Here is a 72,089-nt window from a genome sequence, read left to right on the forward strand (position 1 = left end):
GCACCGTCTGTGATATTGTCTGACATCACACACGCTTTGCAAATGGCAACTGTGTGCGTTGTTACACACGTTTCATCTCTGTGAGCCATGTCGGATTATGATGTATATCGCACAAGCTGTGCTTTATAGACCGTGTGCACCGTAATGACCTGCACGCCCTAATTTCACCCTAATATAGTTGCTGCTATTTAAAATTGTAGCCAATTTTAAATTGAAAGTAGGCTATAGCTTTAGTCATATCCATCAGGTTCAAACAACCAATGCATTATTCGATTCAGAAGTACATATGTTCAAGAATTACATAAGCACCAAATAAAGAATGATTAACCAACGTTGTATACTTGTACTAATACAGATGGTAAAGAAAGAGGCGACGGACATTCTAGTTGCTGAACAAGGTGAAGCGAAATGGCCCTATTGTGCGCTCCTGGATGCAAAAGGCACGCACGAATCTAGTCCAACCACTTGTGATGGTCGGCCACCAATCATGTAGTTTGAGAGGTAATCTTTAGTAAACCGCTTCTGGATCCACTGCAAAGGAAAAAAAGATTCAGACATTGTCATCTAACACAACTCATTACGGGTAGTAAAAATAGGCTATAGAGTTCTTACTTACCATCCTGCAGTTCACTATTGTCTTGCATAAAGTGTAAACAAATAGTTCGATTGACATCTTTTGACCCATTTTAATAACAATATTTATCAGTTTCCTCACTTGATGCTGGTTCATGAATATCTCATTGCGGGTCGAAGTGTGGATCTTTGGCAATGACATATGTACCTAAAAGCACCAAGTTAAAGTTAGAAGCTAAACAACAATTGCAAAATGATGTAGTAAAGCACTCCCTCCATCCCATTATATAAGATTTTATTACATGTATATATAGACATCATCAGAACATTAAGGTAACACTTTTCCTTGTTGCTATGTATCCTGGGATTGCATATTTAGTCATTCAGTACAATGTATGTTGCTATGTAGCCTCGGATATATTAAATATGGCCCTAGTTAAGCTACTAATAAATTGGTTACAGATATATTCAGTGAAATTTCTGATTCGACGATTTATCCCTTATCATCCCCTAGTTTATATGGTATGAGCTACTGATATCCTGAACAGTGAGTACATATAAGCAATGCGATGAAACTAACCTCGATGGAGAACATCACTGTTCTCAATATTGCCCTGCATGAGTATAGATAAAGGCATGTTAATTACAACAAGCTAAACGTCAACCAAATATATCCATGGTAGACAACATAATCTACAAATGATAGCTTCAGTGTGCAGGTTTAAGCATGCTAGTTAAGCAAAACAAGAAATGGAAAGGTGTTTTAACTGTATCAGGCATAACATTTAAAAACAAGCAGATAGTCATTCAAACTGGTATTGTGCAGGTCTAAAGTACACTAGTTATTGTTAAAAACGAAAAGGCATGTTAACTGCAACATCCTTAATAGCAAACAAATATCGTAATTCATAGTGGTATTGTTGAACCTATTATTGATGAAATTGAACTGCACGGCAAATAGTTGCACATATAGAGCATCACATTGTGAAGAACTGAAATAAACAAGGCATAATGCCATCTCTAGCTGATCCTTTAAAAGTGAACAGACTAAACCCCTTAGTGGATATATATATATATACTCTAGCAATTTTTGGCCGTTTCTAGTCGATCACCTAAAATTAAAGTTGTAAACTTCAATTTGATCAAGTTCAAAGCAGGTTCAACCGAAAGTAGCATGCATTCAAACATATACATAGATAGTATTGCATAACCGAACATAAAACATAAATTTAAACTAAGCGAAACTACTTTTTGTCGAAGTGGAGGCCAAGCCAATCCTTCCTCATCAGGTACGGTGAGCCGGGACTGGGCCGGTGCCGTCGTCAGGGTCGTTGGGCAAGACACTCCTCCACTCGTCGATGTCGATCTCCTCGTCCTCGCCGTCCACCTCAACGCCCTCCGCGCCGCCGTCCTCGCCGCCTAGCTTCAACCTCGCATGATAACCTCGCCACCCTCCACATCGGCAATGATCGCCCGCTCCGCCTCCACGAGCTCCGGGTGCTGCCATCGGAGCTGTTGCATGTACGCCTCGTCGACGGCCTCGGCCTCGAGGCGCTCCCATGCCTCGCGGTCCTCCCGCTCCATAGCCGAGCTCACCACCCCTGGCTCCAGCGGGACGAGGTCGACCAGACGTGTGTCGAAGGGGAAACTGAGCCTAGTCGCCGCGCCGTGGTAGCGGACCTGCTAGCAGTCGTAGTCCATGGCCGCGAGCTCGGCCGTGTAGAAGCTACCGAGCCACCGGCGGGTGTGGGTATCCCGATCCGTAATATCGGCAACCCACGTCCCCCACCACCACTGCCGGACCCCGAAGTAGGACCTCGTCGATGGCCAGGCCCGAGGGAGGATGGGGAAGTCCTCGAACCGGCGGGGCACGGCGGCGGGTGGATCAGGCGACCGACGATGGTGGAACGATAAAGAGCCCGCCGAGGATGACGGGGACACCTCGGCGGCCACCTCGCCGGCGTCGGGAGAAGTCGCCGCGATAAACCTCTTTTTGGCCATTGGCTCCTCGAGTTCCCCGGTACACAGGAAGAGGTTGAGGATGGAGGCGGCAGCGGCAGCGGCAGCGATGGAGGTGACCTACCAATGGTTTCGAGTGAGGGAGGGGTGGTGTGTGTCTGTGTGAGCGGAGGTTTTGGGGAGTGTGTGGTGTGTCTGGAGGGGGGCGCAAGGTGGTGTTTGAGGAAATACCGCGGCAATTGAAAATTTTACTACGCGGGAGTAACAAGGTGGGGCTACTGAAAATTTGGATGAAGGGTGAGCAGATATTTTTGAGATTGCAAGGGATGGAGAGGCGAGAGTAAAATGTCGGGGCAACTGAAAATTTGAATCAAGGGTGAGCAGATATTTTTAAGATTGCGAGGGATGCAGAGGCGGGAGTAACAAGGCGGGGCTACTGAAAATTTGAATCAAGGGCGAGCAGATATTTTTGAGATTGCGAGGGATGCAGAGGCGGGGGTAAAATGCCGAGGCTACTGAAAATTTAATCAAGGGATTGAAGCAAAGCGGGAGTAATAGACATCGCACACGGTCCGCACATACTAATCGTGTTCTATCAAACATTAAAACCTTCCAGGCGGTAGATATTTTCGAGATTACGAGGCAGTAGATATTTTCGAGACCGGGAGGCAAGCCTCGTGGAGCCCAATCTACTGTGCTGATGTGAGTGACTGCAGGGCACGGGCGTGGCATATGGGTTGTCTGACAGAACCGTGTCTATTGTGTACCCAATCACAAACGGTTTCTACATCCTTCTCATGTGCTCTTTTTAAATTTGGCAAAAGGAATAACGCGGGAGAGGGTCAGAACACAAACACACATGCATGTGGACCAAATATATATATGAAAAGGGTGGTTTGATGTTCGAATACCCAATGCACAACTTTGATGTGGCACCTGTCGCACAAAAGCACAATATTGCTATTGACCCACCCCCTACGAACCCCACTTCGTGTCGGCCGTAAGGGAATCCTAGCTACAAATGCATGCGCCCAAATAGCTAGGTCTGAAATCTCACCCTACCATAACACAAAACCTATAGGAGTCCATCATATATATATGGTCAAACTTCCCCTTTCGCTTCCCGATAAAGGTGGACCATGTGCCGACCCACAAATGTGTGTTTGTGGCAAGAGATGGGTGAGACCACATACGAACCACATGCGGGTGGCCCTTCTATATGTATGAAAAGGGTGTGATGTGATATTTAACTACCATTCACAACATTCATGTGGCACTTGTGCCTCACAAATTAAACGGACTTTCCCGACCCCACGGAGGTTGCAGGTAGTGCGAAGTACCCCCCCCCCATAAACACACACGTCGGGGGAGGGCATCTCACCAAGACGTACTGTAACACGGACCAAGCAGAATCCAACTTGGTCATACAACCTCTCCCGCTCGTTGTTGGCCAAAGTGATGGACGTCCACACGGCCCCGCAACATGGGCTAGCTTGTCGCCAATAACCTCGCGAGGTAGTACTGTATGAAGACAAACCCACTCTGTGCATGTGGCCCAAGTATGTATATGGAAGTGGTGTGTGTGTTGTTTGAATACCCAATGCGCAAATTTGATATGGCACCATGCTTTGGAACTGTAAAATCTCCACACTAAGCGAGGGTTCACTACGCGTAGCATGCGCTCAAACTTAATTAGGCTTGGAATGGTCGACCTACTATACAATAACTCGAAGCAAAGAAGAAGAATCCACCCTGGTAACCTTTCTCGTCGCTAGTTTAAATGATGGACGTCCGTGCGGGCCCATGAATATATATAGGCTTGCCGCCCATAACCAAGCGAGTGAGAGTGTGTCCAAAGACAACCATTGCATGCGTGTGTCCCGAACATATTTATGGAGGTGTGTGATGCATTTATATGTGTTGAATATACCCGACCGAATGCATAACATTGATGTGGTGCATGCATTGAAATCACAGAGGTCCCCACACAGAGCAAGAGGTCGTTCATGATGTGTCGTGTGCTCGCCCCCCCCCTTCGATCCAGCGGGATGGATTCATGTGTACACATGCGCTATTATAGATATGTAATCTCACATCATGATCTATATCATGAGACAAATAAAAAATTAATCCCCTCCTAAGTCAAATTAGTTGACCTCTCTCGCGCTGTCACTGAAAATGATGGACCAAGCGGCCGACAGATGGAAGCATCGCCAATAACTGCATGAGTGAGTGCCATACATAGGACAACAACCATCGCGATTGCAAGTGTGCCAGAACATATATATGGAGAGGTCACCCCCCCTTCGACACGTACTATACACCTAGTAACACAGCCCTAAAAGAATTAATCCTCCTTGTTCGTCAAACATACCTCTCTCTCGTTGGGTCAAAGTGATGGACGATGAACTCGCGGGCCAAGCACAGAAGCGAAGCGTACGTCACACTCGAGTGATCATCCTATATAGGACTATGTACCACCTTCTGCATGTGGCCCAAAGAGGTGTTTGTGTGATGTTTGATTACACAATGCACAACTTAGATGTGGCACCACATATATAGGAAACCAAAAAGTCCCCATAGAGAGCGCGAGGTTCATGATGCGTGCTATGTGCTATAACGCCCCCATTCGACATATGGTATATATGTACTTCTACTATATAGAACAAACCAAAAAAGAATCATTCCTTGATGGTGAAATTAACATCTCTCTCGTTGGGTCAAAGTGATGGAGGACAACCTCGCATGCCCACGGATGGAAGTGCCACACGCGAGTGTGTTCCTATAGGGCAACCACCGCCTGCATGGTATTGCGTGATGTTTGAATACCAATATAATGTACAACTCTGATGTGGCACCTACCTCAGGAACCGAAATGTCCCCACATGGAGCGAGGTTATGACACGCATATATATAGAGTATTCATGTTGCCCCCTCTTTGACATGTACATACTCCTACCGTGCATATACGTAGCACAAACCAAAAAAGAACCATCCTTGTTGGTCAAATTAACCTCTCTCTCGTTGTATATGTTCAACTCACTACTAGGAAAAGGGCTATAGATGGAATGGCCACTAATGGCGCACTAGACATGTGGTGCGCCATTGCTATGTAGCAGTGGCGCACCATGTGCTGGTGCGCCATTAGTGTGAAATACACTAATGGCGCACCAGACACACGGTGCGCCATTAGTAACAATTTTTTTTATTTTGCCAGACATACTAATGGCGCACCAGGACATAGTGCGCCATTACTAGTTGTAACTAGTAATGGCGCACCAGCAACATAGTGCGGCACTACAATATTTTTTTTTATTTTTTACTTTTTTGCAAAACTACTAATGGCGCACCTGGGGCAGTGCGCCATTACTAGTTTAAGCTAGTAATGGCGCACTGCTCCCTCGTGCGCCATTAGTGTTTTTTTTTGCAAAACTACTAATGGCGCACCACCAGCAGGTGCGCCATTAGTAACCAGGGTTACTAATGGCGCATTATGTGGTGGTGCGCCATTAGTAACCTGGGACGAGCTAGATATTTTGGACAGCCACACCTACCCACTCACTTTCCCCACTTCATTCTCTCCTCCCTCCTCCAAGCTTGTCTCGGCTGCCTCCTCCTCCTCACCTCATTTGCACCATAAATTCATCCAAATTACGTGGTTAAAGCCCCTTTTTTTGATAGGTAAGTAAGGGGGAAGCTATCTTTATGTTGTTCTCCCTCCAACAACGTGCACATGCACTTTTTATGTCCTAGCTAGATCTATGTATGTTTGTGGTGTTGCATATGTTTGTGGTGTTGCATATATGTTTGTGTTTGTAGGTACCGGTATTTGAAATGCGATAGTTGCCAATATTTTGCCGGAATGTTGATTCATTTCCGTTTCGGCGAGAATTTTGGCACTATGCATTCTTTTTTGTCCTATTTTTAGGGAAAGTCATGCCAAATTTTTTCTTCATTCTAAAATATCGTTTTGCTCTACCCCGCAGGCGACCATGGTCCGCACGATGACCGAAGGCATCGTGAATAGGTTTTTGAGCTCCGCGAAGGCCGAGATGCTTGAAAAGAACGAGACGGAGATAAGATGTCCGTGTCGAAGATGCAAGCTAAAGAGCCTTATTGCGGACCCGGATTCCGGGCAGGTGCGGGACCACCTGCTCTTGCGTGGTTTCATGGATGGCTATCGGTGGCAAGGTGATGAAGATGACTATGAAGTCGTCCATGGGGGCCGGGCAAGAAATGAGGATGGGCAGCAAGACAACCACCGCGGCTCGGGCGGGCGAGAAGACGAAGAATCTCCAGGACATGATCACGACGGTGATGCTGTACACAGTCATCATGTAGAAGATGCCGGACATGATGATGAGGAAGATGCGGGAGCAGACGAAGGGCTTGATCATGAAGATGAAGATGCCGGCGGAGCAGACGACGATGGACCATCGATGGGCTGGGTGCAGGACCCTCATATTCAAGAGCTGCTTCTCAAGCAGACGGATAACGCAAGAGCTGCCGCCCGAGAGAAAGCCAAGCTGGATCAACTGGAGATAGATGCGGTTACTCCATTGTATGAAGGATGCAGGCCCGAGGATACCAGCCTGAAAGTAACGCTCATGGCTTTGGAGATGAAGGTAAAGCACAAAATGACCGACGCATGCTTCGACGAGAACATGTCATTCTGGCACGAACGTCTTCCCAAGGGGAACAAGTGCCCGACCAGTTTCGAGGAGGCGAAGAAAATCGTGTGTCCTCTGGATTTACCGCACGTGAAATACCATGTGTGCATGAACAATTGCATCATTTATCGGGACGAGCACACGGAGTCTACCATATGTCCGATGTGCGGCGTCACTCGATACAAGAAGAGGAAGAAAGCTCCTCAAAAAGTGGTGTGGTACTTTCCGATCACTCCTCGTCTGCAGCGGTATTTTGCGGACCCTAAGGTAGCAAAGCTCCTGCGTTGGCACGCGGATAGGGAGGAGAAGAAGCGAGAAGATGACGCAAATGATCCGGAGATAAATAAAAAAGACAAGATGCTGAGTCACCCTAAGGATGGGAGCCAGTGGCAAGCGTTGAACTTCGAACACCCAGAATTTGGGAACAATCCAAGGAACATCGTGCTGGGCGCGAGCACCGATGGAGTCAATCCATTTGGCAGCCACAGAAGCACACATAGCACCTGGCCTGTGTTTGTGTGGATGTACAACCTTCCCCCCTGGTTGTGCATGAAGAGGAAGTACATTCACATGAGTATGCTAATTGAAGGGCCGAAACAACCAGGGAACGACATCAATCTGTATCTAGGACTGCTGGAAGAGGAGCTAGACACACTGTGGAAAACGCCAGCCAATACGTGGGACGCCGCAGAGAAAGAATATTTCCCTATGAGAGCCGCACTGCTCACGACGGTGCACGACTATCTCGGTTTCGGATATCTCGCGGGGCAGGTGGTCCACGGATTTTCTGGATGTGTCAGGTGCATGGATGACACAACGTATCGCCAGCTAGATAGAGATCCCGGGTCTTCGAAAACCGTGTTCATGGGACATCGAAGGTGGCTTCGCGACGATGACCCGTGGAGGAAACACAAGGATCTGTTCGATGGTGAAACCGAACCCCGAAGACGCCCGCGTACGAGGAGCGGCGAGGAAATAGACGAGCTGTTGAAAAATTGGAAAGATTGCCCACTGCCGGGAAAGAAGCAAAAGGCGCCAGAGTCGGGAAAGAAGCGAAAGGCGCCAGAGCCACTACTGAAGGTATGGAAAACGAGGTCTGTTTTCTGGGACTTGCCGTACTGGAAGATCCACCGTGTGCCTCACAGCCTTGATGTCATGCATATCACGAAGAACGTGTGCGAGAGTCTGCTTGGTACCCTGCTCAACATGCCAGAGAGGACCAATGATGGGCCGAAAGCAAGGGCAGACTTGAAATCAATGGGCATCAGGGAGGAGCTTCACGCTAATGATGATGATGATGATGATGAGGCGAAGCATGACATGGAAAGTCGTCGCAAAGGCAAAAAGGCCAAGAAGACTGGAAATGGCTTCCCTCCCGCGTGCTTCACTCTAAGTCAGGAGGAGATCGATCAGTTTTTCACCTGCCTCGTAGGAGTAAAACTTCCTTACGGTTACGCGGGGAAGATAAGCAGATACCTAGACTCAGTGAAGCAGAAGTTCAGCGGGATGAAGTCTCACGACTGTCACGTGCTGATGACGCAGATACTTCCAGTTGCAATCCGTGGGATCATGGACGCGCACGTCCGTGAAACGCTATTTGGCCTATGCAACTTTTTCGACGTCATCTCTCGGAAGTCGGTTGGCGTGAGGCAACTCAGAAGGCTGCAGGAAGAGATCGTGGTGATACTATGCGAGCTTGAGATGTACTTCCCTCCCGCATTCTTCGACGTTATGGTGCATCTGCTGGTCCATATCGTGGAGGATATCATCCAACTCGGACCGACGTTCCTGCACAGCATGATGCCGTTCGAAAGGATGAATGGTGTCATCAAAGGATACGTTCGCAACATGTCACGTCCAGAGGGAAGCATAAGTTAAGTATCATCTTGGAGTACACTTTTGGTACTAATATTATGTTATATGCTCAATGAAGAGCTTGTCCATCCTATCAGTGGTGGTGGATTATGTCAAGACCTAACATATTTGTATGTGGTGTTTTGATCTAAACACGATTATTTGCTTGCTGCAATGCTTTCCATGTCTGGAGAACTTATATATAAAGGTGATGATTTCACGCACATTGAAAGCCCATATCTAATGTATATAATTAATCATTCAGCTATCACTCTTTCAACATAATCTTTTTTAGACATTAAGTGTTTTCAATCTTTAGATCTATTTAGGCACTAATACATGGAGAAAAAAGTATAACCAATCGATGGTTCATGAAGCACCATGATTTTCACAGATCTCATGACATTCATTTGAAGACAGTAATGCTGGAAGGATATGCATCCAATAATGCAAACACTAGCTTTGTCACATTCTTCATGTTGAATGTGAGGGCACTATTGTCCATGCGGATTAAGGTTTTCAACAAGAATTTTCTTACGGCTGCAAGTGTTGAACAACATAAACAAAAGTTTTAGGTGGACCTAAGGGCTTCTGATCGTGCTCGGCTACTATTTACAACAGATTTTCATCAGTCAAGAGATGGAGATCTTGGTTTAGCAGCGGCTGCCTGTCCTTTTCTTTCGTGAAGGACCAGTAGAATTTCTGGCCCGGGATCTTGATTTTATGGATCAGACCGATCCATTTGATTGTGACTGCTGGAAACTTTGGTCGAGTTAGATGTCATTTTCCTGTTCAATCTGGATTTTGTCTAAACCTGATGAGCAATTAATCCTTGTGCTTTTGTACTATTTGTAAGCTGGAGTTAGATATTGTTGCCTTTTCAACTTGGCTTTGACCCATATTTTCTTTCATACTGGGCCAATGGCTTGCCATTTCTTTAATTAAGACATAAATATTATAAGCATTCACAACATAGGGAAAGAACATCACTCTCGCGGGATCATTGAGATCTTCGCTTATTACAGTACCACAAGTTCTTAGCGCCCACCAGCACCCACAAACTTATTTTTACCTAGCACACCAAATGGGTTGTAATTCTTAATAAGAAAAGTTGCATGGTAGTGACAGATTTGGATTTTTCATTTGGAACCCACGAGGAAAAAGCCTATCCAGGGTGGTGCCGACTCGACAGTAAACATTGAGAAACCTGGTTTTAAAATTGCTGTAAATCCAATACTCGGCTCAAAATCATGAAACTTGGCATGGTGTTATGACATAGCACCAACATGATGTAGTAAAAAAATAGTCCAATTTGGGACAAGTGATGGTACAAACTTCTTACAAACTGAAGCTTCTGTAAAAAAGGCTCATGGTTCTGAGAGGGAACTTGTCACCTATGTGTGCGAAACGACATACGCTGTCTCTTCCCGCATTGATTTATTTTTACAGAGGCAACATGCAACTATAGGAGCATCGTCCTAAAAATATGCAATTATTCAGGGTTCGTTTTGCCTTTTTATACATTATTTGAGTTTTCTAGGAATTTTGGAACATACTTTGGTGTGTGCAAAGGTCATGTGTGTACTAGCCACATATGTAATTGGATGTTCAATCTGTTCATGGAATCAAGTCCTTATAAGTTATAAGTACATATGTTGGTGTTCTGTGTGCAATGACATCGCACATGGACCATACTAGGGAACCCGTCGGTGATGATTTCATCAATCGGTGAAAATTGTATACCACCAAGCATTTGCCCACAACACACATGGCTTATTAGCAACTATCGTCTGTATTATTATCAGTCTTCGCACACATTTCTGATTACAGACCTGTCTGTCGTGTATCACACACATCTTGTTAAATTGAACCGTTTATGTTCTCTTGGCTAAAAGGAAACAGTTCATCCAAGTGAACGGTATGCCGTATATCGCACACACAATGATATGGCTGACCATTCCTTTTGTGTTGCCTAATCACAAACAGTTCATCCGAGTAAACTATATGTCGTATATGGCACATGCCTTCATCTGGCTGCCTTTTCCTATTATTCTGCCTCATCGCAAACAGTTCATTGAACACAACCGTATGCCTAGCATCGCACATGCAACTAAAATCTGAACCTTGTTCGATGTATCCGCCATCGCAAATGTTTTGCACCTTTTTGACGGGTTTTTACATCACCGTTAGCGATTAATGCATCGCACACAGTTTCATCGAAGGGTCTCTGATCGTAGTGTCGTGTTAGCCGCATCCTGCAGTAGTGCCTCATGGGGGTCTTGAATACCTAAGGATCTTCTCCAGTGGAGGTCATGATCTCCACAGGAGAGGGTAGATAGGACCAAAGCTCTCAAGATCATATCATGTACTTTGCTAACCCTAATTTTGAGCTAGGAGATTACTATTTATAGACTAGGCAAATTTTGGGGGCAAAATGGGGGTACATGGGTCATTGGACCCAAAGTGCACGCAGGCATAGCCGGAGGGGTCCGGGCACACAGGGTAAAGGGACCGGGCACCCGGGGCGGCTCCTTGGAAAGGGACCGGGCACCCAAGGGTAAGCGTGTGGGAACCCAGGGGTGCGGGCACTAGGGGGGTCGGGGTGCGGGCACCCGGTGGTGAAAGCCTGGGCACCCGGGGTGGACAGAGGGGCCGCACCCTTGGGGGACGCCGGACCGAGCACCCTGGGTGGTCAGAGGCCTCCAGTGCTTCGCATCTTGGGGTCCCTCTTCCTCCTCCTTCTCCTTTCTTGGAGGGTGTAGATATTCTCTCGTGCTGGAACTCCTCCTCCTCGTCGCTGAAGCTCCGGTAATACCTATGCATGTACATGAGAGGGATGTCAAGTAGAATACCATCCTCGAGGGGGTCAAGTGACACCTGTAAAGGAGATGATTAACCTTTATGTATGTGAAGTAGATGTCGCACGTGTCACTTGTCGAATGGACTCTTGACATGCTGATGTTCGTAGGATGCTCCGCATCATCCCCTCCCCCTTGGGAAAGATCCGACCTCGGATCAAAAACCAAATCACCGTGGGAAAGTGATGGCGTCGCCTTGTAGAAGTGAACTTTGACCAAGTACACATAGTCTTGAAGCTCAAAGTTGGCACTCTCCAATGTTGCACCGGCTCATGATTCCTTCAAAAGGAGCAAGAACAACAGACACTTGGAAAAACAAATGTGGTTAGCGTTAGTGTGAAACCAGGCATTCAAGTGGTGATTCACCGAACAAGTGTTGTCATCATGCATATCATATGGTGTGACAAAAGATTGTGTCATGTCATGTAAGCATATGGATTGAGCACAATCAAGGGTAACATTGAAACAAGCATGTAATTGGGAGGTAGAGATGCTAATATGTGTGACAAGAGAATGAGCATCTACCTCATGGTCATAGCAAGCATGCATTAAGCGCTGAACAAATGCTCTATGGTATGCATATGAATCATTCACAATACCAAATAAAATGAAGTGTCTAAACACATGGATCAAGTGCAAGACAATCCAAGCATGACGTGCATAGGGTGTAGTGAAGATAGTGTGCCACTCAACATAACAGAAAGTACAATGTTCATCATGTGTGAGGCAATCAAGTCAATCATGTGACAAGCATGGAAATAGATGCTAGCAACCGCATGAAACGAGCAAGTATGAATCACGGGTGATGCAACACATACAAACATAGAAATCAAGTCATGCAAGCTAGCAGTGCAAAGACACAACATACTAGAAGAAATCATGGTAATTATGTCATGTGAGCAAATAATAGGTATAGACAATGAGCATGACATATCGCTAGCACGAACACAAAGCAAGATCAATGTATCATCATAGGAATGGTTCATAAATGGAACATGGCGATAACAAGCAATATCTCCACCAAGCTTCCAATACACATACAAGTCATAGAATCAAATGTCATGTGAGATGCCAGGCATGGGTCACAAATGCATGGCAAAGGTATAGAAATGAGCATATCATGCAAAGTGAACATCGCAATATGGCATAAAGTGAGAAGTGGTAAATAACCCATAACCATGTGAGGGTCATGTAGAAGAAATGCACGAACTCCTTGCGTGAAGGGAGTGGTGGTAAGGACAATCCACGGGATCCCAAATCATCATTGCCCTCTAGAGCTCATGGCATCAACTCATGGGATTGCGAGGTTGACGAGGAAGCATGTGTACCTACACAACAAGTAGACAAACGAAACAAAGTGTGTGTCTGCCAAATGTACACATAATCCATCATGATGTGCATGTGCGCGTGAGAGTTAGCATAAGATATGCATCGCTCAAAGAAATTTGATGCATGGTATAAGAACATGTCATCCATCATGAAAGAATAATTGTTTTGTATAACATGATGGGGACACAAATTGAGCATGCAATTATATGGAACATCATTTATAGGAAGCATATTGTGCACAAAATTATTGGGATCATGCAGTTCATAGGATGGATCAAGATCTCCTAACATGGATGAGGAAACTATAGGGGTCTCCTCATGTCCAATAGCGGAAGCATAATACGGAGAAAATCGAAAACATGGCGAACACTGCATGTCTGAAGCTAGGTGGTCATGGCATGGCATATGATGCAAATGATGCAAAGGGAGCATATCAATATCAACACAAGAGAAACAAATTCCAATAACCATGGGCTTGTCATCTATGTCATATGTGCAAATTGGGTTTATTCTAATGGCATATGCATAGTTACTACGATGAGATTGCAAATATGCCATATGGTTGATCTCATGCATAGCATATGAGAAGTCAAGCGGATTGTCAAACATGATGTGACCTAGAGAATTATAACAAGAAATCTTATGCAACATGTCATCACAAGTCATAGCCTCCACATGGCAATCATCAAACTCATGATAAATGGGTAAATCATCATATGGGGAAATCATACTAGCATGAAGCATGGCAATAGGTGGATCAACATCACGCAAGTAATCAATAGGTGGATCAGGATCAAGAATTGCCACTAGTGGGACAAGGGCATCACCTTCACCTATGTTACCTTTCTCATTCCACTCATGTGGTGTAGGTGAGGTGGCAAAGACCAAATTGTGGTCATCTTCATCATGATGGAACTCGTTGTCTCCATTGGAAGTATGGACTCGTCGATGATTGGTGCTTCATCATGTAGGAGATCTAGCACCAAATAAAACACCCTAGGGGTAGAGGTTAAGTTGTTAGAAATCATAGTGGCCTCACGTGCCCTCTCAACTACCTCACTCACTCCTGCTAGGATGCTCTCACTCATATGGTTCGTGGATTCATTCAAATAGCTCTCAACCTCACATAGGATGTGTGGCATGCTCTTGTGTTTGGGGCTAGTGGTGAACACACTCATCCTCTCGTAGGAAAAGCACTCAATGTCAAATATTGTGGAGTCACTCAACTCACTCATGGGGCGGTGGCTCTCCTCACATGGCAATTCGGGCACCTCGTCATATGTGGGTGTCGAAGAGATGTAGGTGCAAATGTCTCCATGCTCAACTCATATCGCCTCCTTGGTTGAAGGGATAGTCCCATGCTAAACCTCCTTATCCATAAGGCCTCCAAATATGAATGTCGTAGGATGTGGTAAATCATCGCTCTCCTCCGAGACAAAAGATAAGGTCTCATGTGCGGTGTCGTAGCTTGACTCGGATTAAGAGTCCCTTTGGGGCATCATCTTCATGTTGTTGGACAGGTTTGTGCTCGTCGCGGTGGTCGAAGGGGGTGGCCCTTGCTTGACCGTCTTGTATGAGGCCCATAAGATGTGGCACCTCGTTGTAACATCCCAATTTTCCTAAATTAGGATGTTAATAGACCATTCATATGCATCTCTTATTTTATTTGCATTATTTTATTTTTGGAATATTCTTCTCATTATGCATCTAAAGGCAATTTATTGGAGTGGAGATAACATGACTTCTCCCCTGTTTTAAAATTGTTCATAATGTCGAGAATATTATGTTCAGTTTATCTGTTGTGTTTTGGTATTTTCTATAATCTCCAAAATATTTTCTTTGAGTGTTTTATTGTTGTTTATGTGGCCTATTGCATAAGAATGAATTTTCAAAAATTCCATTAGAGTAGGAACTAGTGTTGCTGTAGTTTATAGTAGTAGTACTATTTTACTTTGTGTTCATATATTTTTCTTTTAGATCTTATTCTGGTGTTTTTATTTTAGTTATTTGTTCTGTAGTTTTTGTTTAAAAAAAGCCAGCCAACAAGCCAGCCCGCAGCCGCGGCCTAGCAGCTCCCTTCGCCCAGCCCACCTAACCGCCCGAAGCGGTACGCCGCCAGGGAGTCGCTCCCCTTGCTCGCAGCTGCTGACCAGCGGGCCCCACGCCACTTTCTCCTAGCTCCGGTCGGACGAACCAGCAGCGCACCCGACTCGCGCTCGTGCCCTAGTCGACCCTGTGCACGCCCGATGATGTAGGGTGGAACCCTAGATGGCCGATCTTTCACGAAAGGAGCGGATCCCAAAGAGGAACTCGAAGAACACGAGGGGAAACACGAGGGAAAACACGAGAGAAATCACTCAACCAACAAGAATAGATCACACATGCGCTAGATCGATGAACACAAAGGTGAGATACAAGATCCAAAGTCAACAACGGACGATACAAATGGTAACCAGTTCTTCTCCGTGAGGAGGTTTTGATGGGGGCCACCCAAGAGGGGATCTTGAATCCAAGGTGATCTTCTCCGAAGAGGGGCCGCAGTCTCTCTCGAGGAGGAGATCCGTAATGGATGAGCAAAGCTCTATCTCAACTATGAGCTAAACCAATGCTAACCCTAACTAGGAGGAGGTGGGGGAGTATATATAGTCTAAGGGACGAAGGGGTACATGGGCCTCGGCCCAAATGCGCTGCACGCAGGCAGGGAGGGGCCGGATGTCCGGGCCTTCGCGAGGTGCCGGATGTCCGGGCTAGCGGGCCGGATGTCCGGGCTGGAGTGGCCGGTCTCGGAGCTCTCTGAATAGGCGGGGTCCGGATGTCCGGGCTGGGGGCCGGATGTCCGGCGGCTCGGGAAGAGCCGGATGTCCAGGCTGACGGGGTTTAGCTTCGGGTGCGTTCTGTGATGGGCGCCGGATTTCCGGGGGTTGGCCCGAATGTCCGGGCTGGGGCCGGATGTCCGGGGCCTGTAGCAGCTGTCTCTTCTTCCTTCTCCTTCCTTTGCTTCCGCGCACGCTTGGCCTTGGTCCTTGGGTTCTCCATGGTCTCCTCGGGTGTACCTGAGTATGAACAAGGTCCGCGCTTGAAGTAGCATCCTTGTCTTGCATGAGGAAAGGGAAGATTCGGAAAGGAGCAAGTTCACCTTAGGTCCAATGGCGTAGGCTCGAGTGTACATGGGGATGATCGTCGGATGCTCTGCATCATCTCCCCTCCCTTGGGAAAGATCCGACCTCGGATCGAAAACCTGATCACCATGGAAACGGTTGTTGTGGACGGACTTGTAGTTGGACGAAGTGGAAAACATGGCGCAATCCAAGTACTCCAAGGTGTGTCCGGAGTGGCACACATGCAAAAAGAGCAAACACAAACAACACTTGGAAATACAATGGTTAGCGCACACAAAGTGTCCATCATGTAAGAATGAGTCCGTGAGGCAAGATTGTTCATGACAAAGCACATGAAGCTTAGCAAGATGATATGGAATGAGATGTAAAGCATTCATTGTGCACACAAATGTGTTTTGAATGTGAGCAATGCAACCACGGTGCAAAATGATGTCATAGTGAGACGGTTTATCAATAGCATGAATATGGTAATGGATGCTCAATATGAATAAGTTATCATGCAATTGATGGTAGGCAATATGATCATGATGTATGAATATGCCATCAAGAAAGATCACAACAAATTTGCTAAGGAAGTGCACAAGCTCATATATCATGGATGACATGGGAATAGGTGCAACAAGACAAGCATAATGTGTGGCAATCCATGCATAGGGTGCAAACTTGTTATGGGTGGTGTTGTACCATAGCTCGATGTCGTGGTAGAAGTGTTGGTCCGGTGGTGCATCCACTAAGTCCGGGCACTCCTCAACGTGAAGGTCCATAGAGTTGATCTCCAATGTCGGTCCTCCATCCAATAGATGTATCATGTAGACAATAAGAAGGAAACATCTTGTGTGCCTTCACATAACCAATATTTCTCGTGATGGTACCTCCTTTTGAATCCTTCAAAATGAAAGAACATGACAAACACTCAGAAAAACAAATGAGGTTAGCGTAAATGCAAAACCTATCATTCGAGTGGTAAGATACCCAACAAGTGTTCTCATCATTCTTATCATAAGAAAGGACAAGGTGTGACATGGTATGTAAGCATATTATGCAACTACAACCAAAGACATTAGGCTCAATCAACCAAGCATGCTTCACAAGTAACATGTCCAAGTCTCCACGATCAATAAGCATAGCAAGTTCCCACTCAATACAAGGTGATATGAGAGATGCAACTAATGGAGACAAGAGACAATGATCGAGACAAATCAAGTGAGAGGCATGAGAATATATGTCATCAACCCAAGAAAGCGAGTAATAATGGAACATGGGTGATGCGATCAAGCAATCAATCATAGTGATCAAGTCAAGCAAGCTAGTAGTGCGAAGATGCAACGTACTAGGAGGAATCATGGCAAGCATGACATGTGTGCAAATAGTGGGCATATATAATGCACATGACATTTCACAAGCATAAAGGCAAGATATGAGCAAAATAGCATCAATAGCATGGGGCACATGATAAACATGACAATAGAAACAAGGATCTCCACCAAGCATGCAAATACACATAGTAGTATCATAATGGTGAATCATGGGTAAGAGCAAGCAAGGGTCACAATTGCATGCTAAAATCATAGAAAGAGGCATAGCATGCAAAGTGAACACGTGAAAATGGGCATAAAGTAACAAGTGATATATAGCCCAAAGCCGTGTGAGAGCCAAGTAAAAGGAATGCGTGAAGTCGTTGCGCGAAGGGAATGGTAGGAAGGACAATCCATGGGATCCCAAATCGTCGTTGCTCTCAAGAGCTCGTTTCGTCAACTCTTGGGATTGAGAGGTTGACGAGTATACGTGAGTACCTACACAAAACAAAGACAAAGGGAAAATTGTGTGTGCGTGGTATATGTACACATCATCCATCACGATGCGCACGTGCAAGTGTTGGTTAGCACAAAATAGCCAATGCTCAAATAAATCAGATGTGTGATATAGAAACATGTCATCCATCATGAGAGGTTTGTTATTATGTATAGCATAATGGAGACTCAAATTATGTAATGCATCATGAGAAATATGTAGAGCATTGTTATTCATGGGATGCATATGGTGCAAGCAATTATGGGAATCATGCAACGTATGGAATGCATCAAAATCTCCTAATATGTATGAGGAAACTATGGGGGTCTCCTCATGAGCATTAATGGAAACATCACATGGAGAATATTGACAACATAAAAAACAAAGCATATTTGGAACAATGTGATTATGGCATGGTATAGTAGATGAATTACGCAAATCATGTAAAGGAAGCATGGCAATATCATCACATGAAAAACATAAGCCAATGACCATCATCTCGTCATCTATGCCATAAGTGCAAATGGGATTTATGTTAATGGGGCATGCATAGTTACTATGTTGAGATTGAAATGATGTAATATGGGATATCTCACTCATAGCATATGACAAGTTCAATGGGTTGTCAAACATGAAGTGACCAATAGAATTTTCACATGATATCCTATATAGCATAGCATCACAACTAGGCAACTCAACATGCTCATCATCATATTCATCATAAATTGGTAAGTCATGACATGAAGAAGTCGCACTAGCATGAAGCATGGCAATAGGTGTGTCAACATCATGCAAGCAATCATTGGTGAGATAGTCCACTAGTGGGACAACACCATCACCTATGTTACCTTTGGAGCATCGCTCATGTGTTGTAGGTGAGGTGTCGAAGACCAAGTCATGGTCGTCTTCATCTTGATGGAACCATGTGGGGGGGGTGCATCATCGTCCACCATGGCCATCGTCTTCTCCATTGGAGGTATGTACTCGTCGAGGATAGGCATGTCGTCATGTAGGAGACCTAGCACCAAATAAGAAAACACACTCGAAGTAGAGGTTAAGTCATTAGAAATCATAGTGGCCACACGTGCCGTGTCAACTACCTCACTCACTAAGTGTTGTGGCTCACTCACTCCCTCAAGGATGCGTTCACTCGTATGGTTGGTGGAGTCACTCAAATGGCTCTCAACCTCACATAGGATGTGTGGCATGCTCTCAAGTGTGGGGCTAGTGGTGGTCACACTCATCCTCTCATAGGAAATGCGCTCAATGTCACATATGGTGGAGTCACTCATATCACTCATGGTGGGGTGGCTCTCCTCTGTAACATCCCAAAAATTTGAATTTTGGAATTTTAATTAATTAAATAGGAGTAATTCAAAACTTTCTTGTGTTGATTGATCTTAGATAAATTCTGCTATGATTTAAATTTTTGGAGTTTTTGAAACTCAAAATTATTTTATAGTTGTATTATAATGCTCTTTATGTGCTTTTGTTGCATAAAATTATTTTCCAAAAATGCATTTCTGTTGTTAAAAATGTTCACTATTTTTTAAAGTAGCAGTAATGTTTTCTGTGTTCTGGTACTTTGTTTTTAGATTTTATTTAGATATATTTTACTTCCTGTAGTAATAGTTCTTTTAGAAAAAAAATAGAAATCGGGCACTGTGGGGCCCAACTTCTTTTGCTCGCCCGCGCGCGCTAAGCAGCAGGCCGGCGGCCCATTTCTGTAGGCCTCAACCCACCCGCAGTCTTTCCTTTTGTTTTTGTTTTTTTGTTTGTTTTTCCTTTCTCCTCCTAGTGCCACTGACGGGCGGGTCCTAGGCACCGTCTCCTTCCTCTGGACGGACTCCCGCACGCGCACGAGAGCTCCTCTATTCCCCATCCAAATCCTAGCCGATTCGGCCAAGTCTTTACCTCTAGGCCACGGAATCCACTCTATAAATATTCCCCATCTTCTTCTCTACCGATTTTTGGCAAAATCTTGTCTTCTCGTGCCTGTTTCACCCGGATCCGATCTCGCCGGAGTTCTCCGCTGCAGGAGCATCTCGTCGGTCGATTCTGTGGCCTCTGAAGGTTCCCAGCACCTTCCTTATCCTCTGTCCTCTTCGACATGATTTGCTCTAGCTCCTTAACCCTCTATCTCGCGCACATACGCGCCCATACGAGTGCAGGGACCTCGACCAGAAGTTTCTCGCCGCCATCGCCGCTACAGCCGCACGGTGTCGTCACGGGAGCAAGCCACGGTCATCCCCGAGGAGGTTTTCTAGTTCACCATCGCTTGGAGCACCTCGTTCCTTTGTCCTCGAGCTCAAGAGGTTTTCCCAGAGACCGCACGCTCCAAGTCAGAGCCGCCGGAGCCCTTCTTCCTCAACTTCGGCGGCCATCGAGCCCTGTCTCTCCGATTGCCCGGAGTATGAAGGGGATCAGAATTAATCTTTAGAGTACTTCAACACCGTTCAAGGCAAGTTTGCACTTTTGATTTTGCTCATCCTATATTCTGCTATGCATGTGTGATTTTTTTATGCGATGACATGTGCTTGGTTTGATCTGTATGTTCTTTCTTGTCATATTCTGATACTGATTGTGTTATGTGATGGTGTGATGAACTTGCTATGGTAGACGTCGACATGCGTCGAGTGATGTTTGTAAGTGCTGAGTGTTTATAGCTGTAGGCTCGGGACTTTTTCTCAGGTGAATGCGTTAATGGTTGAGCGCTCTATTGTCCCTAGAGAATGCGCCATGACTGAGCGCACTTGAGTTGTCGGGGCTTTTTCTCATGTGAATGCGTCACTAGCTGAGCGCTCTATTGTCCCTAGAGAATGCGGAAGGACTGAGCGCACTTGAGACATCTTGAAGATCTTTATCATCTGTGTTGTTTGCACCTTGCCTATGTCGTGGAGGTAGGTGAAGGTAGTTTTACGCAAACTTGAGTGTTTTATTTGTCATACCTTGCTTGTGGATGTAGGTTTGCTATACCATTATGTGTGATTTGCCAATACATTCAATGTATTGACCCCTGTGGCTGCAACTTATCATGTTGCAGGATATTCAGGTGATCTGTGAGATACAGTAGGATCGCGAGTCTTCACTCAACATGTTCTCCAGTGGGCATTGACGGGACTCATCGTTTATTATGCTACCATTCCGCTGTTATTATTGAATAAGTTAGCCATATGCTATTCAGTTTGTAATACTTTATAAATTCTGGATCATACGTTATAGTAAATGATGCACTTGTTATTTGATATTCATATGTACTGTGTGTGCTAGCGAGTCGATCGAGGGACTAGCACAGTGAGCACAGAGACATCGAATCTTATCAGATTCGGGTCGTTACAGATGGTATCAGAGCAGTGTCTTGACTGTAGGTCGTGACCCTAGAAAATGGATTATAGAAGCCATAGGAGTGAAAAACTTGCTTTCCAACTTTCTATCTACTTGTTAGTCCTCACTCTCATACTCGTACATTCTCTTTTCAAATATAGATGACCCCTGAAATTATATTAGTGTCATTTAAGCAGTTTTAGTTGATAGACCACCATTACTAAGTTGTGTTCGATAAACGATTTGCGGTAGAATGATGAGATCATATCTCTTGTGGATATGACCTTACCAGTAGGTTTTGCTTGTGTGGTGTGACTTGTGTGAATTTAGTGTTTGTTTTTTTGTTGTTGGAGTTTTTGTTGCTAGCATGAACATATGGGTAGTGTTTTCCCCCTAGGTCTTTATTCTGTCTATATCCTAATATATGCTGCAGCCTAGTGATGAGTTCAAGTTTAACCACATGCACCATGATCTGACAAGAATCAAGCACAATCTTGCTGAAGGAAGAAACCTGGAGGAAGCTACAATTCATCGTCATATGTTTTACAGTAGTTGACAAAAACCTGAGAGTTGATAGGAACGATAGTTGTTTTTTTGGCATGCATAATGAATGGATTAATCCGAACCTAGTTCGTAAACAAGAGAAGTTTCTGCAATGCTTGTGAGGATGCCCGAGTGTTAGAATGTGAGATTTTCTAAACCATATACAAGGTAATGATTTGGGTGCGGAATGGATTGATCACCATGCCGACTTACTCTTATTATTCGCTTTTGCTATGTGGAATGGTAAATATAGAGTGACATACCTATAGTAGAGAGACGTCGTTATTAAGCCTTCAACCTTAGAATGGTGTGACGTTTGATCGCTGTAGAAGGCACCCGTTGCCAATAGTAGGTTATACTGTGAGAATAAACCAATACTCTTTTTTACAGGAACCATTCTTGATGACCACCATGAGAGTATCGATATTTGTTTAGTATTGGCGCAAGACCTGTGAGCCATGAAGTTTTAGTTTATGGAAGACTGCTTTTTGATATGGGACTCAGAATTTCAAAGGAGTGTAAGACATATGTCTAAACGATTTCTTTGAAGGAGTAAGATTTTTGAAGACCGGTGACTCTTATTCTAAGGGTGGTAGTACTCCACACTCTCGGATGAACAATGGATATTCAAGGAGATCCTAAACCCAGCCTTTTCTTTCTAGCCTCTTCGAATCTCGAGGACGAGATTCATTTTAAGGGTGGTAGATTTGTAACATCCCAAAAATTTGAATTTTGGAATGTTAATTAATTAAATAGGAGTAATTCAAAACTTTCTTGTGTTGATTGATCTTAGATAAATTCTTCTATCATTTTAATTTTTGGAGTTTTGAAACTCAAAATTATTTTATAGTTGTATTATAATGCTCTTTATGTGCTTTTGTTGCATAAAATTATTTTCCAAAAATGCATTTGTGTTGTTAAAAATGTTCACTATTTTTTAAAGTAGCAGTAATGTTTTCTGTGTTCTGGTACTTTGTTTTTAGATTTTATTTAGATATATTTTACTTCCTGTAGTAATAGTTGTTTTAGAAAAAATAGAAATCGGGCACTGTGGGGCCCAACTTCTTTTGCACGCCCGCGCACGCTAAGCAGCAGCCTCTAGCAGGTCGGCGGCCCATTTCTGCAGGCCTCAACCCACCTGCAGTCTTTCCTTTTGTTTTTGGTTTTTTTGTTAGTTTTTCCTTTCTCCTCCAAGTGCCGCTGACGGGCGGGTCCCAGGCACCGTCTCCTTCCTCTGGACGGATTCCCGCACGCGCACGAGAGCTCCTCCGTTCCCGATCCAAATCCTCGCCGATTCGGCCAAGTCTTTGCCTCTAGGCCATGGAATCCAGTCTATAAATATTCCCCATCTTCTTCTCTGCCGATTTTTGGCAAAATCTTGTCTTCCCGTGCCTGTTTCGCCCGGATCTAATCTCGCCAGAGTTCGCCGCTGCAGGAGCATCTCGCCGGTCGATTCTGTTGCCTCTGAAGGTTCCCAGCACCTTCCTTATCCTCTGTCCTCTTCGACATGATTTGCTCTAGCTCCTTAACCCTCTATCTCGTGCACATACACGTCCATACGAGTGCAGGGACCTCGACCAGAAGTTTCTCGCCGCCATCGCCGCTATAGCCGCACGGTGCCGTCACGGGAGCAAGCCACGGTCATCCCCGAGGAGGTTTTCTAGTTCACCATCGCTTGGAGCACCTCGTTCCTTCATCCTCGAGCTCAGGAGGTTTCCCTAGTGACCGCATGCTCCAAGTTTGAGCCGCCCGAGCCCTTCTTCCTCAACGTCGGCGGCCATCGAGCCCTGTCTCTCCGATTGCCCGGAGTGTGAAGGGGATCAGAATTAATCTTTAAAGTACTTCAACACCGTTCAAGGCAAGTTTGCACTTCTGATTATGCTCATCCTATATTCTGCTATGCATGTGTGATTTTTTTATGCTATGACATGTGCTTGGTTTGATCTGTATGTTCTCTGTTGTCATATTCAGATATTGATTGTGTTATGTGATGGTGTGATCAACTTGCTATGGTAGACGTGGACATGCGTCGAGTGATGTTTGTAAGTGGTGAGTGTTCTATAGGCTCGGGACTTTTTCTCAGGTGAATGCGTCAATGGCTGAGTGCTCTATTGTCCCTAGAGAATGCGCCATGACTGAGCGCACTTGAGTTGTTGGGGCTTTTTCTCATGTGAATGCGTCACTGGCTGAGCGATCTATTGTCCCTAAAGAATGCGCCAGGACTGAGCGCACTTGAGACATCTTGAAGATCTTTATCATCTGTGTTGTTTGCACCTTGCCTATGTCGTGGAGGTAGGTGAAGGTAGTTTTACGCGAAACCAAACTTGAGTGTTTTATTTGTCATACCTTGCTTGTGGATGTAGGTTTGCTATATCATTATGTGTGATTTGCCAATACATTCAATGTATTGACCCTTGTGGCTGCAACTTATCATGTTGCAGGATATTCAGGTGATCACTGAGATATAGTAGGGTCGCGAGTCTTTAGTCAACATGTTCTCCATTGGGCATTGACGGGACTCATCGTTTATTATGCTACCATTCCGCTGTTATTATTGAATAAGTTAGCCATGTGCTATTCTGTTTGTAATACTTTATAAATTCTGGATCATACGTTATAGTAAATGATGAACTTGTTATTTGATATTCATATATACTGTGTGTGCTAGCGAGTCGATCCAGGGACTAGCACAGTGAGCACAGAGACATCGAGTCTTATCAGATTTGGGTCGTTACATCCTCACATGGCAATTGGGTCATCTCATGATATGTGGGTGTCGGAGACATGTTGGTGCAAATGTCTCCATGCTCAACTCCTATCGCCGCCTTGGTTGAAGGGATAGTCCCATGCTCAACCTTCTTGTCGCCGTCTTGTTGTTGGAGGCCCATATGATGTGGCACCTCGTAGCTCGTCTCCATGACCGAAGGGAATTTCCCATGCTCGGCCATCTTCCTTGAGGGGCTTCCGAAGATGGAAGTGTCACCCTCGCTCGTAGGTGGTCGCCTTGGACTTGATGATGTCGTTGTAGGCGTACTCGTGGGAAGTAGGCGAAGATGCCGTACGTCCAAAGGCGAAGATGCCTTGATAGCACTTGGCGAAGATGCCGAAGTGGTTGTAGTAGCCGTAGCTCCATCTTGGTGGTGCTTGTCTCGCGATCTTCTCTTGTGCTCTTGAAGTTTGGCTGTAGCAAAATGGATAAAGTTTCTATCCCAAGTATGCTATGTATGTATGGCTCCCGGTGTTTCTCTCAAGATGACACAAGATGATCGGATATGAAAATCTTATATGCAATATGGTATGATGCTATGGCACTTGCTTACAAGCTTCTTTGCTCTCTCTCTTTTTCTTTGCTTAAAAGCTTTATTCTGTTTTTTTTGTATGGCCACTTTGCGAAATGCACAAACCAAGATAGCAATTGTGTATATGCGGGAACAATCTTGTGACACAAGGATGATATGATACCAATATGATATGGTATGTATGTACTGGAAGGTATAGATCACTAATGTGCACAAGTAACGTTGCCGGCAATACTCAAATGGCTAGTCTTGATAGGCAAGTGACACAAAATGGGCTAGGGGTTAACAATGCAATGTGCAAGGGAATATACAATGGAGGGATACCACGATATCAAGATGATATGGAGGTTACCATCGAGGGTTTCTCGTTTGTACGCCAAGGACGGATGATGATGAAGTGGTTAATGTCGATGATGACCTCGTGGCGGTGTTCTTGATAGAGATACCAAGATGATGGAGACTCGTCCCTAAGTAGCCGAAACACCTTAGGAAACGGAAAAACCGCGAACTCAAAATCTCAAATGTCAAATGTCAAATTGTGGTAGCGGGAATGCGTTGGTGGTTTTACGGAAACTCAAAGGGATTGCGGAAATGCAATGATGGGGTTTGGAGAACGCAATGCGGAAGTGGAGGGTAAGGTGGTGGATTATACACGGTGTGGGAGTTGGAAGCACGGTCCCTAAGTAGCCGAAAGACCTTAGGAGACACAACTCACAACACAAACAAAATTGGGTTAAGTTGGGTTGGCGGAAGTGTATTGTGGGTAAGCCTATGCGGAAGTTATGGTGGTGGTTGATGAAGAAGCGACCATCCCTAAGTAGCCGAAACACCTTAGGAGACTTGAATCACAACTCAAACAACCTCAAATGCAAAGGGGAACAAAATTGGTTAGGTTGCGGAAGTCGGTGGTGGTTATGCGGAAGTTATGGTGGAAGCCCTAGGCAAAGATGCCAAAGTGCCAAAACTTTGATGGAGTCAAATGGTGATGGGCCCTATCTAGAGGGATAGAGGATGTCAATAGCTACTCAATGATCTAAAGAACGCAAAAATCGGACTCCGGATGTGAAAGTTACGGTCAAAACGGTGAAACGGGACAGGCTGAATCCCAAGGGCCGGACATCCGGGGGTTTGGCCGGATTTCCGGGACCTGATGTCCAGAAACGCACGCGAAAATGCACTCCAAGAGCCAGATGTCCAGGGCACGGGCCGGATGTCCGGGGGGCCAGATGTCCGGGGCTACGGGCCGGATGTCCGGGCTCCAAATCCAAGGATGAACTCGAGGAACTCGATTTTGGGGGCGGAAATTGATGATTTCAAGGGCAAGATTGGAGAGATTTCGTGGACGGAAAGTGGGGAAAATTGGGGGAAAGCTAGATCTACTCGAAACCAAGCAAACCCATGGATCGAAATCAACAAAACATCATCAAACCAACAAATCACAAAAAAATTGGGGGCTATTTTTGGTGGGGATTTTTCGAATTTGGGACAAAATCAACAAAACTAGGCTAGAAAACACAACGGGGAGGCTCCGAAATCATGATCAACGTGGCTCATGATACCAAGATGATGTATGGTGGAACCCTAGATGGCCGATCTTTCACGAAAGGAGCGGATCCCAAAGAGGAACTCGAAGAACATGAGGGGAAACACGAGGGAAAACACTCAACCAACAAGAATACATCACACATGCGCTAGATCGATGAACACAAAGGTGAGATACAAGATCCAAAGTCAACAACGGACGATACAAACGGTAACCGGTTCTTCTCCGTGAGGAGGTCTTGCTGGGGGCCACCCAAGAGGGGGTCTTGAATCCAAGGTGATCTTCTCCGAAGAGGGGTCGCAGTCTCTCTCGAGGAGGAGATCCGTAATGGATGAGCAAAGCTCTATCTCAACTATGAGCTAAACCAATGCTAACCCTAACTAGGAGGAGGTGGGGGAGTATATATAGTCTAAGGGACGAAGGGGTACATGGGCCTCGGCTCAGATGCGCTGCACGCAGGCAGGGAGGGGCCGGATGTTCGGGCCTTCGTGAGGTGCCAGATGTCCGGGCTAGCGGGCCGGATGTCCGGGCTGGAGTGGCCGGTCTCGGAGCTCTCTGTATAGGTGGGGTCCGGATGTCCGGGCTGGGGGCGGGATGTCCGGCGGCTCGGGAAGAGCCGGATGTCCGAGCTGACGGGGTTCAGCTTCGGGTGCGTTCTGTGATGGGCGCCGGATTAACAGGGGTCGGGCCGGATGTCCGGGCTGGCGCCGGATTTCCGGGGGTCGGGTCGGATGTCCGGGCTGGGCCGGATGTCCAGGCTGGGCTGGATGTCCGGGCTGGGGCCGGATGTCCGGGGCCTGTAGCACCTGTCTCTTCTTCCTTATCCTTCCTTTGCTTCCGCGCACGCTTGGCCTTGGTCCTTGGGTTCTCCATGGTCTCCTCGGGTGTACCTGAGTATGAACAAGGTCCGCGCTTGAAGTAGCATCCATGTCTTGCATGCGGAAAAGGAAGATTCGGAAAGGAGCAAGTTCACCATAGGTCCAATGGCGTAGGCTCGAGTGTACATGGGGATGATCGTCGGATGCTCCGCATCACCCGAGACCCTGTATGTGGGCAAAACCCCTCGACGAAACCTACCGCAGCCTTTTCTCCATCGCCCCTCGTCCACACACCTCTGCTGTGCGATTTGAATCTCGCCGGAGGAGCTCAAAGTCCGCCGTCGTTCGCTGGACGTTTGCGCCGCCGTAAGAGCATCTCCAGCCACACCGCCTGCCCCACTCAATTTCCCTCTCGAAGCCGCACTCGTTGACACCTTGGTGTAACCTACAGGCCACTAGAACGACCCCGACGCCGGCCCGACCACGCCGGAGTTCACGAGCCGCCGACCCCAACAGAGGACATCCCCACCGCTGCTCACAGCACCACCACCTCTGCCGCTCGACGCCACACCCATCCGTCACTTCACCCTCGCCGGAAACTCGCCGGAGAACCGCCGCCGCCATCTCTGTTTCCGGTGAGCACATGTGCACATGATCACTTTTCGGCCAATCGGCCGCTGACACGTGGCGTGGCTATAGGAGAGTCTACGGTAAACGCATGAACCGCCAGGAGTTTTCTGTTGGTTTTTGTCTTTTTCAGTTTTGCCACCCAAATTTCCATTAGCTATAACTCCTAATATGTATGTCCAAATTAGGTGATTCTTTTTCCTATGCACTCACAAAAACCGGCACTTTATTACAGTACCAGAATTTCACATGTTTGCACCTTTCAAATTTGAAATCATTCGCATTTGAATTAAAACTTCCGGAGGCCATAACTTTCAAACCGTTTAATATTTTTGAGTGGTTCTTTTCGCCTTGTGATTGTAGTGCAATTTAGGTGATTTGTACATGCTTTTATGCTGCTGTTATTTGCATTTTAAAAATGATTTTCTGCTACTGGTTTTATTTTGGCTCTATTTGAATTTCAGTGATTGATATGTTGATTGTGTCGAACGTGTAGATTGTCTGGAGTGTGACGTGATCTATTGTTAGGAGTGTGACTTTTTGAACCAGAACCAAGGCAAGTTATATGTTAATCATCCTTTACCTATTGTTTTCTATGCATGTAGTTATACCACACTATGAATATATGCATGGATAGGAATACTATATTAATTTTGCTTTACTGTTGAGCTATCTCCCGTCATTGCAGGTCGTGGGAGCTGTAGCTTTGCTATGCTAGTAGACGGTGTCGGTGTGGAACGACACCTATGGGATCACAAGAATCCCTACTACGGTTGTCGGGGCGCGGGGTTGCGAGAAGAGCAGGGTTAGTAGCCAGCACAAGGATCTTTCACCCAGGTTCGGGCCGCGAGGATGCGTAAAACCCTAGTCCTGCTTTGGTGGGTGTATTCCAGAGAGTTCTTGAGCTCTCGAACTAGCTGCGGTCAGTGCGTGGTTCAAAAGAGCCGAATCCTTCTCAAGTATGCCATGGGCCTCCTTTTATAGTCGAAAGGGGTTGCCACAGTGGCACACAGGTGGTGGAAAGGCGTACAGTGCCCTGAGCTTATCGCTCGTATTACAGGACAAGACGCATTTAATGCGTAGCTTAGGTGTCCCCTTGCTTTATTGGAGACGGGGCGAGGACCGTCCCGTCCGTCGCCCCTCCTCCTCGCTTTGACATGCGCCCTAGCCAGTGAGACGTGTGGTGCCATGTAGGCAGGCAGGCAGCTGAGGTGGCGCAGTCGCGGAGCCGTCACGAAGATCTGCAGGCCGCCACGCTGGTGCTCGATGAGTTTGCCTAGGAGCTGCATGTTGCCACGCAGGTGCCCACCCAGCTGGTTGGGCTGGCTGCTGCATGTGAACGGCGGTGGAAGCTTGGTTGGTCTGGGCCTGGCGGTGGCCCTGCTGGCGTCTTTGGTGAGGGCCTTGCCGGGTGGCCCGGCAATGGTCTTGCCGTGGCGCGCTGTCGTCCCCGGCAAGGGCCTTGCCGGGGGTCTGGTGGTCTTCCTCGGCAAGGATCTTGCCGAGGATCGTCGTCTTCTAATCCTCATCTGATCTTGAATATGTCTTCACAAAGATCTGCATGCCACCACGGAGGTGCCTCCCGAGCCCTGGCCCAACGTGCATGCTGGCGTCGGGGACCGTGGGCTCAAGGGTGGCTCGCTCTGTTGGTGTGGGGCGAGCTGTCCCGGCAAGGATCATGCCCGGGCTGCTGAGGCTGCCCCGGCAAGGGTCTTGCCGGGGGAACTTGCTTCGTCCCTCTGCTCTTTGTGGTCTTGGCCTTGGGGTTGTTCTTATTATCTTGGGCTTTGGTCTTACCTTGGCTCACCTTCCCTGTTCTGCTTGGAGTGACCGTAGGCGCGGCTCCGACTGCCCGTGCGCAGGTATAGGGGTACAAAAACGCACCCCTCTTTTTGTGCACCGACGGACGGGGTGGTTCGTGTATTCATTGAGCTCGTGAGGATTATATATATACCAAATTGAGTAGTAATTAAGGACTTAATTCAACTCTGGGCGGAATTGGTATTGATGGGTGGTTTCAAGAACATCATGGTTTTATACCCTCTGACTGTAAGTGGACGGCCACCTAGGCTCAAAAATATCAAACAGACTTAGTGACTAGTAGCTTCCATGCACAACCACTAGCTAAATGGGCTCTAGCTTAGTTGAGTAGGTTGTGGCATCCTCGCCCAGGTAAGCTAGCAGATGTAGATATGAGTAGGTGTACAGGCTGCCGGTGGTTATATGTGACTACTTCTGAAAGACTTCGTCTCAATCTTCGGGTTGAGTCTAGTGGGTAAAGTGTGCAAAACTCTGTAGAGTATTAAAACTAATCATGATTAGCCGTGTCCCCGGTTATGGAAAAATTTGAGCCACTATGCCATACAGTTGTTCGATGATCTTGACAGATGTGACACTTAAGAATATTTGTGGGCAACTTAATAAAGGGTAGGTTGGAGTTGATTTTGCCAACTCAACCTTGTGTATTTAATTGTAATAATAAAAGAAGTAAATAAAAATTTGACTATTAGGTAGTTATGAGGACAAAATCAGCTTTCTGAAAATAAACCACAAGCCTTCCTTTTGTTGTACTATGCATATAAATGTAGGTCTGTTTTATTATTACTCATGTGTAACTTGGCAATACATTCAAAGTATTGACCTATATGGCTGGAACGTCTCATGTTGCAGGATATTCAGACGAAGAGTATGGTACTGTTAGGGTCGCAAGTCTGCACTCAGCATCGCCACTGGGCTATGATGGGACTCATTGTTATTTTTCTGCCACTTTCTGCTATTTGATTGAATAAGGCTAGCCAAGTGCTATGCAGATTGTTTTATTTTATATACTTTGGATCATACGTTGTAATAAATGATGCACTTGTTATTCTGGTATTCATCTATACTGTGTGTGCTAGCGAGTTCGATCCAGGGACTAGCACGGTAAGCACAGAGACTCAAATCCTTCGAGGTTTGGTCGTTATAGATGGTATCAGAGCAGTGTGTTGACTGTAGGACGTGACCCTAGAAAATGGATTAGAAAAGCCATAGGAGTGAAAATTATTTTATAAAACTTTTTATACTTCTTACTTTTTATTAGTTAACCTCAAGTATTTGAAGAGATAAGTAGGAACTAGTGCTGAGAACACCATTCATGGTTGTTTTATATTGCAACGTTCTCGTGTTAGCGGATCTGATTATGCCCACTTTCGTGGTATGAAGATACTAGATTGTTTGCTTGATTGGTAGTTGTTTGTTAAATTGCTTAGTGTCAAAATTATTCGACTATATATATAATATTATTATATTGTTTGTTGTTTGTTGGTTTGTTTGTTGGTGTTATTCGTCGTTGCGTTTTGTTGCCTTGATCATATTATGCATATGGGTAGAATATATTTATATATATAGTCTTTAGCCCTATTATATCTATAACTCATCTATTCTTGCCAACCAAAACCATTAGTATGCCTATTAGAGTGAGTTCTCCAGGAGCTGAGATGATAGCAGGTGTTGGTTGTCATCAGTTGACCTTGTCTTTTGGGAAGCATGTAATTCCTACAGATTTGATTATATTGGAGTCACAAGGTCTGGATATTATTGTCGGTATGGACTCGATGATCAAATATGAAGGTCTTATTGATTGTGCCAGTCGATCTATTACTCTTAGTACACTAGGAGGGAAGAGGATCAAATATGTATGTAAGTATAAGCATAATCAGGTACAGGTGAACTCTCTTAAGGGGGGTAGCCTGGAAGAGGTGTCGGTCATGAGGGATTATCCGGATGTGTTTCCAGAGGAGTTGCCAGGTATGCCACCAGATAGAGATATTGAGTTTCTTATTGATTTAATACCAGGCACTGGACCCATTGCAAACAGGCCGTATAGAATGCCTCCTCAAGAGTTTCAGGAGTTGAAGAAGCAGATAAGAGAATTGCAGGCACAAGGCTTTATTCGCCCAAGTTCTTCACCTTGGGGAGTTCCAGTTTTGTTTGTGGAGAAGAAGGATGGGACCTTGAGGATGTGTGTTGAGTATCGTTCTCTGAATGAGGTAACCATTAAGAATAAGTATCCTTTGCCTATGATAAATGATATGTTTGACCATTTGGAGGGAGGTACTATGTTTTCTAAGATTGATCTTCGTTCTAGTTGTCATCAATTGAAGATTCGTGAGCAAGATATTCCAAAGACAGCTTTTAGTACGAGGTATGGGTTGTATGAATATACTGTTATGTCATTTGGATTGACTAATGCCCCTGCATACTTCATGAATATGATGAACAAGGTGTTTATGGAGTTCTTGGATAAATTTGTGGTTGTTTTCATTGATGATATATTGCTGTTCTCCATGAATAAGCAAGAGCATGAGGTACATTTGCGTTTGGTATTGGAGAAATTGAGGGAACATCAGTTGTACGCCAATTTCAGCAAATGTGAGTTTTGGCTGGATGAGGTAGCATTCCTTGGACATGTTGTGTCAGGTAATGGAGTTGAAGTTGATCCATCTAAGGTTGCTGTAGTTACAGAGTGGGAGACACCCACGACAGTTGGAGAGATTCGCAGCTTTTTGGGCCTTGCAGGTTATTACAGGACGTTTATTAAGAACTTTTCCAAGATTGCAAGGCCTATGACTGAATTGTTGAAGAAAGAGAAGAAATTTGTTTGGACTGATGAATGTGAAGCCAGTTTTCAGGAGTTGAAGCAGCGTTTGGTTACAATACCAGTCTTAACTTTGCCAGATATACATAAGGACTTCCAGGTATATTGTGATGCTTCTCGTCAAAAACTTGGGGGTGTTTTGATGCAGGAAGGTAAAGTTGTTTCATATGCTTCACGTCAGCTTAAGAGTCATGAGCATAATTATCCTACACATGATTTTGAGATAGCTTCAGTTGTGCATGCATTGAAAACTTGGAGGACATATCTTATTGGTAATCATTGTTATATATTTACTGATCATAAGAGTTTGAAGTATATCTTTACTCAGAAGGATTGGAACCTCAGGCAGAGGAGATGTTTGGAGCTTATTAAGGATTATGATTTGAATGTGAAGTATCATCCTGGTAAGGCTAATGTTGTTGCTGATGCATTGAGTCGTAGGAGCCATGTTAATGCAGTTAATATTGATGATATGCCACCGGAGTTATGTGAGCAGTTCAGGAATCTCAGGTTGGATATGGTTCCTAAGGGATATTTGGCAACACCTTAGGTCAAGCCTACTTTACTTGACAGGATAAGAGAAGCTCAAAAAGGTGATAAGGAGATTGCTGAGATAAAAGAGAATATGGTTAGAGGTAAGGCAGAAGGTTTCCATGAGGATGAACATGGGGCCATATGGTTTGAGAAGCGTATTTGTGTACCTCAAGATGCAGATATCAGGAAGTTGATTCTTCAGGAGGCGCATAATTCACCTTATTATTCACCTAGATAATACTAAGATGTATTTGGATTTGAGGGAAAGATTTTGGTGGCCTAGCCTGAAGAGGGAAATTGCTGGATATATTGCAACATGTGATGTGTGCCAGAGGGTTAAAGCAGAACATCAGCGACCAGCAGGTTTGTTACATCCATTGCCTATACCTGATTGGAAGTGGGATGAGATTGGTATGGACTTCATTAGAGGTCTACCCAGGACTCGGTCAGGTTATGATTCTCTTTGGGTCGTTGTTGATCGTTTGACTAAAGTTGCTCACTTCATCCCGGTAAAGACGACTTATACCAGTGCTCAGCTAGCAAAGATTTATATGTCTAAAATTGTTTGTCTGCATGGAGTTCCAAGGAAGGTAGTGTTTGATAGAGGTACTTAGTTCACATCTAAGTTTTGGCGTCAGTTGGATGAATCCTTGGGCACCAGGCTGGAGTTCAGTACAACTTTCCATCCACAGACAGATGGGTAGACAGAGAGGGTAAATCAGATTTTGGAGGATATGTTGAGAGCTTGTGCTTTGGACTATGGGTCCTGTTGGGATGATAATTTGCCTTATGCAGAGTTCTCATATAATAACAGTTATCAGGCTAGTCTGAGGATGGCACAATTTGAGGTATTGTATGGAAGAAAGTGCAGGACGCCGTTGATGTGGGATGAGGTTGGAGACCATCAGTTCTTTGGGCCAAACTTGATCGGAGATGCTGAGGCGGATGTCAAGTTGATTCGTGACAGGCTGAAGATAGCACAGTCTAGACAGAAGAGTTATGTAGATGCAAAACGTAAGGAGGTAACATATGAGGTAGGAGACCGTGCATACCTTCGAGTTTCACCACTTCGTGGAATTAAGAGGTTTGGAATCAAGCGTAAGCTAGCACCTCGTTTTGTGGGACCTTACAAGATCTTGGAGCGTAGAGGAGAGGCAGCTTATCAATTGGAGTTGCTAGAATCCTTGTAAGGGGTTCATGATGTGTTTCATGTATCCCAGTTGAAGAAGTGCCATGCAGAGATGATGGATGTTCCATTGAGGGACACAGTCCAACTTGAGGAAATTCAGTTGGAGAGTGATTTGACATATGAGGAGAAGCCTTTTAAGATTCTGGAGACAACAGAGAGAGTTACTCGCACCAAAACAATCAAGTTATGCAAGGTTCAGTGGGATCATCATACAGAGGAGGAAGCTACTTGGGATCACCCACACCTATTTGCTAGCCAGCCCGAATCTCGAGGGCAAGATTCATCTTAAGGAGGGTAGATTTGTAACATCCCAATTTTCCTAAATTAGCTTGTTAATAGACCATTCATATGCATCTCATATTTTATTTGCATTATTTGCTTTTTCGGAATATTCTTCTCATTATGCAACTAAAGGCAATTTATTGGAGTGGGGATATCATGAATTCTCCCCTGTTTTAAAATTGTTCATAATGTCGAGAATATTATGTTCAGTTTATCTGTTGTATTTTTGGTATTTTCTGTAATCTCCAAAATATTTTCTTTGAGTGTTTTATTGCTGTTTATGTGGCCTATTGCACAAAAATGAATTTTCAAAAATTGCATTAGAGTAGGAACTAGTGTTCCTGTGGTTTATACTAGTAGTACTATTTCCTAGCAGCTCCCTTCGCCCAGCCCACCTAACCGCCCGAAGCGGTACGCCGCCAGGGAGTCGCTCCCCTCGCTCACAGCCACTGACCAGCGGGCCCCGCGCCGCTTTCTCCTAGCTCTGGTCGGACGAACCAGCAATGCACCCGACTCACGCTCACGCCCTAGTCGACCCCGTGCACGCCCGAGACAACGTATGCGGGCAAAACCCGTCGACGAACCCAACAGGAGCTTTTTATCAATCGCCCCTCATCCACACGCCTCTGCTGGGTGATTTGGATCTCGCCGAAGGAGCTCGAAGTCCAACGCCATTCACCGAACGTTTGCGCTACCGTAAGAGCATCTCTAGCCACACCGCCTGCCCCCACTCGATTTCCCTCTCGAAGCCGCACTCGTTGACACCTTGGAGTGACCCGCAGGCCACTAGAACGGCCCCGACGCCGGCCAGACCTCGCCGGAGTTCACAAGCCGCCGACGCGAACAGAGGACATCCCTGCCACTGCTCACAGCACCACCACCTCCGCTGCTCGACGCCACACCCATCCGTCACTTCGCCCTCGCCGGAAACTCGCCGGAGAACCGCCGCCGCCGACGCCCGAACCACCGCCGCCGTCCTCTGTTTCCGGTGAGCACACGCGTGCAGAATCACTTTTCGGCCAATCAGCCGCTGACACGTGGCGTGGCTATAGGAGAGTCTACAATAAACGCATGAACAGCCAGGGGTTTTCTGTTGGGTTTTGTCTTTTTCAGTTTTGCCACCAAAATTTCCATTAGCTATAACTCCTAATCTGTATGTCCAAATTAGGTGATTCTTTTTCCTACGCACTCACAAAAAGCAGCACCTTATCACAGTACCAGAATTTCACATGTTTGCACCTTTCAAATTTGAATTCGTTCGAGTTTGAATTAAAACTTCCGGAGGCCATAACTTTCAAGCTGTTTAACGTTTTTGAGTGGTTCTTTTTGCTTGTGATCGTAGTGCAATTTAGGTGATTTGTACATGCTTTTATGCTGTTGTTATTTCCATTTTCAAAATGTTTTTCTTGCTATTGGTTTTATTTTGGCTCTATTTGAATTTCGGTGATTGATATGTTGATTGTGTGGAATGTGTAGATTGTCCGGAGTGCTACGCGAGCTATTGTCAGGAGTGTGACTTTTAGAACCAGAACCAAGGTAAATTACATGTTGATCATCCTTTACCTATTGTTTTCTATGCATGTAGTTATATTACACTATGAATATATGCATGGATAGGAATACTATATTATTTTTGCTTTACTGTTGAGATATCTCCCGTCATTGTAGGTCGTGGTAGCTGTAGCTTTGCTATGCTAGTAAACGGGGTGGTTCGTGTATTCACTGAGCTTGTGAGGATTATATATATAACAAATTGAGTAGTAATTAAGGACATAATTCTCCTTTGGGCAGAATTGGTATTGATGCGTGGTTTCAAGAGCATCATGGTTTTATACCGTCTGACTGTAAGTGGACGGCAGCCCAGGCTAAAAAAGATCAGACTTAGTGACTAGTAGCTTCCATGCACAACCACTAACTAAATAGGCTCTGGCTTAGTTGAGTAGGTTGTGGGATCCTCGCCTAGGTAAGCGAGCGGGTATATATATGAGTAGGTGTACCGGCTGCCGGTGGGTGGAGGTGACTACTTCTGAAAGACTTCGTCTCAATCTTCGGGTTGAGTCTAGTGGGTAAACTGTGCAAAACTCCGCAGAGTATTAAAACTACTCATGATTAGCCGTGTCCCCGTTATGGACAAATTTGAGCCACTATGCCATTACAGTTGTTGGATGATCTTGACAGATGTGACACTTAATAATATTTGTGGGCAACTAAATAAACGGTAGGTTGGAGTTTATTTTGCCAACTCAACCTTGTGTATTTAATTATAATAATAAAAGAACTAAATAAAAATTTGACTATTAGGTAGTTATCAGGACAAAATCAGCTTTCTGCAAAATAAACCACAAGCCTTCCTTTTGTTGTACTATGCATATACATGTAGGTCTGTTTTATTATTACTCCTGTGTAACATGCCAATACATTCAAAGTATTGACCTATATGGCTGCAATGTCTCATGTTGCAGGATATTCAGACGAAGAGTAAGGTACCGTTAGGGTCGCGAGTCTGCACTCAGCATCGCCAGTGGGCTATGATGGGACTCATCGTTATTTTTCTGCTCCTTTCCATTGTTTGATTGAATAAAGCTAGCCAAGTGCTATGCAGATTGTTTTATTTTATATACTCTGGATCATACATTGTAATAAATGATGCACTTGCTATTTTGGTATTCATCTATACTAGGTGTGCTAGCGAGTTCGATCTAGGGACTAGCACGGTAAGCACAGAGACTCAAATCCTTCAAGGTTTGCTCGTTACACTCGTAGCTCATCTCCATGACCAAAGGGAATTTTCCATGCTCGGCCGTCTTCCTTGAGGGGCTTTCGTAGATGGAAGTGTCGCCCTTGCTTGCAGGTGGTCGCCTTGGACTTGATGATGTCGAAGTAGGCATACTTGTGGGAAGTAGGTGAAGATTTCGTATGTCCAAAGGCGAAGATGCCTTGAGAAGACTTGGCGAAGATGCCAAAGTGGTGGTGGTAGCCGTAGCTTCCACTTGGTGGTGAAGTTCTTGTGCTTGAACTTGTAGTCGATGGATCTCTTCATGGTTATGCATATGTGGCTTGCGGGTTTCTTGGCGGTCGTCTAGAAGATGATGACGGTGTCGCGTTGTACTTGCATCGTGTAGTCGCTTTGAAGATTTGCAACTTGAGCTTCTCTGCCTTGATGATGACGAAGGGGAAGAAGACTTGTAGTTGTCTAACACGTGTCGGATGTCATCCATATGTGCATCCAACTTGTCATCGAGGTAGTCCCTTTTCCTTGCTTCAGAGTTTCGTATGTCGATGGCCAGTCGCTCGATGTGGTCGAGGACCGAAGATGTTGTGCATTGCCTATCCATCACAAGACTTGAGTAGAGGTGAGTAGGAAATGAGATAAACAATACCAAGCTACCTTTTCCAAAAGTTGAGGATGTATCATGTGTCACTCAATGTGAAATGAAAGAATAGTGGAATTGGTACAAGACTTGTTCACTCACACCTACAAAGTAAAGCTTATCGAGTGGCTTGGTTAGGACAAGTGGCACAAATTCATACAAATTGAAGTCTAAGATATTGTAAATGTTGAAATAAATCCAAAAGGACTCAAGTGGCAAAGCAAGTGATGACAAATATAGAGGAGGGTAATAAAGAAACACACACGGCGGGATAATTGGGCTTCTGCAACTCTAGGAATGAGAAATACAAAATTGCCTAACGAAGACTAAGCTCGTGTTGCACAAACACAAGGAGAGACGCTAACTTATTGCACGTTTGGGCACGATTCACCACTTGCCACCAATCCTATATGTAAGCAAAATGTTTCCTATTCCATGTATCCACATGCACAAGTATCTCTTTTCATGCTCCACTCTTTGCTTATAAGCTTTGGATCTTTCTCTTGCTTAAAAGCTTTTTTTGTAAAAAAAATCACTTTTTCTTCCTTTCCACTATGCTTATTGATCCTCAACCAAACACATGAGACAAGTATCACAAGATATGAATGGGAGCAAGCGGTTGCACTATATGATATATCAAATGATGCAACAACATGATATCGTATCACTAAGGTGCTCAAGTTTTCGGGAAGCTCGACAATCCTCGGATAGCTAGTCTTAATAGATATGAAGGTATTCATATCTATGGTGGGTCTATCAAAGTGTAATGGCAAGGAAGGAAAATTATATGATGGAATGGATACCTTCATCACACTTAACCTTTCACGAAGTCGGGGATTACCGGGCTTGCTTCCGGTTGAAGTTGGTCTCAAAGGATGGATGCTCATCATTGATGCGGAAGCTCGTAGGGGATGTAGTCGATGCAACGATACAAGTGTCTGGTGATGGATGAAGATGTAACCGTCCCTAAGTAGTCGAAACACCTTAGGAGACTCAAATTACAACTCACACAACCCCAAATGCAATAAGAACCAAAATGGGTTAGGTTGTGGAAGTTTTATGTGGTGGTGTGGAAGTTATGGCAGAGGGCCTATGCAAAGATGTCAAAATTCGAAAATTTGATGATGGAAAATCATGGTGTTAGTATTTTTGTGGGATGGAGGATGTCAATAGATACAAAACAAGCTAAAGAGCGCGAAAATCTGACTCCGGATGAATTAGTTATGGCCAAAATAGTTTTCGGAAGTGGGCTGAAATTGGGGGGTGCAGGGGTGCGGGTGCCCGAGGTGGTCAGCGAGGTGGGCGGAATGGCAGCCCAGGGGTCCGGGAGCCCGGGGGTAAGGGGTGCTAGCGCCCGGGGTGGTCAGTGAATTTGGGTGATAGTTGCCCGGGGGTCCGGGTGGCCGGAGAAAAGGGGTCCGGGTGCCCGGGGTAGGCCGAGAAGCCTCTATTTTGGGTGAAATTTCAAGATATCGATCTAGGGGCGGAAGAACTTGATTCCAAGCTCCAAATTGGATGGGTAAAAAGAAAAAATGGGGCTAGGGAACACCAAGGGAGGTAGATCCACTTGCCAAACACTAGATTCACAGATCAAAATGAACAAAAACTCACAAGTACAAACAAAATGCAAGAAATTTTTTTGGGGCTCTTTTTGTGTGGAATTTTTGAATTGGGACAAAAACAAACAAAATTAGGCTAGAAAACAGTGAGGAAGACTCCAAACTCGTGATCAACCTTGCTCATGATACCAAGATGTTGTAGGGTGGACACCCTAAGTGGAGATCTTTCATGAATTGGAGGGGGAATCCACGAAGAACGCGAAGAACACGAAGAACAAGTGGGGAAGTAACAAAAGGAACACTCAAGAATAAGTGGAATCGCACATCCACTAGACCAATATACACACAATATTCACAAGGTACAGGAAGAATCAAATGGAAACAAGATACATGGTAAAGTTCATCTCAAATCCAAAGGAGATGAGGTCTTGATGATCTAGGTAGATCCTTCCCTCATGGGGGTCTTGAATCCCTAATGATCTTCTCCAATGGAGGTCATTATCTCCATGGGAGGGTAGATAGGAGCAAAGTTCTCAAGATGACTATTTATAGACTAGGGGAAGTTTGGGGGTAAAATGGGGGTACATGGGTCATTGTACTCTAAGTTCACGCAAGCACAGCCGGAGGGGTCCGGGCACCCGGGGGAAAGGGATCGGGCACCCGGGTGACGCTTAGGAAGGGGGCCGGGCACTCGGGGGTTAGGGTGCGGGCAACCGGGGGCGCGGGCACCTGATGGTGAAAGCCCGGGCACCCGCGGTGGACAGAGGGGCCCCGCCCTTTGGGGCCGCCGGACCGGGCACCCGGATTGGTCAGAGGCCTATGGTGCTTCGCGTCTTGGGGTCCCTCTTCCTCCTCCTTCTCCTTTCTTGGATGGTGTAGATGTTCTGTTGCACTTGAACTCCTCCTCGTTGTTGACCAAGCTCTGGTAATACCTATGCATGTACATGAGAGGGATGTCAAGTAGTATACTGTCGGATGTGGGGTTCCGACAAACCTTTAAGGTTCGAACTGTGGGGTGCGCACGAAGTCTGTCTCTCCTACCGATCCATGCCCTAGCTCGCTAAGATCTCGCAGACGAACTCGACGAACTCGTAACACAGAAAGACACGAGATTTATACTGGTTTGGGCCACCGTTATGGTGTAATACCCTACTCCAGTGTGGTGGTGGTGGATTGCCTCTTCGGCTGATGATGAACAGTACAAGGGGAAGAACAGCCTCCTGAGGTTGAGGTGTTCTTGTGGTTAGGGTAGGCCCTCGATCAGATTAGATCAGGCTCTCCCCCCTACTGTGGTGCCTAGTTCTACTTATATAGGCCCTGGTCCTCTCCCCAAATATCGAGCGGGAAGGGAGCCAACAATCAGCGGGCAAATTTGAAGGGGGACAGCTAGTACAAGCTATCCTGTCAAAAGTGGTCTTCGCCTGCAAAAGGCTCTGGTGGTGACGCCGTCTTGGGCTCCACGATGACCTCCCTCCTGCCGTCCTTCTGTTCTTGGTCTCGTTGCACTGATATGGCAACCTTTGCCTGATGCCTCAGTACTCCTCGCCTGCGCTTGCCTCCTTAGCACCAAAGAGGAAACAAGGACACTGCACGCGCTGGCACCCGCCTGGTGCCGATCGTCATGGCTCACGTCATGAGAGCCTCGTGAGGTTTGCCCCGCCTTGATATCTCTGCTCCTTGTGAGCCTGCCTGGCTAGGCCACTCCTGAGGAGGTCCTGCGTCGTCCGCCTCGCGAGGCTTGGCCCCTCGCGAGGGTCTTGGATGCCTTGTTGACGAAGATGGGCCGTACGGCCCGCTGACTTAGCCACGCCGTGGGCCGCAGGCAGGCAATTCTGGGGACCCCCGTTCCCAGAACACCGACAGTAGCCCCCGGGCCCAAGGTGCGCTCAGGCTTTGCTTCGCGGCGAAGCCAAGGGTCAAGTACGGAGCGCCGCGGGCCCCCAAATCCTGCGGACTCGGTCGACGCATGGCGGTTGATTGGACGTGGGCGTCTCTGCTTCCCCACGCTGCCTCTGAATTCGCCTGGCTACGCGGCCTGCGCATCTTACATAGTTATTCTTCCTTCGCCCATGCCTGGCTCCCCCAATCTCCCTGCTTCCTCGAGACTCTGCATTGCCCTTCCAATCTGACTTGCGCTTCGCCTGCTTCATCGCGTTGGCGCCGAAACAGGCTGAAAAGGGGAAGAAACCTCTGTCTTCGCCAAGTGCGCCTCCGCCCTTTGAGCCTGCGCTCGGCCGGCCTCGGGTGCTCAACGACGAGGCCATGGACAAGGTGCGCCCCATGCTTCCCTCCAGTTTCAACGAGTGGGGAGAGACGGTGCCTTGGCCCGCGTCTCGCACTCGCATGGCACGGGCAGCCACTAAGGTCCCGATCTTCATAGATGCCCTCTAGGCTGGCCTGATTCCTCCCTTCTCTGCCTTCTTCAATGCGGTGCACGAGCATTATCAGATCCACATGCTTCATCTCGACCCTCAATCTGTGACCCTTCTTGCCGTCTTTGTCTTCTCGTGCGAGGCCATGGTGGGCATCGCTCCTTCTGTGGCCCTCCTCCGCCATTTCTTCTCATTGCATCTGACCGGTCCCCGGCAGAGCTCAGGGTGCGTGGGCTTCCAGGCCGTGGCCACGACAGCGATCGCAGGGATTGACTTCGAGCTTCCTTCATCCACGAGTGAGTTCCGTACGCGGTGGGTGTTTGTTGACGCCGGCGTGCTCAGCCCTCTACTTCATGCTCCAGCGGGGCCTGCTGTTCCAAACTCCGGCTGGGGCCATCAGAAGCTCACGAGCCCCGCCTCGCCCCCGTCTGGGCCAGGCTGACGAGGTTGAAGGACCGCGGCGTGACTGCGCCTATGGTGGTGAAGGAGTTTGTCAAGCGTCGAGTCGCTCCGCTTCAGCCCCATTCCCGCCCGATGTGGGACTTGCTTAGCTGCCAGGACCATATGAGGTTTCAGGAGAAGGGTTTTCCTCTTGCGACGCGGCAAACGGTGCTTACGGTCCTATCGGGTGTCACTTTGCCGGACGACATGCCTAGGAATAGCTTCCTGCTGTACCGATGCGAGAACAAGGCAGCATTTGCCGCGAGCATGCCTTCCTTTGATGAGTGGGGGATGCGCCCAATCGACCCTGGTGGGGTCCCGCGAGAACCCCATCGACGTGGTCCCCTTCCTCGCCGTTGGTGCCGAGCTCGCCCCAAGTGAGGGTGCAGGAGGGCGAGCTCCGATGGAGATCAGCGGACCAAGCGCTGGGAAGCACATGTCACGCGGTGACCCTGGGGCATCGTCCTTGGGAGGTCGCGATCCCTCCCCTGGGGCGTCAGTTGCTGAGGCGACGCTGCACGCGGCTCCCGAGGTCAAAGCCCCCGAAGCCTCGGGAGGTCGTGGCGGGACGGCACCCGACTGTTCACCGCAGCCAAGCACCCCTGAAGTTGTCCCTCCAAGCTCTTCTTCAGCCCCGCCTCACACCGGCCGTCACGTCCAGCGCTTCGGTCAGCTTTGCGTGGACTTCGAGGAGCTCCGCAAGAGGAAAGGATCCCCAAGTGGCAGCAACATCTTTGGGCCGCTGAAGCGGAGGAAGTACATCGCCGTTGACGTGTAAGTACCGTATCGCTGTGGCTCCTTGTGTGTTGTTTCCATTTCCTGACGTTAGTTCTTCAGGGCTCCTTCTGTTGAGGCGACTGCGCCTTCTAAGAAACGGCCTCCTCCTTCCTTGACTCCCCCGTCGGCCTCGAGCGCTTCGAGTCCGCTTGCTGCCCCTGGAGCAGGGTCAGTTGAAGGAGCACACTTGCCTTCATGGTGCGCTGAACCCACGGCTTGGACGCCCCTCCCCCACGGTCTGGCGTGGAGCTTGGCGGGCGTGCCCAAGACCCCTCCTTTGGTCACGGTTAGTAGCTGGTTGGCTTTGATCTTCGGTTCCTCTTCAAGCAGCGAGCCCCGATTGGCTTGGGCTCCTCGCGAGGACTGGTTGACGTCAGGTGCAGCGCCAGCCCCCAGCCCCTTGCCGAGAGGTGGTGCGCCGCTTGATACCCCGCCCGCAGCCCCCGAAGCGATGGACGAGGCGGGCCGTGCTTTCGAGTTTGAGCGCGGGCGGAGCGTCGTTCGTCATGAGCTTTTCCAGGAGGCGATGGGTGCGATGAGCCGGCTTGGTGAAGAACTCGCAGGTATCGACTCGCGCCTTGAGGCTGAAGGTCTCCGGTTGGCGGAGGAATGGTGCAAGCTGAGGGTGGCTATCAACCTCGGCCGCTACCAGCGTGATCTTGACAATGCGAAGGTTGAGGGTTCTCTCAAGGTTTCCCTCGAGGCTTGCTCCCGAGCCTTGGAGGAGGCTCACGAGGCCGACCGCCGTCGCGAGGCCGCGGAGAAGCGCACGTGGGAGCTCCACGCCTAGAGCGCGTCCCGAGACCAGCAGGTGGAGGCGCGCTGAGCCTCCCTTGGGTCACTGAGGGGGACGCCTGCCGAGGAGGAAGAGGTCCGGAAGCGCGAGGAGCGTTGGCGCTGGGGGCCGTGGAGCACAGCCTCGAGCTTGAGCAATTGGAGACGAGGGAGCGTCAAGTTACCCAAGCAAAAGAAGCCCTTGGGGTTCGCGAGGCCAGCATCCAGGAGGAGGTGGATCGCCAGGTGGCCGAGGTTCGCGCGGACCTAGAGGGAAGGTATGACTTGAAGTTGAAGCTCACAGGTACGGAGGGTGCGGGCAGGGGTGCTGCCCTCAGGCCCAAGTTGGACGAGGCTGAGAGGCGTGCGGAGGCCACGGCTGTCGCCCTGGTCATGGCGCAGGCGGACTTGGCCTCCGCCCGCACCGAGTTGCTTTCTCTTCAGAAACGGGTTGATGACGCTGAGGCCGTCGCATGCCAAAACAGGGAGGAAGTGCTCCAACGTCAGACGCTGGAGCGCGAGCATGCTCCTATGCTTCAGGATCTCTGGAACAGGGCCAATACCGACCTGGGCTACATCTGCGATGAGAATGCACCTGCCCCCCACTCGAATGACTATGCCAGCCACCTGACCTTCTTCACTGACGTGGTGACGCGCCTGGAAACCCGGTCTAACAGGGGTCGCCGGCTCATGCAGGAGAGAAGTCGGGGCCTACTCGGGCGCGCGTTCTCCCGTGTCTTCAGCCACCTCAGGAACACCTTCCCCGACTTCGACTTCGACGCCGCCATTGCCCCCGTACCGCAGGCCGTCTGGGGCGATCTGGCGTGGTGGGTGGAGGACAACGTGGACGCGCTGGTCAGAGCCTTTGCCTCTGACGACGACGCGGTGGTGGTTGCCGCAGACGAAGGCGACGTGGTTGACGACGGCGACGGAGGCGTCGCCGAACGCGGCGATGGTGCCGGCGAAGACGAAGATGGTGCGAGCGACGCGTCCGAGGGCGATGTAGTGAGCGACATATCCGGCTGATCCCATGTTCTCCTGTCGTTGCATCCTATATACTAAAACTCGGGCGCTGCCCTTGGAAAACTGATCAGAGCATTTTGAGAGGGGAGCCCCTCATGTAAGCAAGTTGCAGCCTTTACTTTCCTACGCGTTATTGAGCAAGTGCCCTCGTGAACTCGTAAGTCCAGGGGTGAGTTTCCTGTCATGGGTTACCTTAGTCAGCGCCAGCCTTGAGCTGGGTCGTGAGGCGACGAGTTCCTGAGAGTCCTGCGGAGCTTGTCATCCCGTCGGGAGGGGCCCCGCAAGAGGCAAGCACCAATTGTAGCGTTAACGCGCGCTCGGCACGCGTGTGCTTCGCGCAGTCCCACTCGCGAGGGGCTCGTGAGGGGAAGGCGATGGACATGAGTCCCAGGCAAAACGGAACTCGGAAAGCAAGAAATTGCTCGAATCGAGAAAACGCACCCCCCGCACGCATCGATAAAAACTCGACTTCAACTGAAATCCAGATCCAGAAATCAAGGCTACAGAAAAAGAGATCCAGAACGAAAGGCCACGTCCGGCGCCTATTCTAGTCTTCTGGTCTTCAAGTCTTCTCACCAGCGTGGAGCTAAGTGCTGCCACTAGGCGTGGGAGGGAGCCTCAGGGCCTGAGGCCGGCACCCCTGAGACTCCGGGGCGTGTACAACCCCAACTCATTATTACGTGAGAGTGTCACGGGCGTCGAGCTTCACAGGCACTGGGCCTTCTTCACAGGTACCGGCCTTGCTTCATATCGCCAGACGAGGGCCCCGCCTTGTGCCACCCTCGACCACCTTTGAGCCGACCGGCAACCTGGACGACACAAAGGGGGGAAAGGGGACGCCAGCGGTGCCCTCAGCGACCACAGGTCCTCTGCCGGGGGAAGGGTCGTCGAAGCCTCCTCGGCAGAGGGCCTACCTCCGGGTGCCGCCTGGCTTTGCGCGACGTGGGGAGGTGCCCTGCTCCTGGCTCCCCCCGCGCATCCCCCAACGAGCTACCCCTGGCAGGAGAGGCGTCGCCGCGCCAGGGTGATCTGCCGAGGCTATAACCTGGTTCACTGGAAGCCCATGGTTAGCGTAAGCTTGCTCCTGAGAGATTAGCGGTACCCTGTAGTTGCCGTTGATGGCGCGATCATCGTGGTTCTCCGTTGGTTCCTGGAAGGCTTCGACTCCTAGTGCCCCTTCTTCCCAATCTTCTCCAACGAACGAGCCGGGGTCGTCCTCCGGTGTGTACTCCTGGTCCATCATGCGGGGCACGTAGGCTTCCGGGGCTGTTACCCCGAACACCTCGCCACAGTGCTCCACACTCCATGTTGACCGGGCCAGCGTTTCGCCCTGAGGATAGTAGCGCGGCATCTCGCCAGGACCATGGGGGGCGGCGCTTGTGCCCGTGCTTGTCGCGGGCGGTATGGGGGCGGCGGAGCCCCCGGCGCCGCCGGCCGCGCTGGTGTTGACGAAGCCCCCATGCGCGCCCGACGGCACGTTGTTGCAGCGAGGCCCGCCATGAGGCCCCGTAATTTCTTGAGAAGGGAGCTGATGGCAGAAAGCCGGCGCTCCCGAGGCCTCCACGTCTAGCAGCTCGGCAACGCGTTCCTGTAGCTCGGCAACGCGTTCCAGCAGCGCGTCCCGGCCGCTCTCCATCAGCCAGCACCGCAGCAGCTCCCTTGCCACGGTGAGTGCTGCCCGCATGTTTGCCTGCTCCCGCTGCGAGTGCGGCGCCGTCGCCACGGCGTGGCTTGCTGCCCTTGCAGGGGCTCGTACCTGTCATGGAGTGAGGGTGGACGACGCCTGGTGGCGCCGCCCGCGCCCCACAACGTTGGACGGCGCCCGCGCCGCCTGGAGCGCGGGGTCGAGGTCTTCATGAGCAGGCGTCGTCGCCCGGCCCGGCCAGGCTGCCCAGCGGTCGGAGTCAACTCTTGGGTCGCCGGACATCTTGACCATGGAGCGTTGGCAGGTCGATTGTCGAAGAAGAAGCTCCGGCGCACCCCTACCTGGCGCGCCAAATGTCGGATGTGGCGTTCCGGCAAACCCTGAAGGTTCAAACTCTGGGGTGCGCGCGAAGTCTGTCCCTCCTACCGATCCATGCCCTATCTCGCTTAGATCTCGTAGCCGAACTCGACGAACTCGTAACACAAAAAGAAATGAGATTTATACTAGTTCGGGACACCGTTGTGGTGTAATACCCTACTCCAGTGTGGTGGTGGTGGATTGCCTCTTGGGCTAATGATGAACAGTACAAGGGGAAGAACAGCCTCCTGAGGTTGAGGTGTTCTTGTGGTTAGGGTTGGCTCTCGATCAGATCAGATCAGGATCTCCCCCCTACTGTGGTGGCTAGTTCTACTTATATAGGCCCTGGTCCTCTCACGAAATATTGAGCGGGAAGGGAGCCAACAATTGGCGGGCAAATTTGAAGGGGGGACAGCTAGTACAAGCTATCCTGACAAAAGTGGTCTTCGCCTGCGAAAGGCTCTGGTGGTGACGCCGTCTTGGGATCCACGATGACCTCCGTCCTGCCACCTTCTAGTCTTGGTCTCGTTGCACCGATATGGCAACCTTTGCCTGATGCCTCGGTACTCCTCGCCTGCGCTTGCCTCCTTAGCCCCAAAGAGGAAACAAGGACACTACGCGCGCTGGTGCGCGCCTAGCGCCCGCCTGGTGCCGATCGTCATGGCTCACGTCATGAGAGCCTCGTGAGGTTTGCCCCGCCTTGATATCTCTGCTCCTCGTTTGCCTGCCTAGCTAGGCCACTCCTGAGGAGGTCCTGCGTCATCCGCCTCGCGAGGGTCTTGGATGCCTTGTTGACGAAGATGGGCCACACGGCCCGCTGAATTAGCCACGCCGTGGGCCGCAGGCAGGCAAGTCCGGGACCCCCATTCCCAGAACGCCGACATATACCATCATCGAGGGGGTCAAGTGAACACGTGTAAAGGAGATGATTAACCTTTATGTATGTCAAGTAGATGTCGTGCGTGTCACTTGCCGAATGGACTCTTGACATGGTGATGTCTGTAGGATGCTCTGCACAAGAGAGTAAGCCCCACAAGCCCATATTGAGTGATTCCACGATGAGCGACAAGAACTTAGTTCTCCTAGCCACCCAAAGAGATTCGAGGGATGTGAGTGAGAACCTATAGAGTGTTCTTCACTTTGTACTTAAGTGCAAACATGAAGTGCTGCGCACTAATACTTCACAACATCTTCCTTTGGTTTTGCCTCACGCCTTGAAGGAATTCAAGGATCTGCTCCCCGATGAGCTACCACGGGGACTTCCTCATTTGTGCAGAATCGAACACTGCACTGACCTCATCCCTGGCGCACCTTTACCGAACGAGACACCATACTGCGTCGACCCCGACGAGACAAAACAAATACAAAGGCAAGTCGAACACCTCATGGAAAAAGGGTATGTATGCGAGAGCTTAAGCCCATGTGTCGTTCCGGTCATACTTGTGCCTCAGAAATAACGTACTTTTCGCATGTATTCCGATTGTTGTCCCATTAATGCTATTGCCGTTCGATATCATCACCCTATTCCATGCTTAGATGATATGCTAGATGAACTTAGTGGTGCCACCATTTTCTCGAAAATTGATCTTAAATGTGGTTACTATCAAATTCGCATGCAAGAAGGTGATGATAAAAAATGACTTTCAAAACCAAATTTGGTCTATATAAATGGTTAGTTATGGCTATGGGATTGTCTCAAGTTCCTAGCACTTTCATGAGAGTTATGCATTATGTCCTTCGAAAATACATTGGAATTTGTGTTGTGGTCTATTTTGATGATATTCTTGTGTTCAGTGAATCTCTTGAAGATCATGTCACCCATCTTAGAGATGACTTCCAAGTTCTTAGAAATGAGCGCCTTTATGCTAACATGGAAAAAATGCCCCTTTGGCATTGACAAGCTTGTTTTCTTGGGTGTTGTAGTCTCTTCTAAGGGTGTTGAAGTGGACGAGTCTAAAATTGATGCTCTTAAAACTTGACCACAACCAACAAATCTTGCTCAAGTGCGTAGTTTACTTGGCCTAGCCGGATTTTATTGACGCTTTGTGAAGGATTTTAGCACTATTGCCTCACCATTACATTTTTTGAGCAAGAAGAAATGTGCCTTCTGTTGGGGGACCTTCCCAAGATGCGACATTTCTTGAGCTTAAATCTTTGCTTATACATGCTCCAATACTTGCCTTTCCTAATTTTGACAAAACTTCCGAAGTACATTCTGACGCTAGTGGCAATGGTATAGGTGGCGTGTTAATCCAAGAAAAGCGACCCATTGCATATTTTACTGAGAACTTTTCGGTGCACAACTTAACTATCCCATCTATGAAAAAGAGTTGTATGCTTTGGTTCAACTCTTGCATGTGTGGGAGCATTATCTTAGACCACGAAAGTTTGTCATACATACCAACCACGAGACGCTTAAATACCTTAAAGGTCAAACCAAGTAGAATTAAAGTCATGCCAAATGGAGAACCATGGGAAAGAGATGGCGTCGCCGTGTAGAAGTGGTGTATCACCAAGTTCTCGTCATCTTGAAGCTCGAAATGGGCACTCTCCAATGTCGCACCATCTAGTGATTCCTTCAGAAGGAGCAAAGACAACAAACACTTGGAAAAACAAATATGGTTAGCGTTAGTGCAAAACCAAGCATTCAAGAGGTGACGCACCAATCAAGTGTTGTCATCAAGCATAGCATATGGTTTGACAAAGGATTTTGACATGGCATGCAAGCACATAAATTGAGCATAATGAAGGTCATCATGGAAACAAGCATGTAAATGTGAGGTAGCGATGCAAATATGTGTGATAAGAAAATAAGCATCTACCTCGTTGTCATAGCAATCATGCATAAAGTGCTCAATGAAAGGTCTATGGTAGGCATAAGAATAATTCACAACACCAAAATAAATGAAGTGTCTAAACACATAGGTCAAGTGCATGACAATCCAAGCATAACGTGTATAGTGTGTAGTGAATATACTGTGGCACTCAACACAATAGAAAGAGCAATTGTTCATCATGTGTGAGGCAATCAAGTCAGTCATGTGACAAGCAATTATTGGACATGGCATATGTGAAGAAATGTCATTGTTGCAACTAAACATATGATAGGAGCAAGTAATCCAAGAATTGGATGCAACACACAAGGTATATACGTCATGAGGCATGGGCAGGTGAAAATGACAAATCAAAGCAAGATCTCTAACATGTGCGCAATCAAGTGGTCCAAGATGACCAAGAAGTTTAATGGAGCAAGCAACACAAGTAGTATGATCCATAATATCCAAGCTCATGGTTTGGGGGTTCTCAAAAGAGAAGGATATCACCTTGAAAGCATTATCCTTGTGCGTCCTTCACAATGCCAAAGCACAAGCAATTGCTATGTAGAAGCATCATGGTAGAAGATGGTTCTCTCTCAAGAGCTCGAATGGTCAACTCATGTGAAGTGGAAGTCGACACGAAGTCCAAGTATCCTACACATGCACACAAAAAACAAAGAACGTATGCGCATGGTAGATAAACACATCATCCATCATGATGGTTCTCTTCTCTTGCACATAACCATTAGGAGCAAAAGTGCATGAATGATATGATGCCACATGGCTATATTCATGACACTAGGTATATGGTGCAAAGAGGTAAGACAAGCATGCTTCACAAGAAAATTGTAAAAATCTCCACATATATGTGAGAATGCTATGGGGGCAATCTCATTAGAAGGACTAAAATCATTATTGCACTCAATACATGGAAAAGTATCTAGCATGAGAGAGGCAACATATGGAGATATATGACAAGAAGCAATAACAATCATGTGCAAAGCATGTAGATGGTTGTCATCAACCGCATGTAACGAGCAAGTATGAATCATCGGTGATGCAACAAGGCAAGCAATCATAGTAATCAAGTCGTGCAAGCTAGTAATGCGAAGATGCAACATACTAGAGGAAATCATGGCAATCATGTCCTGTTAGAAAATAATAGGCATAGGCAGTGCACATGACATATCGCAAGCATGAACACAAAGCAAGATCATAGTTTCATCACAGGCATGGGGCACAAAGCAAACATGGCAATAACAAGTGATATCTCCACCAATTTTGCAAATACACATACAAGTACTAGAATCAATCATCATGTGTAATGCAAAGCATGGGTCACATATGCATGTCAAAGGCATAGGAATGAGCATATCATGCAAAGTGAACATGGAAAGATGGGCATATAATATGTAATGGACAATAACCCATAGCCAAGTGAGGGCCTTTTAGAAGAAATGCACGAAGTCTTTGCGCGAAGAGAGCGGCGGGAAAGACAATCCATGGGATACCAAGTCATCATTGCTCTCTAGAGCTTGTTTTGTCAACTCGTGGGATTGCGAGGTTGACAAGTATTCATGGGTACCTACACAAAAGAGACACAAACCAAAGAGATTGTGTGCGTGGTAAATGTACACATCATCCATTATGATGTGTATGTGCACGTGAGAGTTAGCACAAGATAAGCATCGCTCAAAGAACTTTGATGCATGGTATAAGAACATGTCATCCATCATGAAAGAATAGTTATTGTGTATGACATGATGGGGACACAAATTGAGCGTGCAAGTATATGGCACATCAAACTGACAGTAAAACGGTCAAAGGGCAAAAGCATAAGAGGATCAAAGTGACTTGGACAGAACCGGTGACTTTTGGGAATTAGGGGTAAAACAGACGAGTGGGACACAACTAGGGGCATAAATCTAGTTATCCCTATTTTCATACATGGGAACCATATTGTGCACATAATTATGAGGATCATGCAATGGATAGGATGAATTAAAATCTCATAAAATGTATGAGGAAACTATGGGGGTCTCCTCATGAGCAATATTAGAAACATCATATGGAGAAAATGGACAACATCGAAAACAATACATATCTGAACCTATGTGGTCAAGGCATGGCATATGGGATAAATGATGCAAAGGGAGCATATCAATATCATCACAAGAAAAACAAATGCCAATAACCGTGGGCTTGTCATCTATGCCATATGTGCAAATTGGGTTTATTTTAATGGCATATGCATAGTTACTACAAAGAGATTGCAAATATGACATATGATTGATCTCATGCATAGCATATGACAATTCAAGCGGATTGTCAAACATGATGTGACCGAGAGAATTATCACAAGAAATGAGAATCATCATACTCATCGTAAATGGGTAATAAATCATCACATGAGGAAGTCGCACTAGCATGAAGCATGGAGATAGGTTGATCAACATCATGAAAGCAATCAATGTCAAGAATATCCACTAGTGGGACAATAGAATCACCTTCACCTATGTTACCTTGTTCATTCCTCTCAAGTGGTGTAGGTGAGGTGGTAAAGACCAAATTGTGGTCATCTTCATCGTCTTGATGGAACCATGTGGGGGGTGCATCATATTCCACGATGGCCATCGTCTTGTCCAAAGGAAGGACGAAGTCATTGAGCATCGGTGCATCATCATATATGGACCCTAGCACCAAATGAGGTAGAGGTTAAATCATTAGAAATCATAGTGGCCTCACATGCCCTATCAACTATCACACTCTCTCTATATGCTAGTTCGCTCACTCCTTCAAAATAGGTGCACTCAAAGTCACATATGGTGGAGTCACTCATCTCATTCAAGTGGTGGGGGTTGTGGCTCTCATCACGTGGGAATTGGGGCAACACATCATATATGGGGCTAGTGGTGAAGTCACTCTCACTCTCAATATGGTGGCACAAGTCACTCAAGTCATCATTCGTCGCCGTGGTCGAAGGGAAAATCCCATGCTCAACCTTCTCATCGTCATCACAGTGGATGAAGGCTAAAGATGGCACATCATCACTCTCCTCCATGACCGAGAGGAAAATCCCATGCTCGATCATCTCGTCACCGTCGACGTGGATGAAGGCCGAAGATGGCGCATCATCACTCTCGCCTCCAAAGATGGAAGCATCATCCTTGCTCGTCACCATGTCGTTCACCTCTAAAGCTTGTGTCAGGACCCCGATCCTAAGTCACACCGATCTAGCATGTAACACATCATATCACTTTGCGGCCTCACTCACGGTATTCCCACGGGTGCCACCTTACCTGGCCCGGGACCGTTTGCGTCTTTTGGCTCACGTATATGATAGTGTCACTAGCATCCATATGACAAAGAACCCGGGCCGACATGACTAGTCGTAAACCCAAAGTGGCACTAACTTACAAGGACAGGCATACATGACCCAGCAACGACCGTGTCGGTGATCAGCGAGTGAATCCGGGCTGTAGCAGCTCGGCTAACAGGACTCCGGAGAATCCGGGCTATAGCAGGCTAACAGGACTTCGGTAGACACTGCGTGAAATTTCCCCGAAGGGACAGACACAGGAACAAAGAAGGACACATGCCAGCCAGCCTAAGTCTTCCCGAGCAGTAGCAAGCTACCGTGGCTTAGTGGAAGCACTAGGAGAGATTTCCCGGTAAGAGAGGCTACCAAGGCTGAACAACTAGGTTGTCGGATCCCACACATACCAAGCATTTCAAATCATACACACAATATGCTCGATATGTGCAAATACAACATGGCATCACAACATAACTCTATGACTCAAGGTATTTATTCATTAGGCTCCGAGGAGCCAAGTATTACAAACATGGGTCTGATGACCCAGCATTCAAGTAATACAAGCAACAAGAACAAGTGAAAGCTTAACTTGTGTGAGTACAGACAACTACGAAAGAAAAGGCTGAGACGCCTGACTATCTACAAGACCCTGCCGAGGGCACAAGATCGTAGCTGAGGTAACAAGCAAAACATCAAAGTCCACACGGAACTACTAGCGAGACTGAAGTCTCTCTGCAAAAACATAAATTAAGCAAACGTGAGTAAAAATGTACCCAGCAAGACTTACATCAGAACTAACTACATATGCATCGGTATCAACAAAGGGGGTGGTGGAGTTTAATTGCAGCAAGCCAGCTTTGACTCGGTGGCTATCCTAAACTACGACTGCAAGTAACTCTTTTGAGGTGGCGCACGCGAGTCCACATATTCACCATATCAATACACCACTATGGATCCGCTCCCGTCTCGCTACGAGAACGCCATCCATATCACTCACGCTTATATTGTGCATTTTAGAGTATCCACTTTCACTTGTCTATGAACTGTACAGGCAACCTAGAAGTCCTTTACCGCGGACGTGGCTATTCGAATAGATGATGTTAACCCTGCAGGGGTGTACTTCTTCACACACGATCTCGCCACTTACCACCATATACACGTCAGGTATCTCGGCAACCTTCAAGGGGAAGCCTGGCGAGGGTGTCGGCCACGACCTAACTAACCACACAAGTCGCTAGTCCAGGTTTATCGCCTATTCAGGTTCCATCCGCAGGGAGTCTGGCCAAGGTTTCCACATACGGCCCCGAACGATGTGTGCAGGGTTCCCGAGACACCAAACGGGCACCCGAGATACACCGTGCCACGTGCCTACCGCATCACAGCCCACCCCTCGGGTCAGCGCTGCGCACGGCCTCCAGCATACTACAAACACCAGAAACTACTTGCAACTCCCGGACAGAGGACAGGGGCAGTTAATAAGTCGAGAGGGTCAATTAAGGATCCCAATGAGTGGTAGTAGTTGTTCATGGATCACAAACACAGAACTCAGTTCCTGAGGACAGTTTCAATGAGATAACCCACCATGTACTCCTACATGGCCTCTCACCGCTACCTTTACCAAATCGTGTTCACCCACTTAGCTCTCAATAGTAAGACATGCTCACCACATTCCAATTCATCCCCGATGAATTAGACCTGACTCAACTCTAAGCAGTAGCAGGCATGACAACAAGCATGAATGAGTAGGCACATCAGGGCTCAAACAACTCCTACTCATGCTAATGGGTTTCATCTATTTACTGTGGCAATGACAGGTCATGCAAAGGAAAGGGGTTCAACTACCGCAACATGTAACAGGTGATGGTTGTTGTCCTAAGGCAGTCAAAGAGAGCAGGAGCGAGAGAGTGGGATTGTATCGGAATGAACAAGGAGGTGTTGCTTGCCTGGCACTTCTAAAGATAGTATAGTTCTTCATCGGTGTCATCGATCACATCGTCGGAACGTCGTCTACTGAGAGGGGACAAACACCGGCAATAGAGAAAGAACACAATCAATGCAATGCAACAATATGATGCATGAATGTGACATGGCAATATGCAGCGGTTTGAACTAATGCAGCTAGCAACGATTTAAATGGAGTTGGTTTGAACACTAGATTCAAATTCAAACTCCACATAAGACATTTCAAATGCCATTAATTCAAATTCTCTTATACAGCAACTTTAAGTTGTTCAAACAGTCATGAAAATACCATATTCAGATACTTTGGATTTGTCTGATATTTTTTCATATATAATTCATTTCATTCTGAGCTACGGTTTATTTTCTTTGATTTTTAGAAGTTTTAACCATTTTCTGAAATAAATAAATCATTAATGATTTATTTAAAATCCCAGAAAAGCATTACTGTGTCAGCATGATGTCGGTGTGAGGTCAGCAAATCAACATGCGCGATCAAAGTCAAACCTGACCAGTGGGACACGCATGTCAGTGTAACAGCGTGAGCAGCAGGGGCTGACCATTGGGGCCAGGTCAACACTAAGGTGGCAAGGTCAAACTGACCGGTGGGGCCACGGACATTAGCTTAATTTATATAGGGAATGAGCCTGAGGTTAATTAAAGGGTGGGGCCCATCTATCAAAGAGTTGGGGTAGTGGTTAGTGGCTGACTAATCCGGTATTAGCCAAAACTAATGAAGCCACGTCAGTGTGACCGGAGATACGCCGGTGGCGACTAGAAACGTGGCGGAGTCACACTGCAGTGGCTCGGGTTTCGCCTACAAGCCGCGGTTTGAGCCGCGGTTGGTCTCTACAGCAAACTGGCATCGCTGCACGTCCGACGATGATCTCGGGGAGGCCCGAGGTGGATGGTAGCGATGACGCCGACACCAGCAACGGCGACCGGAGCTGGGACTTCGAGCGGGATGAGGCAATAGGGTGCTAGTGGCTAACCAAAGGGGTCCTCTGGACTCCTGGCATCTTCAGGAACACGACCATGCGCTCGGGCGCGTCTAATGCATGCTGGAGCGATGGCGGTGGCGAGGTCGCCGGCGGTGAGCTCACGGATGCGGCGGGCCTACCAGCTAGAGGACACAACTGACAACGGGAGTAGGGGAAAAGATGGGTGGCCTCACAGCGGTTGCAGCACGCGTCTCAGTGGGCTCGGGGAAGGTAGGACGACGCCGGGACACCGAGGCAGATCTTCGGTGGCCGAAGAAGGGGATGATGGTGACGACGGCGTTACGGGGCGCTCCAGCTGGCTTCCTTCTGTGGAGAGGCGTAGAGCGAGGTGGCGGAGCTGCTGGGCATACTAGCTAGGCGAGGGGGGCTCGGTGGCCACGGCAACGGCGAGCAGCGTCAACGAGCTCCATTCGGAAAGAGAGCAGAGGAGGGGAAAGGGGTCCTGGGAGAGAGGGGAGAGGTGCGGGATCGAGGCGAAGTGCGTGGTGACGTCCAGGGAGTTGGTGAAGCAACAGGCAGGCAGGGAGGAGCTGGCCTCCTCGGCCGCACGCGTGCGAGCACGCAGCTGCTCCTACTGGCAGGAGGAAGATGACAGGAGGCGCCAGGTGGGCTGGGCCAGTGAGCTGGGCCAGCTACAGATAGGTGGCCAGGTAGTCCTTCTCTCTCTCTCTCTCTCTCTACTTTCTGTCTTTTATTTCTCTTTTCTATTTCTCTGTATTTTGTTTTGATTTGATTTAAAACATCAAATCATTTTTTCTAAACTTTTTGTAAATTGTTATGTGAACTCAGAAACTAGTCAAGGTCACAGGCAACTTACAAAAATATTTGAACTTTATCTCTTATATAAAAGAAATAAATCCAACTCAAATATGTCATTGATTTAATTCAAAGGCCCAAAATAAATATTTCTGTGATTCCAAAAATATTGGTTTGAATTTTACCTCATACCAATATTTTCACAGAGTAACAGGCACATTTCCTTGGACTCATTTGATGAGAATTAAATGTTGATTATTTTTGAACTGATTTCTGAGGGTTTCAACAAACCTCAATTCAACTTTCAGAAATTTTAGACATAATGCATGAGTGCAGATGCAATTATTTCATTCAGGTATTCTAGGGCTGTGACACCTCACCCCCACTAAACAAGAATCTCGTCCTGAGATTCAAGACGTGAGATAAGAAGACAAGGGGGACATGGAACTGACACGGTCTTCATGATCAAATTTCCCTTCTCGGAGATGTAGATTCATTCTTGACGTCTTTGCTTTCGAGATCTTCATCCAACACGACGACAAAAGGAAGGAAAACTCTACAAGAATCGATCTTCATGAAGATCGAGCAACTCTAGATCAACTCATGGTTTGAGACATAAAAACATCTCTCGAGCTGGGACACAAAACACACATCAGGGGTGATGGTAAGGAACCGATGATGAAGGTTCAATTTTGGTAGGCAGCAATTCCACACTCAAGTAGATGGTGAGTAAGTGGAAATGTAGAGAGGAGATAAGTTGTTGTGATTCGATAGCGGGGCACCTTAGAAGAGGTGACTCATTGGATTATCCCCTGAAGTGGCAAAAAGAATTACTTTTGATATAGAGATCATTGAAACTACCTATACCAGGCTAGGGCAATTCGCAACCTACCGTTTGAAGAAGTCGGAAAGGATGGCATACTCAGACTAGAATGGATGATGTGGATTACCTTGTTGAAGAAAACGCAATGGATGATTTTGCTTATCATCAGAAATGGATGGGACCCATGGTAGGACCACTTTTGAAGATGATCCTGAACAAGAATTACTAAGAAGGCAGCCCATAGTGAAATAGCACAAAGACGGGTGCAAGCTGGGAACAAAATGCAAATGCTGGGAATGTTCCAACCATCATATCTACCCGAGATTCAGATCTGGTTAGTAACAGGATAATTCAGACTCAACATGTCTGCAAAAGAAATTTTGCAACACAATTCAATGAGATGACATGGCAAGATAGTCGAAGGATGAACTACGGAAGCAAACTCCAAAACATGAGCTTGTTCTGCTGCACACCTGTGAACGCGCTGTCCAAGACAAGCATGACCACGTAATAGTCTTACAACAAAACACTACCGAGTTCTGGTTGGGAACCATCGTCGAGGATATCGGAGTCTTGTGCATGATCTATAATTAACACAACATCCTTTTCCTTGAGCAAACAATAAGTGGCTTGGTGTGCTAGGGAATACATATGGAGTGGAGGTAATTAATCTACCAAACCGTAGAATACATTCGCACATGCATAACTGACTTGGGATGGTACCAGCGGAAACAAAAACAATCTTTCTCGAACTCACGGCGGCAACTTGCACCAAATGCACATGAATTCGAGGAAGTCACTTCTTCCATCCAAGCATAAGCTTCATGAACGGAACACGAAGGCATTGCTTACAAAGTTTCCAACACTAGGTTGATGTTCAACATGAATCATGCAGGAGACAAAATGCTGCTGATGGGCTCAACAGCAACTCATCAGAATTTTCCATATCACTGGAATCCCACCATTATGTGAACAGTGTGATAATATTGGTCAGACGAAAAGATGTAATGGTGTATGCTCGAGGAACAACCACGAGTAAGACAACATTACTAATATCGTTGGTTCTAACTTGATTTGATGATAGCCTACACTCAAATCAAGGTTTGGACAAGACGATAGATTCAACAACCGATCACGAGGAACAATCGATGAAGATATCATCTCTCTTCAACACACACACACACATAGAGATATCCCTTCGGAACTAACTAAGTTAGGCAAGCGTTTATTTTCCAACTCTCCAAGTTGTTGTTTGGCTTAACCAACTACCTCAGGGGTATCCAACACAGGTTCTTGGAGAAAGAGTGGTTTATTGGAAAACCTACTTGATCACGAACTCAACATATTGGTCAGGGGACAACCTAGTGATACTTCCAAGAAGATATTTGGAAAATCATGAACCACCGATATGGTATTAAGCTCGAGAACAATCTTGCTTTCTAGGCAAGATGATATGATCAAAAGAGCAAGGAATCGATACAATCCTAACTCATTGATCGAAGGGTGCACCAAGAAAATGGACCAGGTAGGACAATCAATCTTAGAATAGTGGTCCAATAACCAACACGCTAAGAATGATATTATTGTCCATTAACTACCAAGCAACAGGGTTGCTAGGAGTATTGATTTCACACATCATAGTTCACTTGTCGGCATACCGGTTGCGACAACAAGGAACCGATGAATGCATAGTGATGGCGAGAAGTATTACTAAATCAAGAATTCATAAGAGGTGGTGCAATTCTCATGACATTTTTGACATAAGATGGTAATACTCCAGGGTAGAACAGAACAAAAGCTGGATTGGCATTTTGATCTGCAGGATACAACTACTTTGACCCAATCCTAGAAATGGATGAGGTACTGGAGTTTGTTTCTCCTAGTCATTCTGAACTAGAATGGCTTGACAGACCACAAGAATATGAGGTAGCGATGAGCATGAATGCATGAGATGCTCTTGACTATCAAATGATAGACGGATATCAGGATACAACTAAAGAGAGGGACAACTCAGAGGAACATATATCTTCCTGAGTTGTGGATGCATAGATTAGTATGTTGAGCAAAGCTCAACATTTCTTCCGGATAACCCATGCATAAAGGTAGAACTGGCAGATCAAGGTCAAACCTGACCAGTGGGACCCACATGTCAGTGTAACAGCGTGAGCAGCAGAGGCTGACCAGTGGGGCCGGTCAATGCTAAGGTGGCAAGGTCAAACTAACCGGTGGGGCCATGGGCATTAGCTTAATTTATGTAGGGAATAACACTGTGGTTAATTAAAGGGTGGGGCCCATCTATCAAAGAGTTGGGGTAGTGGTTAGTGGCTGACTAATCCGGGATTAGCCTAAACTAATGAAGCCACGTCAGCGTCACCGGAGATACGCCGGTGGCGACCAGAAACGCCTCGGAGTCACACTGCAGTGGCTCGGGTTTCGCCTACAAGCCGCTGTTTGAGCTGCGGTTGGTCTCTACGGGAAACTAGCATCACGGCACCTCCGACGATGATCTTGGGGAGGCCCGAGGTGGACGGTAGCGACGATGGCGACACCAGCAATGGCGACCGGAGCTCGGACGTCGAGCGAGATGAGGCTATAGGGCGCTAGTGGCTAACCAAAGGGGTCCTCTAGACTCCTGGCATCTTCAGGAACACGACCATGCGCTCGGGCGCGTCCAATGCATGCTGGAGCGATGGCGGTGACGAGGTTGCTGGCGGTGAGCTCACGGATGCGGTGGGGTTACCAGCTAGAGGACGCAACCGACGACAGGATTAGGGGAAAAGATGGGCGGCCTCACAGCGGTAGTAGCAGGTGTCTCAGTGGGCACGAGGAAGGTCGGACGACGCTGGGACGGGGAGGCGGATCTTCGGTAGCCGAAGAAAGGGATGACTATGATGGCGGCATTACGGGGCGCTCCGGCTGGCTTCCTTCTGTGGACAGGCGTAGCGCGAGGTGGTGGAGCAGCTGGGCATACTAGCTAGGCGAGGGGGGCTCGGTGGTCATGGCAACGGCGAGCAGCGTCGACGAGCTCTATTCCGGAAGAGAGCAGAGGAGGGGAAAGGGGTCCTCGGAGAGAGGGGAGAGGTGCAGGGATCAAGGGGAAGTGCGTGGCGACGTCCAGGGAGACGGCGAAGCAACAGGCAGGCATCGAGGAGTTGGCCTCCTCGGCCGCGCGAGTGCGAGCACGCAACTGCTCCTATTGGCAGGAGGAAGACGACAGGAGGCCCCAGGTGGGTTGGGCCAGCGAGCTGGGCCGGCTACAGATAGGTGGCTAGGTAGTCCTTCTCTCTCTCTCTGCTTTCTATCTTTTATTTCTTTTTTCTATTTCTGTGTATTTTGTTTTGATTTGATTTAATACATCAAATCATTTTCTTAAGTTTCTGTAAATTGTTATGTGAACTCAGAAACTAGTCCAAGGTCACAGGAAACTTACAAAAATATTTGAACTTTATTTCTTATATAAAAGAAATAAATCCAACTCAAATATGTCATTGATTTAATTCAAAGGCCCAAAATAAATATTTCTGTGATTCCAAAAATATTGGTTTGAATTTTACCTCTTACCAATATTTTCACAGAATAACAGGAACATTTCCTTGGACTCATTTGATGAGAATTAAATGTTGATTATTTTTGAACTGATTTCTGAGGGTTTCAACAAACCTCAATTCAACTTTCAGAAATTTTAGACATAATGCATGAGTGCAGATGCAACTATTTCATTCAGGTATTCTAGGGTTGTGACAGCTTGGTCCTCGAATGGCTCCATAGTCGTAATCGTCGCCGCACCATCTTGAAAAGAGTCGAAGTAGACTCGGCATCATCAATGCCACAAAGAGGGATGGCGATGAAGTCAAACTTGGGAGCGTTGTCTTGGAGCTCGTCGGGCTTGGACATCTTGGTGGTACTATCCTCATGCTCGATCTCGTGGAGCTTGGTCACCAAGAAGTGTGCTTGGAGTGGAGAAGCCTTGGCCTTCATGAGTTCTTGGTCCGCCTTGAGAGCACCAATGTAGTTGTCGTCGAGGGACTTGTAGTTCTCGAGGAAGATAGTCTTGGAGATGTCATTGTGGAATCCCATCATGAACTGGAACTTCATCGAAATGGGGTTGTCCATGCCATCTCATCGCAAGGCATTCTTCATCTCCTTGAAGTACGTGTCGATGGACTTGGATCCTTGGACGGTGTTCTGCAATTGGCGTAGAAGTTATTCCGTGTAGGTTGGAGGCACGAACTCTCGCCGCATAGCTCTCTTCGTCTGGGGCCAACTCATGTCGTAGGTCTCTGAAGGTGTGTGAAGCCACCATGTCGACGCGTAGTTGTGGAAGTTTCTTGTTGCGTGATAACCCACAAGTATAGGGGGGCGCAACAGTTTTCGAGGGTAGAGTATTCAACCCAAATTTATAGATTCGACACAAGGGGAGCCAAAGAATATTTGAAGGTATTAGCAGCCGAGTTATCAATTCAACCACACCTGGATATTAATTATCTGTAGCAAAGTGATCAGTAGCAAGTAGTTTGATAGTTTTGATAATAGTAACAGTAGCAACGATAATGGTAACAGTGATAGCAGTAATTTTGTAGCAAGTGTAACAGTGACGATAGCAGTAGTAACTTAGCAGAAACAATATAAGATAAATTCTTAGGCATTGGATCGGTAATTTGTTGGATGATATTCATCATGAGACAGTTATAACCTAGGGCGATACGGCACTAGCTCCAGTTCATCAATATAATGTAGGCATGTATTCCGTAAATAGGCATACGTGCTTATGGAAAGAACTTGCATGACATCTTTTGTCCTACCCTCCCGTGGTAGCGGGGTCCATATTGGAAACTAAGGGATATTAAGGCCTCCTTTTAATAGAGAACCAGAACAAAGCATTAACACATAGTGAATACATGAATTCCTCAAACTACGGTCATCACCGGGAGTGGTCCCGACTATTGTCACTCCAGGGTTGCCGGATCATAACACGTAGTAGGTGACTATAACTTGAAGATCGGATCTTGAACATGGATAAAATGATGACAACATAAACGGTTCAGATCTGAGTTCATGGCACGCGGGCCTAAAGTGTCAAGCATCAAGCATGGCAAAATCGTAATAACATCAATCTTAGAACATAGTGGATACTAGGGATCAAGCCCTAACAAAACTAACTCGATTACATGATCAATCTTATCCAACTCCTGACCGACCAGCGAGCCTATGAAGGAATTACTCACTCCCGGTGGGGAGCATCATGGAATTGGCGATGGAGAAGGGTTGGTGATGATGAAGAACGAAGAGGCCCCTCTCCGGAGCCCCAAACGGACTCCAGATCTGGCCTCCCGATGAAGAATAGGAGGTGACGGTGGTTCCGTCTCATGGATCGCGATAATTCTTTCTCCCTCATTTTTCTCTGGAAAAATAGGATTTCATAGCGTCGGTTTCAGGTTCTGCGGGGCCACCAGGTGGGGACAACCCACTTGGGTGCACCAGGAGGGGGGCGCCCTGGTGGGTTGTGCCCACCCAGCTACCCCCCTCTGGTGGGTCCTGGCTCTAGAAATTCTTTTTATTGATATAAAAAAATCCTTGCAAATTTTCGTTCCATTGCGAGAACTTTTATTTCTGCACAAAAACAACACCATGGTAGTTCTGCTGAAAACAGCGTCAGTCCGGGGTTAGTTTCATTCAAATCATGCGGATTACGGTCCAAAACAAGAGGAAAAGTTTTAGGAAAAGTAGATACATTTGAGATGTATCAACTCCCCCAAGCTTAAACCTTTGCTTGTCCTCAAGCAATTCAGTTGATAAACTGAAGTGAAAAAGAAAAACTTTTACGAAATCTTTTGCTCTTGTTTGCATAAATAAGCTTAAACGACACCCAGGTTTTCAGCCAACATTATAACTAACCATGCCGACAATAACTCTTAAAGATTATATTAACTCATATCAATGATATAATCAGCTAGCGAGCAATAATAAGATATCTCAAACGACAACACATTATGAAAACAACGATGATATAATATGACAATAGTGGTATCTCGCAAGCCCATTCGAGACCGCAAAACATAAATGCAGAGCACCTCCAAAGTTAAAGCAGCGACTAAACATTGTAATTCATGGTAGAAAAGATCCAGTCATGATGCACCCAACATTAGCTACACATAATGAATAAGCATGACAACAGTGCTCTCAGGTTCTGGTGCTTATTTTAGAAGGTGATGACACAACATAAAAGTAAATAGATAGTCCCTTCGCAGAGGGAAGCAGTGATTTGCAGATGTGCCAGAGCTCAATTTTTTAAAACAGAGATAAATGAAATTCTGAGACATGCACCCTTCTCATTTACTTCACGACCATCAGTTATCAATATCTTCCATGCTAAGCACGCTAGTGGCAGTTCCCAAGCGATAAAAGTAAAGGTTTTGACTCCATTGGGAGTTTTTTTGATTATTTATAAGCTTTTTCTGTTTGCAGTTTGGGACTGGGCATCCCTATTACCGCCCTTTTCTCGTGCGATGGCGAGTGAATAAACACTCGACCGGAGAATAACCCGCTTAGCATGGAAGATACCGACCACCTCCTGTCATTCCATGAACGATCCAGGCACACAAAAAGGATATTTATTAGAAGTTCTTAGAGGTGGCACATGCAAATTTACTTAGGACGGTAGGGTAATACCGCATATAGGTAGGTATGGTGGACTCATCTAGAATAACTTTGGGTTCAAGGTTTTTGACGTACAAGAAGAATTCCCACTTAGTACAGGCGAAGGCTAGCAAATAGATTGAGAAGTGGCCAGCTAGAGAGCAACAACGGTCATGAACATGCATTATGAATAAGTAACATTGGACACTAGCATGAGTAGGATATGAACACAATGAACATAAATATCATAGAGGCTATGTTTGTTTTGATTCAACTACATGCATGAACCTGTGCCAAGTCAAGCCACTTGAACATTCAGAGGAGGATACCATATCATCATACTATATCACAATCATTTTAATGCAATGTTGATATCCAAGATAAATCATTATCCACTCCTAGCTACTTATGCATGGCATGAGAAACTATAATCTCTAATTGCCATTGCAAACATGTTTAATCATAATGGGTTGAATCATGGATACAAGGTTAAACATATTTACACAAACATGAACAAGTCGAGTTCATACCAGTTTCTCTCTGCCATGGCCAGTTCATCGAATATCGTCATTATTGCCTTTCACTTGCATGACCGAATGATATGAAAATAATAATACCGCAAGAGTACCATGAACTAAGCTGGAATCTGCACATTTTATTCAATAGGTGAAGACAAGGTAAAATGGGCTCTTTACTAGATCAATAGTTATTCATATGCGAGCCATTCAACATTTTCATCGTGGTCTTCTCCTCCGTAAGACTCGAATAAAAAGAAAAGAAATTCAGAGAAACACACTAAAATATTTTTGGAGTTTTTGGTTTTCTTGAACAGGAAAATAAAAGGTAAAAGCAAAAACGAGAAAAACTATTTACAAGGGAAAGCTCCCAACAAGCTAAAGAAGAACAAGGGAATCTTTTTAGATTTTCCTTTTAGTATTACAACTAAGCATGCATAGAAAGTAAACTAACTACAACTAATATTTTTTCAGTTTTTCTAAAGTTTTTCAAACACACAAGAAGAAAGCAAGAAAATTAATCTAAGCATGGATGATACAAAGAAAAAGTGTGAACACCGACAACTGAAATGAAATATGTGAACATGAATGTAATATCGGTGAGAAACACGTACTCCCCCAAGCTTAGGATTTTGGCCTAACTTCGTAAACAGTCAGTAGCCTGGATAGTAGTTGGGGTACTGAGGAGCGGCCATCAACTCATCCCACTGCTGAGGCTCCTCCACTGCTGCAGCCTGGTTGTTCCGGTGGGCGATGATATCTGCATGCATAATCCTATATCCGCCCCTGCAACAGGATCAAACAAAGCAGGAGCAGGCAATGGAATTATATCACGAGTTTCAATGCTAAAAACCAGGTTATGAGGAATAGGAATACCAGGAGAATTGTTATCAGTGAAATTGTGGTGATCCATGGCAATGCGGTCTAGATAAACCTTGGTCAGGGGGTAGTCATGAGGGCGTATCTCAACATTAAAGTGAGCCGCCAAACGCGTAGCAAAAATCCCACCATGTATTTTACCCTTGGACTTATTAATGTGAAGGCGACTAGCCACAATAGCTCCTAAACTATAAGTGTTGTCCCCCTCTAGTGCACGACGTAAAACAGCAAGGTCTGGTGAACTGAGTGCACCCACCTTCTCTCTAGAAAGCAAGTGTTTTGCAATGAAAAGAGCAAAGTAATGAATAGCGGGAAATTGCAAGCCAGGGACAGTGATAGCTGACACCCCTCTCTCATCTCCCACTGTCAAGGTGCGATAAAAGGCCTCAAACTCAGCCAGCCTAGGCTCAGCTAAGCTCCCGTCAGAAGGGATCATGCATATGTTATAAAATTCAGTAAGTGGTATCTGATGGGTTTCAGCATATAAATCAAACTACACTTCAGGAGGATTATTCCTAGAAAGGAAAGTAAAACATTGAACAAAGATGTTTGGGAGGATTTTATGCTGTTCACACTCATCTGCGATGAAGTCGGTGAGGTCGGCATTAGCAGCATATTGTGTGAACTCCTGAAGGATTCCAGCCTCTTCCATGAACTGGGTATGCGGTCATTCGCATGGCCGCACCTCCGCCAACCATCGAGGATGGAGATCACTGTTAGATGACTCCCCAATAACACCCTTGGAGTTCTTCTTAGAAGCAAACTTCCTAAAGATATCCATCTTTTTCCTATGAACAAAAATTGTAAATTTTTAGTCCACAAAATTTTATCAACAAAACTTCACAAAATTCGTAGCAACTACTCATAGGGATACATAGAGGCCATAGCAAGCATTCAACCTACTTATAACTCTAACAATTCAACATGCAAGCTCATCTACAGCAGCACCAAGAGTAGCTAATTATTAAAAATATAAACCACTAAAACAAAAACTAATTGGACAAACAGTGGAGTCACATACCAAGCAACAATCCCCCGAAACAGTTTCGGAAATGGAGCTTCGAGCAAAGAGATCGAAATCCGCAGGTTTGGGAGCAAGAACACGGGGGAGAGAGAGCAATGGAGAATTTTTTCTGGAGGTAAGTGATGATGTGGCGCGCCTGGGGGTCCTGGCGTACCCAGGTGGGTTGTGCCCACCTGGTGCACCTCCCTCTGATATTATTTGCACCAGAAATTCTTAACTATTCAGAAAAATCATATTAAATTTTCAGAGCATTCTGAGAACTTCTATTTTTGGGTCATTTTATTATTGCATGGGAAATTCAGAAAACAGACAAAACATGGCATTTTATTTTATTTAACTAATATAAACAGAAAATAAAAAGTAAGGACAGAAAGTAGTGCTTACTAAATTCACCAACTTCATACCTCTCAAAAATGATTCATTAATAAGGTTGATCAGGTCTTATTAACAACCACTTTCGATTAGCATGAAACTGAAGAACTTTTGTAAATCACTGAGTTACCTCAATGGGGATATGAATGTCCACAACAATAAGCAGTTCATATTTCTTTTTCACAGTAGGTAGAGGTATTTGAAAACTTCCAATAGTGTTTGTCGGAGATTTTTCAATAAATTAATACCATTCACTTGGAATTGTTTCTTCGGAAAGTGCACCGTATGCTCATTGCCATTAATATGAAAAGTGCCCTTGCATTTATTGCAATCAATAACAGCCCCTGCAGTATTCAAGAAGGGTCTAGCAAGGATAATCGACATATTGTCATCCTCGGGCATCTCAAGTATAACAAAGTCAGTCAAAATAGTAACATTAGCAACAACAACGGGCACATCCTCACAGATACCAATAGGTATGGCAGTTGATTGGTCAGACATTTGCAAAGATATTTCACTAGGTGTGAGTTTATTCAAGTCAAGTCTTTTATATAAAGAGAAAGAGAAAGGCATAACACTAACACCAGCTCCTAAATCACACAAAGCAGTTTTCATATAATTTCTTTTGATAGAGCAAGGTATAGTTGGTATTCCCGGATCTCCAAGTTTTTTAGGTACTCCAACTTTGAAAGTATAATTAGCAAGCATAGTGGATATTTCAGCTTCCGGTATTTTTCTCTTATTGGTGATGATGTCTCTCATGTACTTTGCATAAGGAGGCATTTTCAAGATATCAGTCAAGCGAGTACGCAAAAAGACTGGCCTCAGCATTTCAGCAAAGCATTCAAATTCTTCATCATCTTTCTTTTCAGTTGACTTGGGTGGAAAAGGCATAAGTTTTTGAACTCACGGTTCTCTTTCTTTACTGCGTTTTCTAGCAATAAAGTCCCTTTTGTCATATCGAGTATTCTTAGGTTGTGGGTTATCAAGATCAACTGTTGGTTCTATTTCAACATCATTATCTGGTTGTTTTTCATTGTTTGGTTGAGTATCTTCATGAACATCAGCATTATATTTTTCATTATCACTAGGTGAATTTTCATTACCAGATTGAGTTTCAGCATCAGAGATAGAAACATCATTATCATTATCAGGAGATTTCTCTATTTCAGGTTCACTAGAAGCATGCAAGGTCCTATCATTTTTCTTTTTCTTCTTCTTTTTAGAAGAACTAGGTGCACTAGTGTTATTTCTTTGTGAATCTTGTTCAATTCTTTTTGGGTGTCCCTCAGGATAAAGTGGTTCCTGAGTCATTTTACCTCCTCTAGTGGCAACTCTAACAGGAAAGTCATGTATATTATTATTCATTTCATCTAGCAAGTCTCTTTGTGATTTAGCAACTTGTTCTAACTAAGTTTGAACCATAGAAGCATGCTTTCCAACACCTCTAACATCATTGGAGATTCTAAATAACAAGTCACTCAAGCGAGCAATCATATCAAAATTATATTTCAAGTGATCTTGTTTTCTAATGTAGTTTACAAACTCATAAAGGCATTGACTGGGGTGCATATTGTGAGGATTATCATTATCATTGAACTTCATTAAAGAATTTACCTCTACCACCTTAGGCAGTGGTGGTGTATTAAGCCCATGTATTTCTTCAATAGGAGGTAAATTTTCAACAACCTCAGCTTTAATACCTTTTTCCTTCATAGATTTCTTTGCCTCTTGCATATCTTCAGCACTGAGATATAATATACCCCTCTTCTTCGGAGTGGGTTTAGGCGGTGGTTCAGGAATAGTCCAATCATCATAATTTTTCAATATATTATTCAATAATTCTTCAACTTATGCAATAGTTCGTTCCCTGAAAACACAACCAGCACAACTATCTAGGAAATCCCTAGAAGCGTCGGTTAGTCCGTTATAGAAGATATCAAGTATTTCATTTTTCTTAAGAGGATGATCAGGCAAAGCATTAAGTAATTGGCAAAGCCTCCCCAAGCTTGTGGGAGACTCTCTTCTTTAGTTTGCACAAAGTTAAATATTTCCTACAAGGCGGCTTGTTCCTTATGAGCAGGGAAATATTTTTTAGAGAAGTAATAAATCATATCCTGGGGGCTACGCACACAACCAGGAGCAAGAGTATTGTGCCAAGCTTTAGCATCACCCTTTAATGAGAACAGAAATAATTTGAGAATAAAGTAATAGCGAGTTTTCTCATCATGAGTAAAAAGGGTGGCTATGTCATTCAACTTAGTAAGATGTGCCACAACAGTTTCAGTTTCATAACCATGGAAAGGATCTGATTCAACCAAAGTAATTAACTCTGGGTCGACAGAGAATTCATAATCCTTATCATCAATAAAGATCGGCAAAGTAGCACACTTAGGATCATATTTCATTCTAGCATTCAGAGATTTTTCTTTTTACTTGCATAATAATTTCTCTAGATCATCTCTATCCTTACAAGCAAGTATATCTCTAGTTGTCTCCTCATTCATAACATAAACTTCCGGTACCTTAGGCAATTCATATCGAGGAAGGCTAGTTCTAGCAGGTGTTTCAGGAGTTTCAATTTCAAGCTCATCATCAGATTCAACAACATCATGTTGTATTACTCTAGCAATATGTTCATCAAGAAAATCACCAAGTGGCACATCATTATTATCAAGCAAGGTACTAGTATCATGATAATCATTATCCATAGCAGAAGTAGCATCATCAATAACTTGCGACATATCAGGATTAATAGCATGTGGTGGTGTTGCAAGTTTACTTATAACAGAAGGTGAATCTAAAGTAGAACTGGATGGCAGTTCCTTACCTCCCCTCGTCTTTGAGGGAAAAATCTTATTCTTAGCATCCTTCGGATTCTTCATAGTGATAAATTGATAATAATCCTAAGTGACTCAACAAATATAGCTATGCTCCCCGGCAACGGCGCCAGAAAAAGGTCTTGATAACCCACAAGTATAGGGGATCATAACAGTTTTCGAGGGTAAAGTATTAAACCCAAATTTATAGATTCAACAAAAGGGGAGCCAAAGAATATTTGAAGGTTTTAGAAGCTGAGTTGTCAATTCAACCACACCTGGAGATTAATTATCTGCAGCAAAGTGATCAGTAGCAAGTAGTTTGATAGTTTTGATAATAGTAACAGTAGCAATGGTAACGGTAACAATGATAGCAGTAATTTCATAGCAAGTGTAACAGTGATGACAGCAGTAGCACCTGGAGATTAATTACCCTCCTGTGGCAGCGGGGTCCATATTGGAAACTCAGGGATATTAAGGCCTCCTTTTATTAGTGAACCGGAACAAAGCATTAACACATAGTGAATACATGAACTCCTCAAACTACGGTCATCATCGGGAGTGGTCCCGACTATTGTCACTCCAGGGTTGCCGGATCATAACACGTAGTAGGTGACTATAACTTGTAAGATCAGATCTAGAACATGGATATAATGATGATAACATAAACGGTTCAGATCTGAGTTCATGGCACCCAGGCCCAAAGTGACAAGCATGAAGCATGGAAAACTCATAACAACATCAATCTTAGAACATAGTGGATATTAGGGATCAAGCCCTAACAAAAGTAACTCGATTACATGATGAATCTCATCCAACTCCTCACCGACCAGCGAGCCTACGAAGGAATTACTCACTCCCGGTGGGGAGCATCATGGAATTGGCAATGGAGAAGGGTTGGTGATGATGAAGAACGAAGATCCCCCTCTCCGGAGCCCCAAACAGATTCCAGATCTGGCCTCCCAATGAAGAATAGGAGGTGATGGCGGCTCCGTCGCATGGATCGCGATAATTCTTTCTCCCTCATTTTTTCTGGAAAAATAGGATTTTATAGCGTCGGTTTCAGGGTCTGCGGGGCCACCAGGTGGGGACAACCCACCTTGGCGCGCCAGGAGGGGGGCGCCCTGGTGGGTTGTGCCAACCCAGGTGCCCCCCTCTGGTCGGTCTTGGCTCCAGAAATTCTTTTTATTGATATAAAAATTCTCGCAAAGTTTCCTCCCATTCTGAGAACTTTTATTTCTGCGCAAAAACAACACCATGGTAGTTCTGCTGAAAATAGCGTCAGTCCGGGGTTAGTTTCATTCAAATTATGCAAATTAGAGTCCAAAACAAGAGGAAAAGCGTAAGGAAAAGTAGATACGTTGGAGATGTATCGTGGCGCACTTCAATTGATCTTCGGGAGGGACTTGATGTAGCTTGAGGTAGTCGCCCATTAGGCGCTCCCACGCGAGATACTCCTCGGGTTCTTGAGTCCCATAGAAAGGAACCTTGTGGTTGGTGTCAAGGTCGTAGTAGCTTGTGTATTTCGCGGACTTGAGCTTGGGGAGCTTCTCTTGAGGTGCTTGTGAGCAGAGATGCCACATGTACAAAGGCAAAGATGCCTTGAAGTCGCTTGTAAAAGATGCCAAGGGAGCTGGTGAAGTCGTTGAGCGGTTGTTGGTGTTGAGCTCTTGACCTTCATGTTCTTGTCGGTGGTGGTGTTGATGCTGATGTGACCTTGCCGGAGATGGTAGCTCGGAAGGATGTGCACTTGAGCATCTTCGGAAGATGAGGAAGATCTCTTATAGGACTTGATGAGGGCCTTGATCTCTTCCATTTAAGCATCCATCTTGGCGTCGAAGTTGTCGTTCATGGCATCGAACTCGTCGTTCTTGTTGTAGACTGAAGGAGGTGTGCTTTACCTATC

Source organism: Triticum aestivum, chromosome 3D (genome assembly GCF_018294505.1).
Source record: "Triticum aestivum cultivar Chinese Spring chromosome 3D, IWGSC CS RefSeq v2.1, whole genome shotgun sequence".
Lineage (NCBI taxonomy): Eukaryota > Viridiplantae > Streptophyta > Magnoliopsida > Poales > Poaceae > Triticum > Triticum aestivum.